Below are 60,948 nucleotides of genomic sequence, written 5' to 3' on the forward strand. Positions count from 1 at the left end.
AGGCCCTGGCATGCCCATTCTCTCTCTCTCTCTCTCTCTCTCTCTCTCTCTCTTTCTTTCTCTCTGTCACTCTCAAATAAAAAAATAAAAACAAAAACATTTAAAAAAATAAAATAAAATATTTAAATGCTTTATATGTTTATTTGTAAGCAGAAAGAAAGATAGATAATAGAAAGATAGAGAGGGGGAGAAAGAGAGAGAGGATGAGCATGCCAGGGCCTTTTGCCAGTGCAAATGACGTCCAGATGCATGCACAACTTTGTGCATCTAGTTTTACATGGGTACTTGGGAATTGAACCCAGGCCATCAGGCTTTGCAAACAAGCACCTTTAACTGCAGAACCATCTCTCCAACCCTATACATTTTGACATGTGTACATACTCACGATATTGTCATCACAAAGCAAGATTATGTCCCCACTGCCATCACATTTTCTTGAAACATTCTGTAATTTCTCTCTCCCACTCATTTTTGTCCCCATGCCGAAGGCTTACCATCTGACTTTTTTCTCTCTCTCCATATATTGGTTTTTACTTTAAAGAATTTTGTGTGAATGGGGGCTGAGGATATAACTTGGTTGGTAGAATGTTTCCTAGTATACACAAAACCCTGCGTCTGATATCACCCTCTAAATTTAATATGGTAGTGCACACCTGGAATCATAACACTCAGGAAGTGTAGGTAAGATGATAGAGGTTCAAGTCATCTTCAGCTATATAGCAAGTTCAAAGCCAGCCTGGGATATATGAGACCCTGCCAAAAAAGAAAACAAACAAGCAAAAAAAGATTTTATCTAAATGGAATTATGTAGTATGTACTTATTTTATCTCTATTGTTCACTAGCACAGTGTATGGAAGTGTACCCATGTTCTGTATAGCATTCCCTTTCTGAGTAATATCCTACTCTGGACACACCACAATCATCTGCCTGTTCACCTGTTGAAGTCACTTGGGTTGTTCTCTTTGCATTATTGACATGTATGCCGGGTAACTTTTTGCTATAAGGGGCTTCTCTATGCACTGCAGGAAGTTTGGAAGAATTGCTAGCCGCTAAACATTGTATGCCAAGTGTACCTCCCAGTGTGACAACCAGAAGCTTCTTTAAATATTGTCAAATATCCTCTGGGAAACAAGTAACTCCACGTTAGGTGCTTGAACACCAAACACCACTGCTGTGAGTGAATATTCATGTAGCAAGCTGCATTGAACACATGGTTTCCTTTCTCTCTTGTAACGCAGGAGCCATGGCTAGTGTTTACATGACAGGCATGTGTTTACATGACAGGTATGTGTTTACATGACAGGCATGTGTTTCTCTTTTTGGAAAATGGTCAAATGGTTTTCAAAAGTGGCTAGAAGTTCCTGCCAGTAGTATGCAAAGGAGTTCAAGTTCCATACCATTCTTGCCAACAGTTGATTGGACTGTCTTTGCCCTTCTAGATATTCTAATAGGAGAGAAGTGGTACTTCCCTGGTGACTACATGTTGATCGTGTTCACATGCTTTGGTGTCATTCTCCATCATCTCATGGCTAAGGTGATAACATCATTGTTTCAAACATTCTGCGCAGTTTTTTCCCATTGTTGGATGTTGCTGGGTAAATCTGATCACTGGTAGCCTGTCTAAGCTGGAAGCAAGGCTCTCAGGCCCTGCACATACATGGTTTTAAAAAGTTATTCACAGTCATGAAGCTCCCTGCTATTATTGTTCTCTCTTCAGTTTATAGTCCTTATACTTTTGCTTTTCTTGCTTTTGATTTTCAACACTGCTTTACTTAACAAGAGATTTTTTTTTTTAAAAAACTATTATTTATTTATTTGACAGAGATAAAGGGAAAGAGAGAGAGAGAGAAAGAGAATGAATGGGCATGCCAGGGCCTCCAGCACTGCAAACAAACTCCAGATGCATGCACCACCTTGTGCATCTGGCTTACGTGGGTCCTGGGGAATTGAACCTGGTTCCTTTGGTTTTGCAGGCAAGTGCCTTATCTGCTAAGCATACCTCCAGCCTTTAACAAGAGTTTTATGTTATCTTTGTGGATCCCAGCTTGTTGACATCTTCTATATATCTTTAAAATGCCTGCAGAGCCAAAATGATGTACATGTATTTTAATTTAGTATTCAGGACAGTCCCAGACACTTATAGGATGAACAGAGGATGGACAAAGATTTAAGAATAACAATTGACTACATGTAGAGGTTTACTTTTGGTGTCCTTAAAGTAGTCTGGAATAAAAGAAAAAAAGTAGTAAAATGAGCTTTACCAAAACTTAAAAACTTTTATTCTTTGAGTACCAGCTAAGAAAACAAAAAGACAAGCCACAGGTTGGAAGAATATATAACACATTCATCTTTATACAAGTTAAAAATAGCAACAACCAAAATGTGTTAGACACTTCACAGAAGGAGATACAATGCCAACAACACACATACACAGGAACAGTCATTAGTCCAGCCATTAGGGAAATGAAACAAAACTGCAGTGATACCTCTGCACACCCACTAGTGTGCCTGCTATGAAAAGGACCAACGATGCCTGATGTTAAATAAGATGTGGAGGGCCTGGGGCTCTTGTATGTTGCTGATGAGGCCACTTGGAAAATGATTTTCTTTTTCTAAATTTTTATTTATTTGCAAGCAGATATAGAGAGAAGAGAGACAGATAGAGAGAGAATGGGGATGCCAGGGCCTCTAGCAAACAAACTCTAGGTGCATGTGCCCCTTTTGCATCTGCCTTACGTGGGTCCTAGGGAATCGAACCTGCGTCCTTAGGCTAGGCAGGCAAGTGCCTTAACCACTAAACCATCTCTCCAGCTGGCATGATGATTTTCTAATGTTAAATACTTTAATATTATGTGATGGCTTGTTCATATGATCCATTGATTTCAGTTCCCTTTATCCTTTGGAAAACATTGATGCAGGACTTTGGAGTTCAGGGAGAGTTTATGAACTCTTTATCTTTTTTTTTTTTTAAGGTTCAGAAAGATTCTATTATAGTTTAAAGCTTTCTGTTATCTATTTTTAACAAAGAATTGAAAAAAATTAGCCTAAGAAAGATAAATGATGAATGATTGATTTTATTTATGGAAATTATGAATTATGAGCTTTATCTAGGGAAAATTGGTATCTAGAAAAAGGCTAGAACAGTTACACATGTGGAAGACAGGATGCACAAGCCCATGCTAAAAGATTTAGAAGCCACACTCACTGACCCGGGCAAGCACAACCACAGCAGCCCTGCACTGCCACAGAGAAGAGGCAAGAGATGAGGTGGTGAAGGAATCCCGTTAGTGACCGATAACAAAGGGAAAACACGAAACACGGGACAGGAAATTCTGATGCCTGGAAATGAGGAGGAAAGCAAGTCAGGAGAATTACCACGTATGTGCAAAGCCAGAGTTTAGAGCAATTACATTTGTGGTAGTTCCACTTTGGCAGAATTACATATGTGATGGGCCCAGAGTTTGCAGGAAAATCATAACAAAATGGAAAAGGCACTGGGAACAGAATACATATAAGAAATGAACAGAAATGTACCCAGACAGGCACTGGGAGTCCCCTCATCCCCAGAAGCCTGTGAGAGGAGAAAGACCCTTATTCACTATCCAGATGACAGATCAATGTGTTCGCCAAAGTGGAAGAAGAGAAAGAAGTTAGCACAGAGGAGCCTCTGTAGTTAACTAGGATAGAATTTTGTCGACAGACTCAGCTGTGTAGTGGAGAGACCGATGAGTTCGTGGATTGAGCTGACCCAGAGGCCAGCCCATCTAGGAAGTGTGCTAGATGGGGAAAGCAGGAGTGGGCATTGCAACCTTCTTGGATGAGGCTGGATGAGGCTGGATCAGACGCTGAATCCAATTCTGCCCAGGCAAATGGGGTGACATATTCTGGTTCCCTCTTTGGGTTTCTGCCCCTGACTAACTGCCTGAGAAAAGCTACCTTACTCCAGTCTCCTTTAATATGTCCGCACAGACTTTTATATACATATTCATGGAAGAATTATTCATAATGGTCCAGAACTAGAAAACCCCAAAACCCAAATGTCCATTAAGAGGTGAATGGAAGGGTTGGAGATGCAGGTGGAGCATTTACCTAGCACATATATATCCTAAACTCCAACACACACACACACACACACACACACACACACACACACGAGCAGGGGGAAATAATTTTGGCATGGTCTACTGCAGGATACTATTCAGCAAGAAAAATAAAATAAAATGTGGATAAAACAACTTGGAAGGACCTAAAATATACTACACTAAATAAAAATTTATGTGTGATTTAATATATAAAATCCTGGAGATGTCAAAAAAATTAACATCACATAAGGTAGAGCAATAATTTTTAGGGTCATGACAGAGAAATGTTGCAAAAGACCAGAAGTAAATGTTTAGGCTGAGGGAAATGTTCATGACTGTGTTGGTAGTTGTACAAGTATATGAAAAAAAAATAATTTTTGAGTCGGGGATGGGCATACCAGGGCCTCTTGCTGCTGCAAATGAACTTCAGATGGATGTGCCACTCTGTGCATCTAGGTTTACATGAGTACTGAGGAACCAATCCTGGGCCATCAAGCTTTGCAAGCAAGTGCCTTAACCATTTAGCCATCTCCCCAGCCACAAATATATGAAATTATTCAAACCTATCAGATTGTACATTTAAAAGAGGGACTTATGCTTAGTGCTAGAGCTCAGCATGAGACCCTAGCACTTTTCCCTTTCCACCAAAAGAAGGGAATTTTATTGCATATAAATTATATTTTAATAGTGTTTGAGTGGTAAATAAACTGATGATATTTACATTGGAAAGCTAATTGAAGAACTACTTTCTATAATAATTTGTATAGTATTACTATCTAATTCAATGTTTACTCTTCTCTGCATGTTGTTGCTATGATACTAAAAGGATTTTTTATTACAATAAAATAGTCTAGGGGTGGCAGGGTCTTCACAAAATCAACTAAAGGAGAAATAATCTTGAGCCCAGAAAAGGTGATCTTTTTTTTGTTGTTGTTATTTTTGCTTATTTTTTTTCCCCATAAAACCTGCCAAAAAGATATGAATGAGATTACTAGGTGTCTAAACATATTGCATAGGATCTGATTCTTCCTTATCTCTTAGTCCCTTTAAAGTTCTTTCAATTTTTAAATTATTCATTGATTTGTTTATTACAAAAAGAGGCATGGGGGTGGTGAGGGCCTCTAGTCACTGCAAGTGAACTCCAGATGCCACCTTGTACATCTGGCTTTACGTGGGTACTGGGGAATTGAACCTGGGCTCTTAGGCTTTGAAGACAGGCACCTTGCCCACTAAGTCATTTCTTCAGCCCCTCAATTTTTATTTTTAAAAATATTTTTATTTAGCCCTAGAAGGGAAAATGCTACTGTTGTTTGGCTAAATTTATATATTATGCCCACCAAAGTGCCCTTTAAATACTTTTGTTTATGCCCATATAATAATGCTACTCTCACTTTTGGTTAGAGAAGTTTCTCTTTTCAGATGGCAGTGTTTCAACACTCACCAAAGTGCTGAGAAGAAGTGACAGTAGAGTGTTCAACACTAAGTGAGACATCTCTATCACACCCTGTAAGGTTCAGAGACCATTGTGGAAGAGATGATGGTAAGAATATAAGAGGCAAAGGAAAGGGAAGCCTGTTTACAATATTGTCCTCCAGACACAAAGTGGGCTTGTCATTCATCACCTCACACAAGATCTGCATAATAGGAGGAAAAAAGATGATAACATCAAAATAGACTAGTTTGAAAGGAGAAGGGATTCAGTAGAGGGGGAAAAGGGAGGGTGGTGGGGGGATTATGATCACAGTATATTGTTTATATCCATGGAAGTTGTCAATAAAAGGGTAAAATATTTATTTGCAAGACAGAGAGAGAAAAGAAAGAAAGAAAGAATGAATATGGGCATATCAAGTCCTCTTGCTTTTGCAAACAAATTCCAGACACATGTGCCATACTGGAGAATCAAACCCAGGTTGGCAAGGTTTGCAAGCAAATACCTCTAGGCAATCTCCCGAGCCCTGAAGTGCTTTCATTTTTGAGTGAAATTTTAGATATAAATACTATATAAATCACTAGGAACATGCTATAAAACCATATCAATCCAAACTTGGAAATATTTGATTAAACATTTATGCAGGAAATAAAAACAGATTATTGACTGTATATACTTCATTACTTTTGTTGTAAAAAATATGTGTTGTGTTGGACTGTGATTACGGAGCATGGTTAAGGCATTGAAAACATGACAAAAAACACTACTATCAAAAACATGTATTTTCTTCACTAAAGAATATTAATCAGGGCTGGAGAGATGGCTTAGTGGTTAAGCACTTGCCTGTGAAGCCTAAGGACCCTGGTTCGAGGCTCAGTTCCCCAGGACCCACATTAGCCAGATGCACAAGGGGGTGCACGCATCTGGAGTTCATTTGCAGTGGCTGGAGGCCCCGGCATACCCATTCTCTCTCTCTATCTGCCTCTTTCTCTGTCTGTCTGTCACTCTCAACTAAATAAATAAACATGAACAGAAAAAGTTTTAAAAAAAGAATATTAATCAAAACTTAATTTGATAGTTTAAATATGGTGTTGGTAAAACAGATTTGGGTGGTCTTTGAAATCTAAGATCTTTGATTTTCTGGACCAATTATGTCCAAGAATGGAAATATTGCAACAATTATGCTTCAGGAACATAGGCAGTAAGACCATGGGATTTGCAGAGAAAGAAGATCTTCAATTGTAAATATTAGCAGGAATAATATTTCAAAAATAGTTTCAGCAAAAGAAGAAATACAGATGGCATATAAGCATCTAAAAAATGTTCTATGTCCCTACTCATCAGGGAAATGCAGATTAAAACTATATTGAGATTCCATCTCACTCCTGTCAGACTGGCTACCATCATGAAAACAAATGATCATAAATGCTGGCGGGGATGTGGAAAAAGAGGAATCCTTCTACACTGTTGGTGGGAATGCAATCTGGTTCAGCCATTGTGGAAATCAGTGTGGAGGTTCCTAAAATAGCTAAAAATTGATCTACCATATGACTCAGCTATAGCACTCCTAGGCATATATCCTAAAGACTCATCCCATTTCCTTAGAAGTACATGCTCAACCATGTTTATTGCCAATTGATAATAGCTGGGAAATGGAACCAGCCTAGATGTCCCTCAACTGATGAGTGGATAATGAAGATGTGGCACATTTATACAATGGAGTTCTACTCAGTGGTAAAGAAAAATGAAGCTATGAAGTTTGCAGGAAAATAGATGGATCTGGAAAGGATTATACTAAGTGAGGTAACCCAGGCCCAGAAAGCCAAGTGCCGCATGTTCTCCCTTATATGTGGATCCTAGCTACAGATGATTGGGCTTCTGTGTGAAAAGGAAAAAACTCAGTAGCAGAGGTTAGTAAGTTAAATAGCGATATAAAGGGAAGAGAAAGGAGGGGAGGAGGATACTTAATAGGTTGGTATTGTATATATGTAAGTAGAAGAATAAATTAATGGGGGTAAAAAGGCCCAAAGTGAGGTCAGAGGAAGAGACGGAGTAAAGGAAAGTTGGGGGGAGGGCTAATCAAAATCTAAGAGGATGCAGATAAATCATATGGAATCCTCTGGTTTTGGACAATGGAACACTCAGGAGCCATAGATCATTGTTAGAAATTTTTCAGTGCCAGGATGGGATACGTCCAGTGAGTTGTTGACCAGGGAGGTCCCTGATGCCCCCAAAACATTATAGGCCATTGCCGAGGCCCTTGGTTTCCCACCAGGAATAGATGGTAAGACCCTATTGCTGAAGACTCCACATACTTGGGCTTCAAGGCCACTGAGAAATCCTGCTGGAACTGAGCTGATAACCTCCTCCATGTAGACCAGCTGACAGAAAGCTTGAAGAAGCCATTCTACATGTAGTTCAGTGGGAGAAAGAGATACCACCAGTGAAGATACTCAACAGTGGACACTGCAAGCCTTATAATTGGCCAGCCAGGCCAAATGAGCCAATGGGTGCAATAGTGGCACGTCTGTCATGATGGAACCCAACTGCCCTCGAATTGGACTGGAGGCCCGCTCCATGGAGGGGAATACATCCCTGATACTGAAAACTTAAAACAGGGGTAGTCATGAGCCCTGGGGGTGTAACATCTACTGATGTCTGGAAAAATGTATATACTATGCTTATCAAACTGTCCAGTAAGCACTTCTTTTAATATACCCTAATATTAACGCTACTCTCACTTTGGGTAGAGAATCCTCTCTTTTCAGATGGCAGTGACCTTGGGATGACTCAGAAGGTATCATAGTGCTGGAAAGAAGTGACTGGAGTACCAAGTCAGATCTGATCACACCTTCCAAGGCTCAGGGTCTAATGCAGAAGAGGTGGTGGAAAGAATGTAAGAGCCAAAGGAAGGGTAGGACTCCTTACAGCATGCTCCTCCAGACACAAAATGGCCTGGATATCCATGACCTCACAGTGCCTGACACTACCTACACAAGACCATCATAAGAGGAGGAAAAGATCATGACATTAAAATAAAAGAGAGACTGATTGAGATGGGGAGGGGATATGATGGAGAATGGAATTTCAAAGGGAAAAGTGGGGGGGAAGGGTATTACCATGGGATATTTTTTATAATCATGGAAAATGTTAATAAAAATTGAGGAGAAAAAGTTTCAGAAAATGTGTTTTCTGAAAACCCTACCTTTCTAATCTAAGTGTGTACCTGAAGCAAGGTTAGATATGGATGTCTAGCAATGGCTTCCATGTAAGCAGAAGGCATGTCTTCTGTAGGGAATTAGAACAGCACTCTCCTCTGTTGCTGTGTTTGGTGTCAAGGCCTCCTACCCTCTGACTTTGGTGTGAGACACACTTTCCTCTATTTTTGTTACATGTGTCAATTTTCTCCCAATTTCTTATTTATATAGTCTCACAAATGATATTTTTTGAAAACCTAGTTTTTTATGAAAAAATAATTTTTGACAAAAATATGTCATACTCATGCCCTGAAGAAATTTCTGACTGTAGATTGGAAATAAGCTGTTGGGAACAGGAGGTTTGGAAGTTAGACTAGATGTGACTGTGGTTAAATAGCCGGCTGTTAGTAGGTATGTGAGTTCCAGCCAGTGTCTTAACCTTCCTGGGCCTCAGGGCCTTCATCCATCGAACAGGATTGATGCCTTTCAGGGTTGTTGAGAAGGTTTCTGGAGATATGGTGTCTCAACCCCAAATATCCCTGGAGGTTGTCCCTAAATCTGTATGTCCCAGGCTCCCATCTGACAAATGAAAAGTCATAATCTTGTCTTCTCTAGACTGCATCCCTAGGCCTATTTCCCACATGAACTTCAGAGACCCACAAAGATGGAGCTCCCACTTCACAGTGATCCAGCCCAGCTCAGCCTCGCCTCACACGTATAAAAACCAAGGTGACATCAGTCTACTGCTTGGCATCTACATATGGGCTTTCCTGAGGTTTTTGGTTGCTGTGAGGTATGAAGAGATGAACTAGACAAGTTTGCTTCTTCATCATTCAGTAAACACTGATGACTGTATTAAGAGTGGAGGAATCAGAGGCGGACAAGAAAGAATTGCTGAACCTCTTAGAGAACCTGCCCGGTAGTGGCAGCAAATAAGGCAAGGATGCAATAACTCAAGCAGTGAAGACAATGTGCTATGGGGTGGGGAAGTGGAGGCGCAGGGGTGCTCAAGTGCACTGGGCATGTGGGTGTAGGAGGGGGGCTTCCTATAGGAAGTGATGTCTACCCTCATAACACAATGGAAGTCAACACTACCTTGATGAAAAGGAGATGGAACCCAAGAACCCTGGCAGCTAAAATAGCATGGGTGGAGCAAAGCAATGGGTTTTATGAGCTGGAAAAGTACTGCAGTTGGAGTGAGGAAGGCAAATCCATTTACTTTCCCACACCGCACAAAAGGAAGAATCCTTTAAAGGGAGAAAAGCTATAAAAACTGAAGAAACAATGAATGAGGATTAGGTGCTATGAGATGAGGCTCAGGATCGGAGAGCCGTGGGAGGTGGTGATAGGATGAATGGCAGCCAAGCCTCCATTACAGAGTGACAGCTGGAGCTGCAATTTTCTAGGCCATGGCAATGCTCAGCCTGTTCGTAGACAGGTGCTTCCAGGCAGAGTGGAATCTGCTCCATGAGGCAGCCGTCCAACATGGAAGAGCAGGAGCCACAGCCACGTTATGGAGATTCACATAAGAACTGACTTGTACTTTCCTGCAACATCTCTGTGTGAAATCTGCTTTTCTACCTAAATCCAAGGAGTCACGAGGTTCTCTTCAGAATATTCTAATTAGGTGCACAAAATAATGGTGCAGCCCATACTGCGGAGCGAGTGATATTTCTATTCTTGCTGAGATTCTGCCGTCTTCCCTTTCCTCCCTGAAAGCATGGGGAGTGGAGATGGTTTCCAGTCTCTGCTGGATGATCAGCTAGACTTCCTCTGCCCTCATCGTTCCTTGCCATAAGGTTGTAAGAAAAACATATGTACAAGAAATTAAGGCAGCATTCCTACAAAATTTCGCATTTCCTGGAGCAGGCCACCAGGATGATTTTTACCAAAGAAGGCAAGCTGCTTTGAACGAACAGAGCAGAGCAGACTCTCATTTCTTCAGAGGACAGATGGCACACGGACTCACAGGTGACATCTTGCTTAGTATTTTACCCTTTTAAATTTCATAATGTACACAAATCTTAGAGCAGCTCTATATTTTAGTAAACATTTCAATAGTAAAATAAAACATAAACATAAAACATATACACATAATTTAACAAGAAATCAAATGATGTCCATAAAATACCAACTGGACTGGGACATAGGAGGTTGTTCCCCAGAATTCCCATGCATTTCTTGTTGCTCTTACAAGTAAGAACAGTAGCTTTTACAGTCAAAACATGCTCGGTTTTCATTGTAATTTTTGTTTTGCTACCTGTGATCTTACTCTAAATGATGCAGTTTAGTTTGACTTTTATGAAATTTAAATATAAATTTTTTTGCATTTATTAATCTGTCTGGTTTTTTTTTTTTACTCTGTTAGTAGGATTTAGGTAGCTATAGCTATTCATTTTCATTACTATATTAGCTGCTCTGTAACTGTGTGCTCTGCATTCACAGATATGGAGGGCCGACATGAGAATAGAAGTCCATATTTTTAAAATATTTTTTTAGGGGCTGGAGAGATGGCTCAGTGGTGAAGGCACTTGCTTCCACTTCCCATGTAAAGCCAGATGCAGAAAGTGGCACATGCATCTGGAGTTTGTTTGCAATGACCAGAGGCCCTGGTGTACCCATTCATTTTCTCTCTCTCTCTCTCTCTTTTTCTCTGCATCAAATAAATAAATAAATAAAAATATTGTTTAAAATTCTTAAAATATTTTAGTTTATTTGTTTTCAAGTAGAAAGAGATAATGGGCATGCCAGGGCCTCTAGCCACTGCAAATAAACTCTAGATGCATGTGCCAATCTCTGCATCTGGCTTTATGTGGGTACTGGGGAATCAAACCCTGGTTGTTATGGTTTGCAGGAAAGCACATTAACCAATAGGCCAAATCTTCAGCCCAAATTCCAGATTTGTTATGTGTGAACATGCAGGTATATGTGTGTTGGAGAGTGTGCATTTGCATGTGGAAACCAGAGAACTGAGAGTGTCATCCTCAGGGCTGTCCACCTTTTCTTGAGAAAGGGACTCTCACTGACATAGGCCTCAGCAATTAGGCTAGTGAGACCCAGAGGTCCTCCTGTCTCTGCGTTCTCAATACAATGTTTGCAGGCACATACCATGTTGCCTGACATTTTTTCGTGGCTCTCATCTTGACAAACCTTATCAAAGCATCTATTTCCCTAAACCCTCATTTTTTTTCATGTTAAAGATAAAAATGGGCTGGAGAGATGGGTTATCAGTTAAGGCATTTGCCTGCAAAGCCAAAAGATCCTGGTTCGATTCTCCAGGACCCACATAAGCCAGAGGAACAAGAGGGCACATGCATCTGGAGTTCGTTTGCAGTGGCTGGAGGCCCTGGTGTACCCATTCTCTCTTTCTGCCTCTTTCTCTCTCTTAAATAAATAAATAAATAAAATTTAAAATTTTTGAACGATAAAACTCAGGGCCTTGAGTATGCTAGGAAAGAACTGTATCATTGAGCTACATCCCAGCCCTCCTCAGATATTTGTACTGTGAAACCAATCCTTCTAAGACATAGGGATGATCTAATTACTCTATTACACCACAATTTCCTGTTTACTCTAGACAGTATTTTCTCTAGATGGTATTTGGCTTGTTTCTGATTTTTGGTATTATAAACAAGGTGATGTGTGAATACATTTTTGCATATCTTTGTACATATGAAGCAAGAGGAGTGTCATTGGTGAGTCACCCTGTATTCTCAGCACCCAACTGATAGAATATTGCCAAACTTTCTTCCCAGAGAATTTGAATCAACTTATGCATCCACCAAATAAATCAATATTAACTTATGATTTATGACCAAAACAACAACAAAAATTCCTTGATGTCATTATAATTCACACTGTAGTGAATGGTGAAAAATAATAAATAGTGGCACCACATTTCAAATGGTGAAAGAAATGGGGCAGCAATGCATAGTAAAGAGGCAGCAGGGAAGAGGCAGTTACTTCTATAAACAGAGACATTAGAGTTGATTTTCTGCCCCTGAACTGAATTTGATAGTCACCACTCGGTCCTGATAATGAAATATTAACGAGACCTGAATGCAACACCTCTTCTTGGGTCTATGAGAGAGGATAGGACACAGGGCAAACCAGTGCCCTGGGAGCAGAGGCAGGGAGGCGAACAGCTCAGTAGGGAAGGGAACCTGAGCTGTCTTCAAGGTGCTGGAGGCTCAGTGTCAACAAGTCAAGAGTTAAAATTCCAGGGGAGCCAATCACATGGAGCCCCATCATATTGTCAGTTATACTTTCAGTAGGTTCACACACCCAATATCAGGGGGAAAAACTCCTTTCTGGTAGGGAGAGAGGAAAACCAACCATTTTGAGATGCACCAGAGTTTTCTATCTTTGCTGAGCAGGACTGCCTTCCTTCGGAGAAGCTAGTTAAGCAGATCCCAACTTACTAGGGTTTTATTAGCACCTAACTGACCTAGGGGAAGGGAAACACTCAACTCCAGTGCAACCTTACTGTATTGTCACAATTAGGGAAAAAATACAAAAGAACACTTGTGAAGCCCATAGACCCCCTTGGCCCACTAAAAGTCTAATCAGAAAAAAAAAAACACTTCTCTTCCTCCTCATCTGAATATATTAGACCTAGTCGTAATAATTATTTCTATGTAGCTATCCTGTTTAAATATTAAAAGAAATCTAGGGTATGTAAAAAGTACTGAAAATGAAAAACTTAGGTATAAATTTAACAAAAAGATATAAAAGATCCATTTATGGTAAACTATAAAACTTGGGTCAGGCACTTGTTCAGAGTAAGGTGGACTAGATCACTCGGGTTCCAGTAGGTGCTTTCCCCCTCCTGTGTGTAAACCAGTCATACACATGGAATGACTGTTTGTGCCTGCCCTGAGTAGGGAGAATGATGCTGTTCAGCACTGGTTTTGCTCCGTTGAGGGCCCAGCACAGATGCATGTACAGATCACCTACTCACATCCATTCAGAACAAGGAGGGCTAGACTTCCACATAGAGGACTCCAGAGAGCAGTGCCTTAGGCTCACCCCCACACCCAGCCCAGGTTTCCATATAGACCACTTGCCCACCTCCACTTGGAACAAGGCTGGACTGTGCACCGCAGGCCCCAATGGAGATGCTATTTCTGCATTCTCAGCAAGACAAAGGTTTATTTCTATATGGGCAGACCCCAACGCAAAACAAGTAACACCAGGATCTGAGGCAAGATCTCCCCACCAAGAATGTCTAGCCCCATAGTTGAAGACTACAGTGAATATTCCTTACATGAAGCTTCAGACAAAGAATTCCAAAATGCAATTATGAAAAGCATATACAACAAATTTAAAGAGGACATTAACACATGGCTGAATGAAATGCAAGAAAATCATGCTAAATAGACACCTGAATGAATTCAAAGTGAAATAAACAAATACCTGAATGACTTTCAAGAGAACAGAATCAACTCAATGCAATGAGAAAGTCAAACCAAGAAAGGAAAAGGAAACACAATAAAGATGATGAAGAAAAGCCTAATAGAAATAAAAAATAAAATAACTCAATTGTATTATGTCTGACTATACTACAATAAAGCTAGAAATCAGCAACAAGAGAAACAACAGAAAACACAAACTCTTGGAGATTGAACAAAACACTATTGAACAATGAATAGGTCATTAAAGAAGTCAAAAAGGAAATCAGAAAAATTACTAGAACTGAATAAAAATGAAAAAGAAAACATAGCAAGACATATAGGAAATAATGAAGGTACTCCTAAGATAGAAGTTTATAGTTCTAAATGCCTATACTACCAAAATGCAGGTATCTCAAATAAATGACTTAATGATCTATCTTCAGGCTTTGGATAAACAAGAACAATCCAAACCCAATAGTATAAGGTGGAAAGACATAAGCAAGACCAGAACAGAAATCAATAAATTAGAAATGATGAAAGCAACTTAAAAACTAATGAAACAAAGAGCTGATTCTTTGAAAAAAAGAAATAAACAAAGGCTGGAGAGATTGCTTAGTGGTTAAGGAGTTTGCCTGTGCAGCCAGTTAAAAAAAAAAAGGACCTTGGTTCAATTCCCCAGAACCCACGTAAGCCAGATGGACAAGGGGGATCATGTATCTGAAGTTCATTTGCAGTGACTGGAAGCCCTGGCTTGCACATTCTCTCTTCCTCTCTTTCTCTCCCTCTCTCTGTGCCTCTTGCCCTCTCTCACATAAATAAAAATAAAATATTAAAGAATAAACAAAATTGATGAACCCTTAGTCAAATTAACCACAAGAAATATAGAGAAGACCCTAGTCAACAACATTAGAGATAAAAATGAGATATTATATCAGTGAAATTGAGAGACTCATAAGGATATACTTCAAAAATTATATTCAACCAAATTGGAAAATTTGGAAGAAATGGATGAATTTGACAAATATGATCTGCCAAAGTTAAACATAAAAGAGAGAAGTAATCTAAATTATAGCTATAACAACTAATGAGTTTGAAGCAGTAATTAAAAACTTCCCAACCAAAAAAAAAAAAGAAAGAAAAAGAAAAAGAAAAAAGTCCAGGGATAGACAAACTCACTTTTGAATTCTACCAAATATCCATGGAAGAACTGAAGATACTGTTTCTCAAGTTAGTTTCAAAAAAAAAAAAATTAAAATGAGGGAAATTTCTCTAACTCCTTCTATGAAGCAAGCATCATACTAACACTAAAATCAGAAAGAGACACAAGAAAATTATAGACCAATATCCAATATCCTTAATAAACTTGAATGTAAAAGTTCTCAATAAAATTATTGCAAATAGAATCCAAGAACTCATCAAAAATATGACCCACTGCTGCAGTCAGGTTCACATTACCACCAAGAGCAGCTTGTGGGAAAGAGGTTTATTTTTGCTTACAGGCTTGAGGGGAAAGCTCTATGATGGCAGGGAAAATAATTCTCATAAGCAGAGGGTGGACATCACCCACTTGCCAACATCAGGTGGACAAGGACAGGAGAGTGTTCTAAGCACTGGCAAGGGGACACTGGCTATAACACCCAGAAGCCCACCCCCAACAATAACACTGCCTCCAGGACACTTTAATTCCCAAATCTCCACCAGCTGGGAACCTAGCATTCAGAACACCTAAGTTTATGGGGGACACCTGAATCAAACCACTACACCCACCTTGATCAAGTATGTTTCGTTCCAGTAATACTGGGATGCTTTAACATATTGAAATTAATAAATGTAGTACATCATATAAATAGACTTAGTAGATGCTGAAAAGGCTTTTGACAGAATACAACATCCCTTCATGATAAAAATACTGGAGGGACTGGAGATGGGAGGATAACATATTTCTTTTACTTTTTATTTATTTATTTGAGAGTGACAGACAGAGAGAAAAAGAGACAGAGAGAGCTAGAGCTAGAGAGAGAGAGAGAGAGGGAAAGCCACTGCAAACAAACTGCATATGCATGTGCCACCTTGCACATCTGGCTAATGTGGGTCCTGGGGAAGGCTTCACAGACAAGTGCATAACTGCTAAGCCATTTCTCCAGCCCCAGAGATCACATTTCAACATAATAAAGGTTCTGGACAACAAATATAAAGCCAATATCATAGTAAATGGACTTGAAGTATTCCCACTAAGTTCTGGTACAATATTGGGTTTATACTTTCCATACTGCTATTTAACATAACACTTGAAGTCTTAGCTCAAGCAATAAGACAAGAAAGAGAAATAAAAAGGATATAAATTGGGAAGACATTAGTTGAACTTGCTTTATTTGCAGATGATATGATTCTGTACCTAAGAGATCCACAAGATTCTACCAAATAGCTACTAAAGCTGATAAACAGATTCAGCAAAAGTGGCAGGATATAAAATTTACACACATAAATTAGTAGTCTTCATATATACCAATGACAAACATACTGTGAAAGAAATTATGGAAATAGCTTCCTTTACAAAAGCCACAAAAATTAAATTAAACATCTTGGAATACACCTATCCACAGAAATGAAAGACTTCTATAGTATAAACATTAAAACATTGAATAAAGAAACTGAGGGAGACATGTAGGAAGTTGGAAAGATCTCCTTTGCTCATAGGTTAATAATTATTTAAAAATGGCCACCCTACCAAAAGAAATATACAGATTCGGGCTGGAGAGATGGCTTAGCAGTTAAGCGCTTGCCTGTGAAGCCTAAGGAACCTGGTTCGAGGCTCGACTCCCCAGGACCCACATTAGCCAGATGCACAAGAGGGCACATGCGTCTGGAGTTTGTTTGCAGTGGCTGGAGGCCCTGGCGTGCCCATTCTCTCTCCCTCTCTCTGTCTGCCTCTTTCTGTCCCTCTCTGTCTGTCTCAAATAAATAAACAAAAATAACAAAAAAATTAAAAAAAAAAGAAATATACAGATTCAATGAAATTTTAATCAAAATTCCAGCACCAATCTCATCTTCACAGAAATAGGAAAAGAAGTCTCAAAATTCATATTCAAGCACAAAAGTCCAAGGATAGCTAAAAATGGTCTCAACAGAAAGAATACTGTTGGTTGTATCACCAAACCTGACTTCAGGACATGCTACAAAGCTATAGTAATAATAACAGCATGCTACTAGCACAGAATCAGACACATAGATCAATAAAATAGAATAGAATATGCAGGTAAATTTCAAGTAATTACAGATACCTGATATTTGATAAAGAGGCCAAAACCAAACATATGGCAAAGATAGGATTTTCAACAAAAGGTCTTGGAAAAACTGGATAACAAACTACATTCAGAAGATGAATTTAGGTCCTCTTCTCTTATCCTGAAAAAAAAAAAAAAAAAAAAAAACCTCCAAATAGATCCAGTACCTCAATATAACCTGAAATTGTAAAATGACGAGATGAAAAATTAGAGAGAACACTCCAAGATATAGGCATAGGGAAATATTGTCTGAATAAGATTCTAGTAGACCAGGGAATCATGTAAACACTCAACCACTGGGATCTGATTAAAATTTTTTTAAAAATGACCATACAATAAACCAAACCATCAGTAGTCAACAACCTATAGAATGGGAGAAAAGTCTTTGCCATGTATACATCTGACAATATCTAATATAGAAAGAATGCAAAAAACTAAGCACTAAATAAATCAATCAACTCAATCAAAAATGGGGCAAGGGCTGGAGAGATGGCTCAATGCTTGGGTTCTTGCTTGCAAAGAACCTAGTACTTAGGTAAAACCAGATGCACAAGGTGGCACATGTGTCTGGTGCTCATTTGCAATAGCTAGAAGCCCTGGTATGCCCATTCTCCTGACTCTTCCCAAGAAAGAAAGAAAGAAAGAAAGAAAGAAAGAAAGAAAGAAAGAAAGGAAGGAAGGAAGGAAGGAAGGAAGGAAGGAAGGAAGGAAGGAAGGAAGGAAAGAAAGAAAGATTTTTTAAAAATGTGGCAGGAAACCAACAGAAGAAGAAACACAAATAGCTAATAAACATCTAAAAGTATGTTCAAAATCTTTAGCCATCAAGGAAATGGAAATTAAAGTGACTTTGAGATTTTATCTCATATCAGTCAAATGGCTATCATATAAAAATCAAGTGACAACAAATGCTGGAGAGGGTGTGGGGAACGAGATGCAGATGACCGTGCAAACTTGTACAGCCACTGTGGAAATCAGTATGGAGGTTTCTCAAGAAATAAAAAAAAAAAAAAATAGATCTAACGTTTGGCCCAGCTATGCCACTCTTCAGCCGACAGCCTGAAGACTGTGTTTTACTATAGAGATCTACAGAGATACTCGCTCAGCCATGTCTGTTGCTGCTCTAGTCACACTGAGAAAATGAATCCACCCAGGTGCCCATCAACTGATGAATGGATAATGAAGATGTGACACATATACAAAATGGAATTCTATTCAGTGTTAAGGAAAAAAAAAAACACCTCTGAAATCTACAGTAAAGTGGGTAGAATTGGAAAAAAATTATACTAAGTGAGAGAATTTAGGCTCAGAAAGATGAACACTGCATCTTCTTGCTCATATGTGGATCCTAACTTGGAACAGTTTGAATTGTGGGTAATTTGTAGTAAGCAACGTCAGTACTACCCAAGAAGCTAGAATGAGGACTGGAGGCAGGGGATGTGGGGAAGGGTCAGCAAGGAGATCATTACCAGGCAAGTGGCACAAACTAAAGGTGGGTTAAAAGGGTCTGGGTGAGGATGGAGGAATGGGAAGGAGGGGGAATACACAAAACTAAAGGCAGCATGAATCAGTTTTGCAGAAGCCTAGTTCTTTGTTAACTAATTAAAAGATATGAGAGGGAAGGAGAGAGAGAGTTTGGGCTTTACCCTCAAACCCTGGGTTATTTCTGGTATATCCCTGTGCCAGAATTGGTTCACTCTCCCACAGTGACCTGTTGGTCAGAGAGGCCCATGAAGCACCCAAAACAACAACACAGGTTTATTGCAAAGCACTTGGTTACCTACCAGCACTAGGTGATAAGGTGCTTATTGCTGAAGCCACTACAGGCTGTGGTAGCAGGGCATTGAGAAATCTAGCAGGAATGGTGATAGAATCCATCTCCCTACTGGGTAGCTGTCATAGTGCTACAAAATGCTATGTGAGCTGCTGGTAGATAAAAGTCACCAACAATGTGAACAAATACTGTATTCTGTAAATTACAAAATTCCCCAGTCATGCAGGTTGTACCCACCAGTGAAATAGTGACACATAAGTAATGGTGGTAATAATTGATATTTGATTAAATATGAAGCCTTCTCAGTGTAAGGGATTTCAGACCTGGCACTGAGAATCAAGTCAAAAGCCAATGGCTTGGAAGGTCATACACCATAAAGGGAAGCTTCCACTGGTCTTTGGCTAAAAAGCTTCCAAATGTATGTTTATCCCTTTTGATCAATGCTGTGCTCATTGTTGTTTTGGGAACCAGCCTTTTACAGTTGGCAGCAAGCTTGCCAATGTAAGTTTATTGCAACAAATGCATCACTCTGGTGGAGAATCCTGACAGCACCGGAGGCTGTGCATGTGCAGGAGCAGAGAGCATGTGAGGAATCCCTATGTCTTCTACTCAGCTTTGCGGTGAACGTAAATCTCTTTAACATAACCTTTAAAAAAGCTGGAGAAATGGCTTAATGGTTAAGGTGCTGGCCTGCAAAGCCAAAGGACTCAGGTTTAATTCCCCAGGACCCACGTAAGCTAGATGCAGAAAGTGGCATCTGAAGTTTGTTTGCAGTGGCTAGAGGCTCTGGTTCACCCGTTCTCTCTCTCTCTTTCTCTCCCTCCTTCCCTCTTTCTCAAATAAGTAAAATAAATAAGAAATGTTTTTAAAAGCCTTAAAAATACAACTGGATCCTCATGTTGCTTTGGTTTATATTTGTTAATTACTACTGTTATGAGTATTGGCTATATGAATTTGCTCTTTTGTGAAGTTCCCATGAAAGTCTTTTATCCATTTGTACATTATCTTCTTATTTTCCTCTTCCATATTTTACTTCATTCTCTTTTGCTAAAATTTCATTGATTTGCAGAGAGAGACAGAGAAGAAAGACAGAAAGAATGGGAGATTGAAGGCATCCAGCTGCTGCAAATGAACTCCAGATGCATGTACCGCTTTGTGCATCTGGCTTTACATGGGCACTAGGGAACTGAACCCAGGTTGTTAGGGTTTGCAGGCAAGCACCTTAACCATTGAGCCATTTCTTTATCCCCCCCCCGACTTCATTCTCTTCAAGATATCTTTCAATGAACAAGAGTAAAGTTATTCAGTCAAATCAGTCAGTCTTTCCTACTTGAAACTGTGCTGTTGAGTTTTTTTTTTATGACTTGGTTTCCATATTGTAATCTCAGGATTGGCTTCTGGTGGGCACAAGAGCTCTGTACAGGAGATGGTACAGATGCAAAACCATGGGCTTCTGGAGTGGCCCTGGGCCCCTAACTCTATACCCTTGATAATCTTCGTTTTTTCCACTCCTGGAGGCCAGGAACCCTTGACAGCAATGGAGAAAAGCTTATGGCTCATTCTTGCTGAGATGCTGAGATGTCTTGTGAGATGTTGGCTCACTGTGCTCTCAGCCTCGGGAGACCCTGGTGCACATCTCCCTTCTTTTACTTTTTGTCTCAATCCTTTGGGCATTGTCTACTCACCCTTGATTCTCTCTTGATCCCCACATTCCTAAGCTTGTATGAGGCCGTCTCACCAGGCACTCATTCTACACCATTATCACTGCTCTGACCGTAGTACATGCCAAGCTTTAGTATTTCTTTCTTTTTTTTTTTTTTTTTTTTTTTTTTGGTTTTTCAAGGTAGGGTCTCACTCTGGTCCAGGCTGACCTGGAATTAACTCTGTAGTCTCAGGGTGGCCTCGAACTCATGGCAATCCTCCTACCTCTGCCTCCCGAGTGCTGGGGAGGCATGATGCACATGCCTAGCATGATGCACAGCATGTGTAGCCAGTAACAGCTCCTCGTCTGACCACGAATTCTGGAAAGTGTCATCAAAGTCATTGGCCTAGTGACTGCCTACATTTTAGAGATGTCCTGTGAACTCGCTAATAAAGGGTGTATTTTTGCTTACCACTAACTTCTATTAGGATTTCTTTCTCAGTATGGAAATACTGGTAGTCAGATGAAGGTGGAGGCGAGTAACAGGGCACTCGGAAGTCTGCTGGGATAACAAGAGGCCCTCAAGGCCAGCTGTGGACACTGGATAATAGGCTCCACTCAAGTCATCATAAGCACCCTCTACCCTGTGCAGTTTAGGGAAACTTGCAAAGTCTGGCCAAAGCAAAGAGGGAGCTTCCGTGTGGACTGGATGTGTTTGTAGCTGCCACCATGTGGATTCTGTGTAATTCAGGCTGTTTATCTTTTAAAGATAGGGTAGTGACTGCCCAGCTCACAGCTGGACCCTGCTGCTCCAAGCTTCAGAGCACTTCCTTCCTGGCCTCGCAGGGCTTCCTGCTCTGGTCTTATCACCAAACAAAACTTGACACTGTACTGGAATGCACTTATGGTCCATAAATGGCCATCTCTTGCTTTCTACATTTATAAACAACTGTTTTCAACCAAACACCTCCTTGATTCCCAGATCCACACTTTCTTTAGCAGAGCAGCTTTCAGATGTGTGCATGGTCCCTCTCTATCCCTTGTTTTCACATGAACTTTTAAAGTTATGTTTTGTGAGCTGAGAAAGAGCAAATGGTGCATCTCTAAGTATTTGAGAAGAGTCAGAAGCGTGGTGTTTACAGCAAGTTTGGGGAATGACTTTCTGCTCATGTGAATTGATCTGGGCTTTTTCCTCACCTCATCACACATCTGCCTTAAAGCAGGTGGGTAGGTGGGTGGGTGGTGAGTAATACCAGGTGAGCAGGCACATGTTTGGTACTGAGACCTTTGACTTCCCTCGCAAATTTCAAGTGTGTTCATTCTTTCTCATCCTCTGAGATGTGCTGTGCTACTTCCTTGAAATTCCAAGGTGAGCCTTAGACAATTTTCAGGCTGAAAATTAAAATTTATAATGCTAAAGTCTTTAATGATGGGATGAGCCTCTCAGCAGGAATTTTGAATCTTGCTTCCCGGAGCTCTTTAGTGTTCACAAAGACAGAACAGCAGAACGAGTTCCGGGGCATCAGAGCAAAAGCTGCTCTTTGCTTTGCAGTGCATTCAATGAGCTCTATTTTGAAATGATTTAAAATTTGGTATGGTACTGATCTGTACAATGCAATGAAAGGGAAATGCAGCTTCAAGGAGGTTTCTGGGAGTGCCTTAGCTTTCTGAATTCAACTGCCTTTCATGAGCTCATCAGCCTTCTTAAGATATTCTGATCTTTTACCCAGGCCAGGGGAATTTCCTCAGATATGATTAAAGAGTGGGCAGGGCCATGTCCTCAGAAGTCAGAAGACTTAATATTGGAAACATGAACTGTCTTGGCGCCATTCCCGGTTTTATTTCAGAAGAATTCCCCCTTGAAGAACAGCTCCCACGATGGAAGGCAGGGGATGGAGGAAGCCTTTTGAAATGAATTTGTTTTTTCGTCTGAAAGTTGAAGCTTTTTCTCTGCTTGCCTCTGGAAACTACTAAAGACGGTCAGGGAAAACATCTTGAAGTCTCTTTTTTAGGATGAGTACATTAAACAAGTGACGAGTACTTGAAAATTCTTACTGTAAGGTATACAACCATCCCAGGCTATTATTTCCATTACTTCAATCACAGGGCCCTGGGGGTGGCGGTGGCTTAGAGCTTTTACTGTCTCTTTAAGGGAGAGGAAGCTTTAATGAAGCGCATAGCACACCATCCACTCTCTTGTGACATTCATGAAGAAGTGGAATAGGGCAGATAAGAACTGGAGATTCCAGACTGAACCGGGAAGGAAGGCTTGTGAGGAGATGTGGTCTGTTGAGGCTGATGGAGAAGCAGCCCCTAGCTTGGGTACAAGGGAGGGCCAAGGCTGGAGGCAGGAAAGAGCTTGGATGGTCAAAGATCCAGAATGCTGAGAGGGAAAGGTCACGAGTGATCTTCTAGGCTATGCGAGGAATTTGAGATATTGGTTTTTATTTTGATAAATATATATAGAAGATAAAATTTTCCATTTTTAATTATTTTTAGTACACTATTCAGTGGCATTAAGTACATTTATACCATTGAACAATCACCAAATCTAATCCATCTCCAGAACTTTTTTATCTTCCCCAGCTGAGACTCCATTCCCATCACCAAATGCCCCTCATCCTGGGTCCAGCAGCCACCATTGCACTTTTTATTTCTATGAGTTTAGCTAATCCAGGTGACTCACATAAGTGGACTCATTTGTCCTTTAGGGGCAGGTTTACTCCACTTAGGACAATGTCTTCCAGCTTCATTCATGCTGTAGAATGTAGAGGATTTCATAGTTTCTTAAGCTGCATAATTTCTATTATATGTATATACTGTATTTTATTCATATATTTATTTGTCAGTGGACATTTTGGTTGTTCAGACCCTTTTACTACTGAGAATAAAGCTGTATTAACATTGGTACACCAGTCTGTCTGAACCACTTTTCTGCAGTCTCTGGGGCAAGTACTGAAGTGGAATTTCTGGATCACATAGTAATTCACTATTATATGTAAAACCACCACACTATTTCCCACAGCTTTTTCACAGAATTTTGTATTCTTACCCAGGTTGGGTTGCCTCTGTTTCCCTTTTTATTTCTTTCTTTTTTTTTTTTTTTCGAGGTAGGGTCTCACTCTGGCCCCGGGCTGACCTGGGATTCACTATGGAGTCTCAGGATGGCCTCGAACTCATGGCAATCCTCCTACTGCTGGGATTAAAGGTGTGCGCCACCACACCCAGCTCTTCTTTCTTTCTTTCTTTTTTTTTAAATTTAGGTTCTGGATATCTGAACTCAGGTTCCAATGCTTTCACAGCAAGAACTTTATCCACCAAGCCACCTCTCCAGCCTTAGCCAACATTTCATACTCTCACAGCAACGTATAAGGGTTTCCACTGCACCAGATTCCTGCCACCACTTGTGATTTGCTGCTGTTTTCTTATAACAGCCATCTTATGGGTAAATGTGGGCTTTCTATTTGAGGTCATGCATGATTTCAACAAGGAACTGATATGATTCCTTGTCATTTTAAAGTGATCTCTCCTGCTGCTTGATGGGGAAGTGACAAAGTCCAAATGCAGACCCAGAACTGTCTTTCTACTGCTACTCAGGTCTTACATATTTGGGGTCATCTTCTTCTGGTGAGAGCAGCTTAGTTTCCAGAAATGAGGACCAGTGATTATACTAATCTACTTTGAAGAGTTGTTACTATGAGAGACCTCGAAGGGCTTCCATGAATAAATAAATAAAATACATTTGGAAAATGTTAGACAATTATTAAACTGAGAATCTGTTTTGGAATTCATCTTAGTACAGTTTAATAAATCCAGCTGTGGATTGTTGGGATGCAATGAATATACTTCTTTGAATGCTGGAGTCCTGGCTCATCAGGCACACGTGACAGAGGGACTTGTCTAGGAGGAGGTATGTGAGGCAGGTAGAAAGTTTGACCCAAGAGAGAAGATGATGACGGCTAAGAATGAATATCTGCAATTACACAGAATCAGGTTTGAAGCTTGTGACCAGCAGTGCTTCCCCACATTAGTTCCTTCACCTCTGACATCAGTTTTGTTATCTGTAGAAGATAAATGTGATACCTGTGTCTGAGGGGCACTGGGAGGGTTAGAGTTGGCATCACATGTACAGAACTTCATTTAATAAAGACTAGTTATCTTTAATCATGATTAATGTAACTGTGGTGCAAATGTTTTCTGCAGAAAGGAGAAAGTCTGGACACTGTCCAAAAAGGGTAGTGTGGTAATTTAGCATGTGGGGCAGGACACATTAGAGGTGGCAAAGTTTCTTTCTCACTCTTCATAGTACGTCTATCCAGATTTTAACAGACTTTGCTGGACGCAAAGCAAAGATGCTTTGTCCTCTTCCAGACTCTTTTCCTCTATAGTTAGCACAGAGATTAGCTTCTAAAACAACTGATCACAGGGCAATTGAGACCTGGAGTTCAGTGGGCACTGGGGTGAAACACTGTGACTGGGCCAATGGAGGAGGCAGAAGGAATTGGTCTGTGAAATAAATGGTGCTTGAAGTCACCAGTCATTATTAAATGGTTAGAAGTTGGACTAGGGCTTCTGAAAGGTCCTGGAATTGGAACGTCATATGGTGGCCATTTATATAGAGGTGGAAAACTGTGGCAGATCATAGGGTGGACAGACCACTCATGGGGAGCCAGAGGATGTGTGAATTAAAGTTGTGCTGGCAGAACTGGGAAACTGATCACATGATGGAGCTGCAGAAGAGAGAAGAGCCAGTGACCCTGGGAGAAGGAGCTCTTGATGGCGTGGAGTCCACCAGCACAGGTGCCTGGGAGCATGGTGTCCAAGGCAGGCCTGAGCTTCTGATCGACCCAGGAGACAGCAGTGGAGGATGCTGGAACTTGGGTGCAGAGAGACAGAGGGAAAGTCCCAGTGATGGTTGGCTGTGACAATTTTAGAGCTGCTGGAGAAATTGCATCATCAGATGAAATTGAGGGATTGCTGGCATGAAGGACGTCTTGAGACTGTAGTTTTAGCTTTTTAGACTGGAGGAGGATCAGAATGAAACAAAATTTTATCAAATAATTATCTTACAAAAATTGCTTCAAATTTATGTGCTTTTATGATTAAATAAATGCAGTCTCAGATATATAAATTATCTATCACCCCAAAAATGCTGCAAGAAAACTAACGTTGTTTTTTTTTTTAAGAAGAATAAAATGTTTCCTTATTGTTTGTTTTTTCTGAGTTTGTTTTTGATTTTCCAAGGTAGAATCTCACTCTAGTCCAGACTGACTTGGAATTCACTATGTAGTGGCAGGGTGGCCTTGAACTCATGGTGATCCTGCTACCTCTGCCTCCTGAGTGCTGGGATTAAAGGTGTGTGCCACCATGCCCAGCTTTTCCTTATGTTTTAACTTTACCAAACCCACACAAGTTAAATGCATTCTAGCTATTTTCACTCAGCCTCTTGAATTTTGTTTTTATCTACTATTTCAAAATTCATATTAGCCTTCCTTTAAAAATTTTATGCTAGCTTTCTTTTAAAATGGATTTACTGGCATCTGCTGCACCTATTATTTTCTATTGTGTTTCACCAGAAACAGGGTGATCAACTTTTAATTTTTCTAAGTAAGGACACTTTTATTTTGGTCAAAAGCTCCTCTTATTAATAGCACCATTGGACCAAAGAAATGGCATGAAAATACAAAACCATATGAATACATTTAGCTTTACGGAATGAGGCAACTCCATCAACTGCTTACTATCTCCAGGATAAAAGTAAGTTAAAAGCAAATAAGCAGAGACCAAGAAGATGGGACAGTCAATAAAGTGCTTGCCACACAAGCATGAGGACCCAAGTTTGGATCACAAACACCTACCTAAGAGCCAAGCATGGTGGCTGAAACCTTCAGTCCCAGTGCCAGGGAGTTGGAGGCAGGAGGAACTCTGGGGCTCAGTGAGCTTCATGTTCAGTAGGACACCTTATTTCAAAAAATAAGGTGGAGCAATTGAAGAAGACTCCTCATATCGACCTATGGGCTCTATAGGCAGTACACATGTACACATACATACACATACACATACATGCAGACCATACACACAAACATACATTTACAAAAATCTTACAAACATACATTTACAAAAATCTTACAAACAAACAAATAAGCAATAAGAGGATGGGGCCTGGGATATGGTAGAATATTAATGTAGTATTAGGTAGGTATTGGCTCATCCCCTGGCACCACAAAACCAAGCCAAACCAATACTGAAGAATATTATGTAGAATATATATATACATACATACATATATATACATATACATATATAAAACTATTTGTTCATAGGTATGCATAAATAGGTACATGAGAAACCAGTATTAACAGATGCTTGATAAGTAGACTAGGAGAGACTGACTTTTCATTGAGTTTTATTTATTTATTTATTTATTTGCTTATTGAAGTTCCATGAACATTCAAAAATACCTAATCAAAAGAAAATAAGCTTTGTGAAAAAAATTGGTCCCATGTCTTTGTTTTTCATTTTGTCTTAAACCATTACAACTTTCTCTTAGGGGCTGGTTAGATGGCTCAGCAGCTAAAGGCATGTTCTTGCAAAGCCCAGCAGCTCAGTTCCTATTCCCCAGTACCTATGTAAAGTCAGCTGCACAAAGGGGCGCATGTGTCTGCAGTTCATTTGTACTGGCAAGAGGCATGACTAGCCCATATTCAATCTCTCTCTCTCTCTCTTTCTCTCAAATACATAAGAAAATCTTTTTTTATTATTATTTTTATTATTTATTTATAAATTTGACAGAGAGGGAGAGAGAGAGAGAGAGAGAGAGAGAGAGAGAGAGAGAGAGAGAGAGAGAGAGAGGGAGAGACATAGGGAGAGAATGGTTGTACCATGGCATCCAGCCACTGCAAACAAACTCCAGACACATGTACTCCCTTGTGCATTTGGCTAACGTGGGTCCTGGGGAATTGAACCTGGGTCCTTTGGCTTTTCAGGCAAACACCTTAACCACTAAGCCATCTCTCCAGCCCAAGAAAATATTTTAAAATAAGACAAATGCTGACTGGAGAGATGGCCTGGCAGTTAAGGCGTTTGCTTGCAAAGCCTAAGGACCCAGGTTTGATTCTCCAGGTCCCATGTAAGCCAGATGCACAAGGTGGTACATGTGTCTGGAGTTTATTTGCAGTGGCTAGAGGCCCTGGCATACCCATTCTTTCTCTCTTTCTGTCTCAAATAAATATATATATATATTTTAAAAGGCAAATGCAGCACTAAACAAACAACTTTATCTTGAGACTGCAGCTGGGCTTCCAGTGGTTTTTGGGAAACTCCATCCTAACCCACTTCCCAGTTACCTTCAGTAAGCTATCAGTAGGAGCTGAGAGGGTGGGGTTTCTAAGTTCCCCCAACCCCTTGAGAAAATACTTTTTGCGGAAATGATTCGTCCTTAGAGAGGAGTTGCTATTTCCAAGATTGAGGAGGAGATACAGTATTTCCAAAGATTCACCTCTTTCCTTTTTCTCTGTTGCTGTTTATATAAATGGAACAATTCATATAAGGAAACTGAATCTCATAGCACTTTCCCTTGAGGGGGTTTGTAATGTTAGCATGCGCCAGAATGCCAGAGTTTATTAATATTCACTCCACATTGTGTTTATTTCTGTTTCTTACGGGTTTCGCCAGATTATGGCCTGTCTGTGTCTGATAGTGGCTGTGTTTGTATATGAGGCAGGTCATCTGATAATGAATTGTCACATCATGAGATTAAGCGATGTTTAAAATGGTTGTAAGCCAGAAAGGTCTGACTCCCAGAACACTTTTAGAAGGTCCGATCAACAAAAGAAAGTTCAAGGTATCTTGGGAGAGGTCATGGATTACTGCTGTCTTGATGACTCGGGGATTGTTCCTTCCTGCAGAGACACAAGTAAAATGATGTACAGTAGAAATTTTTCTCCGCGGAAGAAGGGCACTTTATCTTTTCCAGAGGTCAGTCAGTGTAAAATCTCTCTCCTTTCCAGAAAGACAAAAAGTAATAATTTTAGAAGTTCATTCTGGTTGATGATTTACTACACTCATCAGTTCCCAATCCCTTACCAGAACTTTTCTTGACACACCAAAGGCCTCATGGGCGGGCTGTGAGCACCCTGGGACAGAGACTCTGTGCTTTTGCATTTGTGGCCCACAGTAAGTATTCTGTACATTTCTATTAGCCAAATGCATGCTTCAAATTAACACTAAGCAAAAATAGTAACCAAAACCTAAAATTTGCTTGCATATATATTTTTTAATGTATTTTATTTATCTGAATGTGTGTGTGTGTGTGTCCCCGTCCAACCATCTGTGCCAGAGCCTCTAGACATTTGTGTTACTTTTTTATATCTGGCTTATGTGAGTGGCTTGAGAACTGAACCTGGGCCAGCAGGCTTTGCAAATAAGCATCTGTAATAGTTGAACCATCTTCCCGGTCCTTATTTATAATTCTCATACTTTTGCTCTAATATGCAATCTCTCCAATTTATCAGTGCTATAACTGGCTATAAAATTGAATTAGTCTGGAAAGTATTAGAGGAAAGTTTTGTCTGAATGCCAAGCTCAAGGAAAAATGTTGCCCTATTCCTGTTAGTTTTGTGTTTGAGGGAAGAGTCTTCAGTTTAAGATTATTTTTATTACCCAGTTTTCATTTTCTTTCAATGATATGGGCATATCACCTTAGTCTAACTCCTTTGAGACTCAAAAAATGTGCAAAAGCAATAAATTTATTGTTCTTTTCCGCAAAGTCTGGTAATTTTAGTAATCTGCTGCCCTATGAGATACAAAGCAATGCTGTTTCCTCTGCAGTCTGTTTTTTCTTCCTTTCTTTCAAAATAACCTGCCAGCTTTCCAAAACAAACATAAAGGGGAAATGCATGAGTGGATATATTCGCCCAGTTACTGGGAGTAGCATGACTCTAAAAAATTGTAAAAATAAAGTAGTCATCAGAAATGGGGTCTGGCTTTACCAGACTTGCTAGTATTAGCCTTTTATGATTCTGAAAAGAAACATTTATATCCATATAAAACAAACATCATGAGGAAATGGAAGAGTGGATATATTCACCCAGTAACTTGGAGCAGTATGCCTCTAAAAATAGTGAAAATAAAGTAGTCATCAGAAATGGGCTGTGGCTTTACAGGACTTGCTAGTATTATCATTTTATGATTCTGAAGAGAAACATTTATGTTCATATAAAAGTTTTCCCAAATGAAAATCTAGTACTTACCTATTCAGAATATATTTTGGAATATAAAAATAATCTTTCATTTTTAAGGTCAGAATTTTGGATGAGCTTCATAAAAATTATTTTACAGAATTTTAACATTCTAGAATTATAGTATCTCATTTTATTTCTCTCCAATGTTTATGAAGCCTCATTTTTAATATGGTAAAGAATAATTTATTAATCAAAGGGTTTAAACATATACACTTAGAGGGCTTCTTCTTTTATTAGCATAAGATCTCCATTAAGCCAAAGAACAATGGAAGATTACCTATAGGATCTATGACCTTCCAAGCCACAGTTTTTATTTTTATTTTTCAAGGTAGGGTCTCACTCTAGCCCAGGCTGACCTGGAATTCACTATGTAGTCTCAGGGTGGCCTCAAACTCATGGTGATGCTTCTATCTCTGCCTCCCGAGTGCTGGGATTAAAGGTGTGCGCCACCATGCCCGGCTTCTAAGCCATAGACTTTTGACTCTGTTTTCAGTACCAGGCATGAGTTCTTTCCTACTGAGCAGGCCTCATATCTAATTGGAGAGCAGTTGATTACTCTATAACTCATGTGCCACTATTGCACTGGTGGGAACACACTGCCTGTCTGGTTTAACGCTGTTGGTGACTTTTATCCCCCAGCAATTTGCATAGCACTTTATAGCATTATGACAGCTAGCCAGCAGGGAGATGGCTTCTATCTCAGTTCCAGCTTGAGTTATCAGTGCCCTGCAATGACAGCCTGTGGTGTCTTCAGCAGTAGGATGTTACCATCCATTCTGATGGATAACCAAATGCTTTGTATGAAACCTCATTTCAATGATTATATCTGAAAAACTATACTAATTATAATTTATGTCTTCATCATCATATACATATTTCATGTTTATTTTCATATATCTTGTTCATAATTCCTTATCAAAGCACATCAGAATCCTGAATGGGTTTTGATATTTCAAAAACATTTAGAAAACTGACTTGCTTAAGAGACATCCTCTGATCAACAAATCTGATAGTTTTATAACTTTCACTTTATGATTCATAAACTATAATGACCACTTTTCTTTTGTCATCTCCTCCCCTGTTTCATCTGCACCCTTATCCTCTATACCTAATATTTTAGCATATATTCTATATATCATTCAGAACAGCCTTGTCCTTAGAGCAAAAAGCTGATTTATAAAATCTCACTGTAGAACATTACCAGAACAGAAAGAGAACACTTGAACATGGAACATGATTCTTGAGACATAGCTATGGTTGTTTGAATGTATGTCCTTCATATAGACTTGGGTGTATTAAAATTGAGTTTGTAGCTTTAGCCCCTAACAGGCAGAGTCCTGTTACAGGGGGGTGTGTCACTGGGGTGGATCTGAATTCCAGCTCAAATGTATGCAGTGAGGTCTGAGCTCTGGGCGGGCGGGGGCGGGGGGGATTCCTGCTTGCTGTTGGTTCATGCTTGCTGCTGTTTGGTATTTGCTGGCTAATGATGTTTTCTCTCTCTGCTTGAATTTATGAATGGGAGCCAGCTTTTTCTTCCATTGATGGAACTTACCCTGGATCTGTAAGCTTGAAATAAATCCCTTCCTTCCATAAAACTGTGTTTGGTTGGATGTTCATCCTAGCATTGTGCAACTGAATAACAGCCAATTTGTTTAAAATTTGTGAAGCTAAATGAAACTTTGCATACAACCTACAAAACTAAGGGGAGAGGTTTGCTAAACAATTTCTCAGCATCAGTAAGATAACAAGGTTTAGTTACTGGCAAATAGGCAAGTCAATTGCTTTTGCCAGACCAATGCATCATGAAGATGTTAATTACAAACTCTTCTTATTTTGTCTCTAAAGTAAGGAGAAGGTTGCCTTGCAAGCAGATCTTCAGAGCTATGGTAAAACATACTTACAAAAAATAACATGTTTGTGAGAGACAGAAAAGGAAAGAGAGAGAGAGAGAGAGAGAGAGAGAGAGAGAGAGGAAAGAATGGGTGTGGCCTTCAGCCACTGAAAACTCCAGACACATGTGCCATCTTGTGCATCTGGCTTACATGGGTCTTGGGGAATCAAACCTGTGTCCTTTGGCTTTTCAGACAAGTGCATTAACCACAAAGCCATATCTCCAGTCCTTAGGTCTTACATTCTTTCAGCCTCCTCTTCTTCAAAGGATCCTGAGCCTAGGAGGGTGTGGTAGAGATATCTCAATGCTGACCACTACTTCTCTGGTCTTTGTAAATTTTTAGTAAGCCAAATGGTCACCACCATCTGAAAAGAGAAACTTCTCTAACCAAAAATGAGAGTAGCATTAATATATGGGCATAAACATATGTAGTTAGAGGGCAGTTTGTGGGGCATAATATATCCATTTAGCCAGCCAACCCCTTAGGAGAATATGTAAATGGAGACATTCCAATACATACTACAAAATTTCAAAAATCATAGGGTCATATTTTAAAAACTTAAGCTTTGGGGAAGATAGAGGGTAAGTTGGAGAGCCAAAATGTATTGTATACATGTATAAAATTGTCAAAAATGGAAAATAAAGCATTATTCCACAATTTGGATAATCTAAAATAAGTCAGTGAATTTCTTGTTGCATGAAACCTACCAAAATCAAACCCAAGATAATATCAATAATTTAAACAGATCTATGGCAAATAACAAGAGTGAAGCAATAATAATAATAATAATAATAAAATATTTCAGACTTGAGAGATGGCTTAGCAGTTAAGGTACTTGCCTGTATCCAGGTAAGCCAAATGCACGTGGAGACACAAGTGTCTGGAATTTGTTTGTAGTGGCTGGAGGTCCTGGCATTCCCATTCTCTCTCATAAATGAATGAATAAATAAACAAATAAATGCGGTAGTTTGAATACCTGGCCCCCAATATATTCAATGCTTTATTAGTTTGTAATTTGCATCTGCAGCCACCTGGCTAGAGGCAGTGTCACTGGGTAGATCTTAGGGTCCGGACCTAAGGTGTGATTGTGGGTTTGAGATTCCAATCTAAAGATAGGCAAAGTGTACCTAGCCGGAGTTCCTGAAGTGTGCTGTGCTGTGTGGCTTTTTTGGCTTTTGACTTTCGGCTTTTTGGCTTGTGTTTCTCTCTCTCTGCCCGGTCCTATAAAAGCAGGCTAGCTTCTTCTGCCATTATGGAACTTCTGGATCTGTAAACTTCAATAAATCCCTTCCTCCATAACTGTGCCTGGTCTGGAAGTTCATCTCAGTGAACCTGAAGCTGTCTGCTACAATATCTAAACAGATAAAAACATAAGCAGATAAAGAAAATTGCAGACCAATCACCCTGATGAACGTAGACACAAAAATTCTCAATAAAATACTTGCAAACTGAATTCAAGAACATACCAAAAAGATCATTCACCTTGATCAAGTAGGCTTTATTCTAGAGAAGCAGGTTGATTGTACATACATAAATCAATAAATGTAACACATCATATAAGTAGATTCAATGACAGAAATCACATGACCTTCTCAATAGATGGAGAAAAGGCCTCTAAAAACAAATCCAATAACACTTCATGATAAACAACACATTGAAGAAATTGAGAATTGATGAAACAAATCTCAACATAATAATGATTATATATAATAAAACTATAGCCAAATGGAGAAAAAATGGAAGCATTCCCACTAAGATCTGAAACAAGACAAGTCAACTCTCTCTGCTGCTATTAAATATTGATCTTGCCAGGCATGGTGGCACATGCCTTTAATCCCAGCACTTGGGAGACAGAGGTAGGAGGATTGCACTGAGTTTGAGGCCACCCTGAGACTCCTTAGTGCATTCCAGTTCAGCCTGGACTAGAGTGAGATCCTACCTCAAAAAACCAATATAGATAGATAGATAGATAGATAGATAGATTGATCTTGATAGGCTGGAGAGATGGCTTAGTGGTTAAGCACTTGCCTGTGAAGCCTAAGGACCTTGGTTCGAGGCTTGATTCTCCAGGACCCTCGTTAGCCAGATGCACAAGGGGGCGCACACATCTGCAGTTTGTTTGCAGTGGCTGGAGGCCCTGGTGCATGCATTCTCTCTCTCTCTCTCTCTCTCTCTGTTGCTGTCAAATAAATAAATAAAAATAAAAAAATAAAATAAATTGATCTTGAAGCTTTAGCAAGGCAATAAAACAAAAGAAATAAAATTGATAGAAATAGGAAAATATGAAGTCAAAGGATCCTTATTTGCAGATTATATGATATTATACATATGGAACCCTAAAGACAACGTAAAAGAACTCCACATTTCTAGAGCTAATAAATACTTTTAATAAACTAGCAGGGTAAAAAATTGATATACAGCCAGGTGTGGTGGTGCACACTTTTAATCCCAGCACTCAGGCTGACATAGGAGGGTTGCTGTGAGTTTAGGGCCAATCTGGGACTGTAGAATTCTGTAGAATGAGTACCAGGACATCCAGGGCTAGAGTAAGTCCCTGCCTCAAAAAAAAAAAAAAAAAAAAAGAAAGAAAGAAAGAAAAAGAAAAAGAAAAAAGAAAAAATTATAGCCGGGTATGGTGGCATACGCCTTTAATCCCAGCACTCAGGAGGTAGAGGTAGGAGGATCATTGTGAGTTCGAGGCCACCCTGAGACTATATAGTTAATTCCATGTCAGCCTAGACCAGAGTGAGACCCTACCTCGAAAAACAAACAAACAAAAAAAATTAACACACAGAACTCAGTAACCTTCTTATATACAAATATGAAAAGGATATCAGGGAAACAAGCCCATTCACAAGAGCCTCAAAAACACATTGGAATAAATCTAACCAAGGAAGCAAAAGACGTCTATAGTGGAAACTTTAAAACACTGAAGAAAACACGAGAAGATGGAAAGACCACCATCTCATGGATTAGAAGAATTAATATTGTCTCACCAAAAGTAATCTATAAATTTGATGCAATCTCAATCAAAATCCAATCATTCTTCCCAGAAATAAAAAAGAAAAAAGGTAATCCTAAAAGTCATATGGAAGCACAAAAGTGCTGCATACCAAAGCAATGCAGAGCAGAAAGATTGCTTCCAGGGATATTACCATGCTGGATTTCAAGTTATACTACAGAGCCATAGTAATAAAAACAGCATGGATTCACATAAAAATAGGCATGCTGATCAATGGCATAGAATAGAGGACCCATATAGTTTGTAAAACTACAGTTACCTGATTTTTGACAAAGATGCCAAAAACATACATTGAAGAAGAAATAACATACTCAACAAATCGTGCTTTGAAAATTGGATATCCTCACATAGAAGAAAACCAACATAGAAAGTCCAACTCCAGGGCTAGAGAGATGGCTTAGTGGTTAAGGTGCCTGCCTGCAAAGCTAAAGGACCCTGATTCGAGTCTTCAGAACTCAGATAAGCCAGATGCTGAATGTGGTGCATGTGTCTGGAGTTCGTTTGTAGTGGCTGAAAATCCTGGCACACCCATTCTTTCTCTTGCTCTCTCCCTCTTTGTCTTTTTCTCTCTCGTTCAAATAAATAAATAAATATTAAATATTAAAAAAGAAAGTCCAGCTCCAAATGGATAAAACGCCTTTATGTAAGACCCCATGTCATGAAACTGCCATAGGAAAAAGTAGGGGAAACAGGAGATAGATATCTGAGTAAAGACATGGTCTACAGAGTAGAAGAAAATTTTTGCCAGCTGTAAATCTGATGGAGGATTAATATCTGGAATATACAAAGAACTCAAAAAACTAAACACCAATAAAATGAATGAGTCAATCAAAAACTGCCTCTGGGGGCTGGAGAGATGGTTAGTGGTTAAAGTGCTTGCTTACAAAGCTGTAGGACCCAAGTTCAATTCTCCAGTACTCACTAAGTGGCATATGCATCTGGAGTTCACTTGCAGTGGCAGGAAGCCCTGGAATGCCAATAGCCACTCACTCTGTGTCTGCCTCTCTCTCTCAAATAAGTAAGTAGGGCTGGAGAGATGGCTTAGCAGTTAAGGTGCTTGCCTGTGAAGCCTAAGAACCCAGGTTCAATTTCCCAATACCCACATGGACATGGTGTTACATGGAGTTTGTTGCAGTGGCTAGAGGTCCTGGCATACCCATCCCCCCTTCTCATGAATAAATAAATAAATAAATAAATAAATAAATAAATAAATAAATAAAGTTTTTTTTAAAGTAGCTATGGGACTAAACAGAATTTTCAGAAAAATATAAATGGCTAATGAATATCTTAAAAAGTGCTCATAATCCTTAACCATAGAGGAAATGTGAATTAAAACCATCCTAACATTGCATCTCACTCAGGCCAGAATGGCTAACATTAAATAAACAAATTACAACAAATGCTAGGGAGGATGTGGAAAAAAGGAAACTTTTCTTAACTACTGGAAGGAATGTAAGCTTGTGCAGCCATTATGGAAAGCAGTGTGGAATTCTCTCAAAAAGCAAAAATAGATCTACCACATGACCCAGCTATGGTACTCCTGCACATATACTCTAAAGGTTCTATGCTCTACTTCAGAAATACTCACCCAAGTTAATTTCTGCTCTGTTCACAATAACTAGAATATGGAACCAGCCTAGATGCCCATGAACTGATGAATAAATTATGAATATGTTTTATATATACACAATTGAGATTTATTCAGCTGTAAAGAAAAATGAAATTGTAAAATTTTTAGGAAAATGAATGGGACTGGAAAGGATCACACTGAATGAGGTAACTCAGATTCGGAAACACAAATCCCACATGTTTTCTCTCATCTGCAGATTGCACCTTTGAATTTCTAGATTAGTGGGTGCAAGGCAGAATGAGGGTCCGTAGAGGTCAGGAAGCTAAAAGAAATGGGAGGTTGCTGCAAGAGACAGTAGAAAACATGGGGCATGAAAGTGGATGGAGGCAATGTGGGAGGGAAAGGGCTAAGCAGGGGTGGGGATCTGGGATGAGAGAAGGACGGGCATGGTGGGAAGATGAACCCAAAGTAACAACATGTGAGTAAGCCATGCAGGAATGTACTACTTGAGAAGCCAACTTAAAGTACACATTTTTTAAAAAAAGTGTTTAGATGAACGTCCCATATGTGTGTGAATAAAGCTTCTAACCTAATAGTATTAATCAAAACTCCCCAGTGCAAGGACAATGTACCTCCCAATGAGCTGTTGGTCACAGAGGCTGCGGAGTCCCTTAAAGCAACATAGACTCTTGCCATAGCTCTTGTTTGCCTGCCAAAACCAGGTGGTACATCCTGCTTGCTGCAGACACCATGTGTGAAGAAACCAAGATGGAACTGAGCTGGAAGCTTACTCCCTATCAACTACCTTTCTTCATGCCAGAGCATGCTATGCCAGCCACTGGGGAAGAAAAGGCATTAACAATCCTTAGCTAGATGTGGACCCCGTGTATTTCACATCTGACTTGCAAGGCAAGATGCGTCCACTGGTGCAATAGTGAAATGAATGTTATGGGAGTAACCAGTTGCTCTCTGATTAGACTCATTTTTCAGGAGGAATTTCATGCCTGGTATTGTAAATCTGCCCCAAAATGTGTGGCTATGGCCCTAGGCTCTAGGGTGGGACCCAATATGATGTTTATGCTAGTAGGGTAGCATGTCAAACTGCCGTCTAAACATCTGTTTGTTTTCACAGATTAGTACTACTTGCAGTCACAAACATAGAAGTTGCTTTATGTAAAGGGAGATGATTACAGAAATCCACAGATGACAAAGTTACCAAGGATGAGGACCTAGTTTGTATTCAGTCCACACCATGACATCTAGACCACACCCTCTGAAGCTCAGGAAAATTTGCAGGAGAGGGAGTGGAGAGTTTGTATGAACAGAAGGATGAGAAGCGGGGCTGTGGGATACTATCTTCTGGATACAACAAACGAGGCTTCCTGTACATGATTGGGCCTATCAATATCTCCTCCTATATAAAGAGGGGACCATAAGACCCCACATCTCCCAGAGCGAGTAGTGGAAAGTGGTGATCACTAGGAGAGGGGAAGTTATTTCCTCTAGAAGCTCGGCCACTGGAGGATTGTCCATTCTTCAGGAAATAACCTCCCACCCATGATTATTGTGCAAATGATCCCAATTTAAGTCAGTGGGTCAAAAAATAAAATATAAAATAAACAATGGCATGGGAGTAGGATAGGGATCTAATGGAAAAAAGGGTTCTAGTGGGAAGGGAACAGGAAAAATGAGAGTAAGTGGGAGTATCCAAAGTTATTGTATATATGCATGAAATTGTCACAAGAAAGCTAAAAATAGGAGAAAATTATTTTTCAGAAAAACCTGTCCTTTTGTTTCAATTCATGCTCTTCCTAATTTTAGGTCAACAGGACTCATCTTTGGAATTTATATAGCCCAGATGGTCCAGAAGCTTCACGTGCTTGCCAACACTGAGGAAAGCTACTGTGTCTCCTCCCTGGAAACCTTGGCAGGACTCTGGCCACTCTCCTAACCTTTCCTGAAACCTTGGCTCCACAAGCCTCTTCTCACTGCTGAGCTTCATGTGAGGTAGGCTGGCTGTCCTCAGACTTTCTGGTGGCTGTGAACTTTTGCGTGATGGCATCCCAAACCACACTATCATTTAAATACCTCTGTGCTTGTCTTTGTCTTTAACTATTAGAAGCAAGGACATAGCTTTTTTATTCCTGATTTTATTTTAGCACCTTAACCAAGGCCTGGCACAGAGCAACTACTGAGAAACTGAAAAGAAAGTGTGTGTGTGTGTGTGTGTGTGTGTGTGTGTGTGTGTATGCATAGGATCCTGTCTTCCAGAAGAGAATTTGGACCACGTGGAGCCCAGGCATATCTATGGAGGAGAACAAGTCTTGGAGGAATTTGTTATAGCATTGAGACTCAGTGGAGAGGACAAGCTGTGGGGTTTCCCAAGTTCTTTGAGTAAAATCTCTGCACAGTTACTCTGTCCTGGAAATAGTGCTCTTTTAGGGTGGCAAGCTTACTGTGTTAAAGCTATTATTTTCTTTGCCGTGACCAACCTGGACCTGCAGCATTCTTTGCAGACCTGATGGAGTTAGGGCTCCGACCCTTCTACACAATTTGCATTTCCACAGATGCACACTGAAGAAATGTTCGAAGCTGAGTAGAATGGGGAGGTGGAGCCCTCCCTAGTTTTCTGTAGGAACATCCCTCATGGGCCAGTGTGTGGATTTCTCCTGCCCTGGGATCTATTCCTATTCTTGTCTGGCTCAGTGTGAAGATTATCTACGAGAAAGGAGAACATCTCTCTTCTAGGTTAGTCCCGATGTGGACCCTCTTTGGAATGGCTTTATCTCTGTGGTCGTAGCAGCACGTAGGCTTTGTAAATAAACCAGGGTCTCCACTTCCCTGCTTTGTTAGTGAGCGCTATCATCTGTACCGGAGCCATTAGCCTTTCTGTCAGAGACACTTGTTTATGTGTCGTCTAGAGTTTCCAGCCACTGCACCGGGAGGAGGGAGGTCGGTGGGTTCTGTAGGGTGGACCTCGGAGTCTGGAATCTTTTTTTAAAACTTAATGAAAGTCAAAATTCCCACAGAAAGATGCTAATGGCTTCCAGTCTTCCCTTTAAAAAAGTCATTTTCCATTGCCCTTGGAATGATCTTCTAACTATGTTCTGTAATTAGGTTTAAGGTAGGTATTTACCCCAAGCTGGGGTAAGAAAGGGATAGTCATGTCAGGATGAAGAGCACCTTCTTCATGGAGAATAAAGTAGCCTCCTTTTTGCTCTGTTCTTCGTGAAGTGCACACAGCTTAGAAGTTCATCTCGACTATTTTCAAATCCGTAGCTCAGCGACAGCGAAGCCACAGTATTGTGTGCAAACATTACCCTATCTAGTCCCAGAACCATCTGTCTCCCTGCACACTCTCTCCTTTGTCAGCTTAGCAAAGATACCAAAGCAATTTTAATCAGTGATACCAGTACTCGGTTGATGTTACGTATTTATCAGCCCTCAGAGACTATAATCTGATTAGAGTCATTGTATGGTAAGTGTAAAGAGATTTTGCAAAATATTTGTCTATGTAGATATAACAAGATATTTAAAAAAAGCTATCACAGAAGTGCTTGTGTAGATAAAATGTATTTGGAATCATACTTGTGAAAGTATGGAAAGATTTTATTATCTGTATTAAAATTTCAAAAATTTTACTTAGAAGATGAAATTTTTATATGAGGAATACTTTGAAGAAACACAATTTTGTTGCTTCTATGTCCATGAGGCAATTCTACTAAACACAAAAGAATTGTCAGAATATATCTGACCATGTTACTTCACAAGTGTAATAAAGATCAGTAGCTACATACATATAGCTAATAGTAAAATTCTACTGAGAATTTGTGGATCAAAGTCATTCATGATTTTCACATTGATGGTTTATATCACCAGTACTTTATATGAGGATTTTTAAAAACATTTTAAAATTTATTTGACAGAGAGAGAGAGAATGGGCACACCATGGCCTTCAGCCACTACAAATTTAAGATGTGTGCACCTCTTTGGGTGCATGTCCAACATTGTGCACTTGTGACACTGTGTACCTGGCTAAGTGGGATCTGGTATTTGAACGTAAGTTCTTAGGCTTCACAGGCAAGTGCCTTAACTGCTAAACCATCCCTAAAGCCTTTTGTGATGATTTTTTAAAAAACAGTTTACTTATTTGAGAGAGGGTGGGAAAGAGAGGCAGATAGATAGAGAGAAGAGGTACACCAGAGTCTTCAGCACTGTGAATTAACTCCAGATACATATGCCACCTTGTGCATTGGCTTACATCAGAACTAGGGAACTGAACCTGGGTCCTTAGGCTTCACAAGCAAATGCCTTAACTGCTAAGCCCCAGCCCTGAGGATTCTTGCAGATGCTCTTCATGGCTATTGACTCTACTTGTAGGTAGAGTACATCATTCCTTGGGTTAATTTTTAAATTTCCTAAGCAGATCCTCTCAGAGGAAATTTAAAGTTGAATTAATTAACTCTGACAAATTCAAAATTTCTAGAGCCCAGACACATTATTGGAACAACAGGATTCCTATGGCCACTTTTCTTGACTAGTTGCTTTTTAGCAAGAAAACCTCAGTCAATAGAGGCTGCTCTTTTCTACTTTTAAAAGGAAATTCTAGCAAAAAAATTTTAGTCATAGCATCTGTCAACACTTCTAATAGAATGGCATGTAAAGGGCCTTTGTGTAAATTCTGTCTTCTATATCTGGAATTGAGTATGTCTTTGCAAATTAACCTGCCATCCTTTAATGACCACTTAAAAAATCATGGACTGATTCTCTCTTTTCCTTCTGCATTCTTCTCTTTTATTCTTCCCAGTTTTTTATTTATAAACTCTAAATTCACCTCTTTCGTTTGTCAGATCCAAAGTCTAACTATTTAACCACATATGGGCAGGGATGCTGTGGGACTTTACAAATAAACTCTAGCAGGGGATTTGTTAACTCAGTTGCTACAGCACAAAACAGATGCTCAAGGCAAAACAGAATTATGACTATCAGCTGACAGTCAGTCTGTAATTATTAACTCTTCATGGAGAGTAGTCCCCAAAGCACCAAGGTGAGGTGGTGGGAGAGCTGACTGTGAGCCCCCTGTGTAGTAAGTCTTTGGTGTCTAGACAAGTCTTGTCATTTTAAATGTGAGAAGTGAATTTTACCATTTTAGCCATGTTTATATATACAGTTCAGTGGCATTGGGCACACTCATATGATTATAAAACTATTGCTACCATCCACCTCCAGAACCATTTCACCTTCCAAAACCCAAACGCTATATCCCTTAAAAAGTAATTCTCCATCCCACTGCTTAGCCCTCATCTACCATATTCTTTCTACCTTTACGATCTGACAACTCTGGGTACTTTATACAAGTGGAATCATTCACTATTTATTTTTTCAAGTGGCCTGTTTCATTTACCATAATATCTTTAAAGTTCATTTATGTTGTGGCATGCTTCAGAATTTCTTCCCTTTGTAAGATTGCATATTCCTTAGAAACTATTTTATTTATTTATTTTCACACAGAGAGAAAAGAGAGAATATGAATGGGCACACTAGTACTTCTAGCCATTGCAAACAAGCTGCAGGTACTTGCACCACTTTTGGAATTTGGCTTTACACGGGTACTGGGGCATCAAACCAAGGTTGTTGGGCTTTGCAGGCAAATGCCTTAACTGCTGAGCCATCCCTCCAGCCCTCCATAATGGTTTTTACATGTACATCTTACATTATGCTTGGCCAATCCACACATCTATCAATGGACATTTAGATTACCTCTACCCTACACTAGAGTGAATAATGCTGTCATGAACAATGGTGTGAAAATGTCCTGGAGTCTATACTTTCAATTCTTTTAAAAAATATTTAATTAATTTACTTATTTGGAGAGAAAGAGAGAGAGCTCATACCAGGACCTCCTGCCACTGCAAATGAACTCCAGACACACATGACACTGTGATTCTGGCGTTATGTGGGTACTGGGGGATCGAACTGGGGTCTTTAGGCTCTGCAGGCATGTACTTTAACCACTGAATCATCTCCTTAGCTCTTGCTTTTAATTCTTTTACATAGCTAGAAGATGATTCACTTGATTATCTGATAGTTCTATAATTAATTATTTGGTTGTCATTATACCATTTTCCATGACTGCTATTCTGTTTTACACCCCAATCAGCAATTCATAAGGTTTCTGTCCCTCCACATCCTTACCAACACTGGTGGCAAGCCATGACTTCTAAGTGTCTTAGGACACACGTAGGATAGTTTCTATGGGTTACTTCTGAATCATTACCATTTTAGTCATATTAGAGATTAGATGTTAGGAAAAAACTCTACACAGGAGGCAGTAAGTTATTGTATTCTTTAGCTCATCTTTGTAATGGATCCATATCTGGACTTAACTTCTGCCTTGGTATCTAGTACCCTGAGTGAATGAGTCTGCTTTTCAGAACTCCAGGTTACTTCCATGTAAACCAAGCATCATAGTGACTAGTTTGGAGGATTATTAAGGTGCCTAAATGAGATAACCATTGCTAAGTTCTTATGTAGTGCTGCTCACAAAGATCAAGTGACAATCCATGTTTGGGCTCTTTCTTCAGAAAATGTGTGTTTAGGTGCTGGGGAGATGGCTTCATGATTAAGGTACTTGCTTGCAGAGCCTGATAGCCAGGGTTTAATTCCTCAGCCAACCTCATGAGGCCAGTTGCAAAAAGTAGTGTAAACATCTGGTGTTTGTAGTAGCAAAAATATCCTCATGAACACGTGTGAGTGTGTATGCACAGACATATGAAAATAGATTAATAAATAAATAAATACAATTTTTAAAAGGAAAATGTGTATTCAAACATCTTCTCTAGAAGTCAGCTTCATGCTGTTGTGATGAATTTCCAAATCAGGCCCTAGTTATGGAAAGAAAGGTTGTATTGAAGCTTGTAGATCCAGGGGAAGTCCCATAATGGTGAAAGGAGCTGGCCCCCTTTCACAGTTCCACTCAGAGAGTGACGCCACCACTAATACCAGCAGGCACACTCTGGGAACCCAGGAAGAGCTCAATCATTCTGCATGTCTTAGGCTGGAATTCAGATCCACTCCCAAACACACCTTAGGGCTAGGCCCTAGTGTCCACCCACAGTGACACCAAGTTACAAGCTTGAATAAAACTCCTGAATCTACTGGGAGACATCCATTCAAACTACCACATCTACTATATGAGCCAGCTATATTGCTCCTGGGATTTACCTGGAAGATCCAGAGTCGACATATCACAGAGATGCTTGCACATCAATATTGATTGCGACACTATTCACAACAGGTAAGTAATGGAATCAATCTATGTGTCCAACAAAAGCAGAATAGACATAGAAAATATTATGTTTATTATACAGTGGAATTTTTTCAGCCATAAAGAAGAATGAAGTTGCGGCACATGGTGGTGCACACCTTTAATCCCAGCATTCGGGAGGCAGAGGTAGGAGGATCACCAATAGTTCAAGGCCACCCTGAGACTACATAGTGAATCCCAGATCAGCCTGGGCTAGAGTGAGACCCTACCTGAAAAACAAACAAACAAATAAAAGAGAATGAAGTTATTGAAATTGGATGCAACTGAAGATAATCATGTTAAATGAATTATGCCAACCTCAGAAAGACAAATGTTTCCTCTCATATGTGGTTCCTAGGTTTCATATAGATACACAAAAGCATGTATGTATATATGGCCTGCAAGGAGGAGTTAAACTGTCTAGGGGAACAAATGGGACAAGTGAGAGAGGGAGAGATGAAAAATGGGAGGGTACGGGCATGAGGAGAGACATGCTCAATGGACAGTATAAATTGTAAGAAAACCTGACATAACAATGAACAATAAAACTACTATTAACTCTTTCAGAATGTGTGGGGACTGTAAGGTTATGGATTAAAAGTGAGAGAAAATATTAAAATTTAACAAAAAAATAATCTGTTACCTGGTTTTCTTATAAGAACAAAAAAGGAAATTTTGCGGAAGAAGGGACAGAAAGAATGTCAGAGCCACATGTTGGGTCATGATATGCAGAGACATTTATCCTCCCCATAAATGTGGGCTAACTCCAGAATGCATGACCCATATACCTCAACAAGGAGGGGCGAGGAGGAGGGGGTAGGACGGATGAGCCTAACAAGGGTACCAAATTGACTGTAAAAAAATAATAAAATAGCAAATAAAAGAAGGAAATGTCTGTTTAAGAATACCACTTTTAATTTTTTAATTTATTTTTATTTGAGACAGAGGAAGAGAGAATGGTCATACCAGGGCCTGTAGACAATGAACTTGAACATCAGACACATATACCAGTATATACATATACTGGCTTACGTGGGACCTGGAGAACCGAACCTGGGTCCTTAGGCTTTGCAGGCAAGTGCCTTAGCCACTAACCATTCAGCCCAAGAATACTATTTAAAAAAATTTTTTTTGTTCATTTTTATTTATTTATTTGAGAGAGAAAGAGGCAGAAAGAGAGAGAGAATGGACACGTCAGATCTTCCAGCCACTGCAAATGAACTCCAGATGCATGCGCCCCCTTGTGCATCTGGATAACATGGGTCCGGGGGAATTGAACCTTGAACAGGGGTCCTTAGGCTTCATAGGCAAGTGCTTAACCACTAAGCCATCTCTCCAGCCCCCAAGAATACCATTTTTATGTTAGGGTAATTAGTGCACATATCATTTTTGAAATAACCCTTAATTGTATAAATCTACACATACACAGAAACTTCGAATATTTAATTCTGATCTGGTCTAGGAAAGGGGGTTCTGGTGTTAGATGACAGCACAAGGTACAAGCTAACTCAGCAGAAACCAGAGCCGGTAAGAGCCTGAGCTAAGGATTCAGAGACCCAGATCCTAAACAACAGCAAAGGCGGATTGGGGTTCTGGGTGCTTTATAGTTCATCTGGGACAAGCATGCTGTTTTTCACTAATGTGAGAGATTGGGCCATATATTTTATCAAAACATATAAAACTTCGTACATAAAAACAAAAGTTACATTTAGTAAATTAAATAATATAGGAAATGGCCATAGTTACTAATAGGAAATTTTTTGAAAATCTATTCAAGTATCCACTTATACACATGTTCATGCTAATGCATATACACAATGGCTCTTTCCATGAATGTTCAGAAAATAAAATATAAGAAAATATTTACGATATTTATTTTCCATTATGAATTTTTTAAAAATACGTTTCAAATAATTCTTGTTTTTTATTTATAGAATCTTTTTATCTTTTTTTCTGGGGGGGGGGGGTTTCAAGGTAGGGTCTCACTCTAACCCAGGCTGACCTGGAATTAACTCTGTAGTCTCAGGATGGCCTTGAACTCATGGCGATCCTCCTACCTCTGCCTCCCGAGTGCTGGGATTAAAAGCGTGCACCACCACGCCTGGCTTTTTATTTTTATCTATTTATTTGCAAGTAGAGAGAGACAAAACAGAGAGAGTATGGGCACACCAGGGCCTCTAGCCACTGCAAACGAACTCCAGATGCATCCACTACTTTGTGCACCTGGCTTTATGTGGGTACTGGGGAACTGAATTCATATCATTTGGTTTTGCAGGCAAATGCCTTAACCTCTGAGCAATCTCCCCAGCTCTGTTTTTCTCTCTTTTAAAAAGATGTACACCACCATGCCTGGTTTTTATAAAAATTTTATTTATTTATTTGTTGGGGGAGGAGAGAGATAATGGGCATGCCAGGGCCTCCAATCACTGCAAATGAACTCCAGATGCATGCTATTTTCTCTTTTTCATGCAACAAAATGATACATTTTAAATATTTTTTTAAGCAAGCTGGAGGATGGTCTTACTGAACCCAATGGCTGTTTTGCTTTGTTTTTTTGTCTTTCATGCAGGATTTATAATGCTAAAAGCTGGTATAGACTTTTGTGAATCTCCTGAATTTACCTTAAGTAAATTCAGTACACAGACTTAGATGACATGAAACACACCTATGATAAGATAAGGTCTCATTGACCCAATGTAAAATGACAAAATGACAGATTGATACTTCTTTTGGTCAACAGCCTGTGATTTCATTAATTTCAGTGACAGTAATTTGTGAAGGCCACAGAGCAGTTAGTGAATTGCATGACATGTCAGCATGGTCGCTTTGGACTCTGTCATCTCTAGTTCTTTCTCCCACTCCTACCCATACTGTTTGCTTTGGCAGGTGATGACTTTTCTAATCAAATTTATAATGCCGCAACATTTAGCCAGGACCTTACTTGAACCACCGTGGACTGTGGGCGTTGTGTTTTCCGTGTAAGACACACACCAAGTAAATAAAGAAAACTGACAAACAGACAAAAAATAATAAATAAAACAAACACTTTCACAAATTTCACATCCAATAGTCTCCTTCACAACTCATCATTCTACAAGTGGCTCATGCGATTTTCTGTCACTAGCATGACAAAACCACAAATTGGGTAAGTTGTGAAGAAGTTTACTGTTTTTCAGAGCTTAGTCAAGGTCAAGTAGCTGCATCTGATGGTGGTAACCTTGCTGAGTTCTGAGAGTGCAAGGCATAGCAGCGTGGGAGACAAGGTCACAAGAAATCTAACCTAGTAGGTTTTTCGAGCAGGCCCACCCTCAACATAACCCATTTGCTGCACAAATGGGTCAATGCATTCCTGAGGGTTGGGTCCTAACCATCTGTTAAATGCCCCCCACCTCATTCCATCTCTGAATATCTCATCATGGGGAGAAAATTTCAAGGAATTGAAATTTTGTTCATTCATGTATTTGACATGGTGATTATGGAAAACAAAATGTCCATAGTGGAATGTGCAAAGTGACCAGTGGAATTAAGAGTTTTTCTAGAACTGCCAAACACGGGGTTGAAGTAAGGTCATGGCTAGATGATGCAGCATTACAATTACATTAGAAAAGAAGTCAATTGGAGAAATGCAAGCATGACACCCGATGCTCTCCTGTACCCATGAGAAAACACCTGCTGTGGTGCCATGTGACAGTAAGGCAGAAATAAGCAAAATCCTGGGGCTCACTGGTCAGCCAGTTTAGTCTAATTGATGGTTCCCGGTCACTGAAAGACTCTGTCTCAAAAAAAATAAAAATTAAAAAGGTGGATGGTTTTCCTGAGGAACAATAGCCAAGGTTCTTCTCTGGCCTCCACCCATGCAGTGCATACATACACGTCAAAAACAATGAAGTTGGGGCTAGGGAGATGGCTCAGTATTTAAAGTCGCTGCCTACAAAACTCTGTCAGCCTGGGTTAAACTTCCCAGCCACCCATGCAAAGCTAGACAGGATTTTATTTTTTTACAGTGGCAGGAGGCCCTGGTGCATGTGCATGCACACACACACACACACACACACACACACACACAGATAATTTTTTAAGATAAATTTAAATTCACCTTTTTCTATAATTTTTAACTTAAAACATCACCCTTTCCTGCCTATTAACTATTTATGTCTGTAAGTCACCCTCATCATAGCCATGAAACTTTCAATTCAAAATTGCCCCAGGACTTGGTACTGAGGGCCTCTGGGCTCTTGCTGGGTGGGTGAGATACAGTCATGCTCGGCCACTTTTCAGCAGGGCTTGCGCTTGTGCGGAGAGCTTGCGGTGACCTGGAACCCCTCTCAAGATCCTGCCAGCATTTCTCACTGAATAAGCCTGCGGTGTTGAGTCACTTTCAGTTGGTTTTCTATCATTTAGAATCTGAAAGATCCTGCTTAATAAATTATTTTAGAGATAATTATTTTATCTTTCTGAGATACTTAGGATGCAGTATTCTTCTAGGGATAAAATTTTAATATGTAACCTTCAGAGTTAATGAGAAACTAGCAAAAATACACAACAGGATTTATCATCTTAACTATTTACTTTATTTTTTATTGGTTTTTAATTATTTTATATTTCTTTTAATTTTATGCAAGTACATATTTTATGTTACACATATTCCTGCTATACCCTTGTCCTTCCTTTACTCAATCTATCCATTTCCTGTTTAATCTCTTTTTCCCCTAGAAAGTTTCACTTATACTTTCATGCCACATATACATACCTGACTTTCTGTATGCTGTAAAATCTAGGGACTACAAATAAAAGAAAGTATACAATATTTGTCTTTTTAAAAGTATTTCCTTGTTGGTTTTGAATTTTATTTATTTATTTATTTATTTATTTATTTATTTATTTTTGAGAGAGAGAGAGGCAGATAGAGCAAATGGGCTTTCCAGAGCCTATAGCCACTGCAAACAAACTCCGGGTGCATGTGTCACCCTGTGCATCTGGCTTATGTGAGGCCTGGGGAATTTAACCTGAGTCCTTTGGCTTTTCAGGAAAGTGCCCTAACTATTAAGCCATCTCTCCAGCCCACATTTGTCTTTTTTGAAACTGGTTTAATTACTTTAATATGGTTATCTCCAACTGCACCCATTTTGCTGATAATTACATAACTTTGTTATGGATGAAAAGAATATCACTATACATACACAGATACATACACACACATATGAATACCACATTTTCTTTATTCCTCTGTTGTTGGACACCAAGGTTGATTCCATAACTTAGCTATTATGAATAGCACTCCAATAAACATAGTAACATATTTCAATACACATACACATTGTATAATGTGTAAATCAGATTACGCATATCCATCTCCTCAAGCATTCTTCATCTCTGTGCTAAACACATTCAACATTCTTTTCTTGAAATACAAGGTACATTATTTTTATCTACCATTGACCATTGTGTGATATAGCATATCAGAATTTCTTTCTCCAAGCAAACTGTAACGTTGTAGCCATTGCTAAACCTTGCTTCATCTACCTCTCCTTTCTCTCCTCAGCCTCTTGTGACCCCCACTGTACTCTTAACTTCTGCATCTTTTCATCTTGAAAAATTAAAATTCTATGATTAAATTAAAATTAACTCCCTTTGGACTGGAGAGATGGCTTATCAGTTAAGGTGCTTGCCTGCAGAGCCTAAGGACCCAGGTTTGATTCTCCAGGTCCCAGAAGCACATCATGGTGCATCATCAGGAGTTTGTTTGCAGTGGCTAGAGGCTGTGGTGCACCTGTTCTCTCTCTTTCTCTCTCTGTCCTTCTGTATCTAATAAATAGATAAAATGATTAAAAAAATTTTAAAACTAACTCCCTTTTCTTCTCTGTTCAGAGCCCCTAGCAACCACCACTTTATGTTCCATTTCTATCAATGTAACCACTCTAGCTATATCATGTAAGTGAAGTCAACAGTATTTATCATTTTGTGACTAGCTAATTTCACTTAGCATGTGTTCCTGGCTCACCCATGTTGCATCTGTCAGTGCTTCCTTCCATTATAAGACTGAATCATATTCCTTTGCATATGCATATCACACTATGTTTATTCATGCACCCTTGTTTCTGTTTTCAAAAATATTTTATTTACTTATTTATTTGTAAACAAAAAGAGAGAGGAAGGGAGGGAGGGGAATGGGCATGCCAAGGGACTCTTGCCACTGCAAACAAAATCCAGATGCATGTGCCACTTTGTGCAAGTAAGCACCTTTACCCTCTCAGCCATCTCCAGCCCCACATGCATTATTTGATAGACACATGGGTTGCTTCTCTCTTTTGGCTTATGTGAACTACACTGCTATGAACACGAGGTAAAGTATCTATTTAAGACCAAGCTTTTCATTCTTTTGGATGTATACTCAGAAGTAGAATTGCAGGGCTGGAGGGATGGCTTAGTGGCTAAGGCATTTGCCTGCAAAGCCAAAGGACCCAGGTTTGACTCTCCAGGACCCATGTTAGCCAGATACACAAGGAGTTTGTTTGCAGTGGCTGGAGGCCCTGGCATGCGCTCTCTCTCTTCTTCTCCCTCTTTCTCTGTCAAATAAATAAATAAAAATAAATAAATTTTTTTTAAAAAAGAAGTAGAATTGCTGGATCATACAGCTTTTGGAGGAATGGCCATATTATTTTCTATAGTAGCATCATTTTACATCCTCATCACAATTATGAATAGTTTTTGTTCTTTGAGGCAGGGTCTCACTAAAGCCTAGGCTAACCTGGAAGTGACTGTGTAGCCCAGACTGGCCTTGAACTCTCCGCGATCTTCCTCCTGGGTCCTAGGACTAAAGGCGTGAGCCACAAAACTAGTAAATTCAGGATTTTAATATAGTAGTTGGTCTTATGTCTAGTACAACATACGTAAACATTATATTTCTTTAATTTGTTAAGGTAGGATCTTACAATACCTTAGACCGACCTCAGACTCTCTGTCAGCCCCAGGCCGGCCTCAAACTCGTCGTGGTTATCCTCTCTCAGCCTCCTGAGTTCTGGGATTCAAAGCATGCACCATCATGCTCAGCTTCATGAGCATATTTCTCTTTTTATTTGTTTGCTTGTTTATTTGAGGTAGAAAATCTCACTGTAGCCCAGGCTGATCTGGAACTCACTCTGTAGTCCTATGCTGGCCTCCATCTCATGGCAATCCTCCTTCCTCTACCTCCTAAGTGCTGGAATTAAAGGCGTGTGCCACCATGCCCCCCTTAATAAGCGTACACACATACATACACACAGTAGTACCACGGCCATTCTGGAAGGAACCCACTGTCTGTGGCCCTGTGGCCTATCCACATTTGCAGTGGTGGCAAGCAAGGTTCTAATAGGGTATAAAGATATCCCTTGTGGTGCTGTGTGGAGAAAATGATGAGCCAGAGAGTAGAATAACCCACCTTACAGTGATGGGTGAGGAATTCTGGACCAGAAGGTACAATAACCCACCTGACAGTGGTGGTGAGAAATCATAGACAAGAGAATCTTTAGAATGCAGACAACAGAGGATGATAGGCAATATAATTTCTGAGGCATCTTGTTAAGTTTTGTTTTATAGTCTAGAGTCCTGCCTTCAGAGCTGGATTTTGTTTTTCCTGATGAAAGGTCCAGGTTTCCAGTCAGAAAAGACATGTGTATATACACACATGCATATGCATGCAAATAAAATAAAACAAAGGGGCTGGAAAGATAGCTCAATGGTTTATGGCACTTGCTTGCAAAGCCTGATCTCCTGGGTTCAACTCCCCAGTACCCATGTACATGTTGCACCCATGTATTTCTCTCTGCTTGCAAATGAATAAATAAATTATAAATGAATTTAAAATTTTAAATATTTTAAACCTAAAACAAAAGTTTTGGGCTGGAGAGATGGCTTAGCGGTTAAGCACTCGCCTATGAAACCTATGGACCCCGGTTCGCGGCTCAGTTCTCCAGGTCCCACGTTAGCCAGATGCACAAGGGGGCGCACGCGTCTGGAGTTCGTTTGCAGAGGCTGGAAGCCCTGGCGCGCCCATTCTCTCTCTCTCCCTCTATCTGTCTTTCTCTCTGTGTCTGTCGCTCTCAAATAAATAAATAAAAAATGAACAAAAATTTTTTTTAAAAGTTTTGAATGTTATTTAGTTATTTGAGAGAGAGAAAGGGACAGATATATATAGAGAGAGATAATAGGTGCACCAGAGCCTTTAGCTACTGCAAACAAACTCCAGATGCTTGCACCGTCTTGTGCATCTGGTTTTACATAGGTACTGGGGAACTGAGCCTAGGCCATCAAGCATTGCAAGCAAGCTCCTTTAACTGCTGAGCCATCTCTCTAGCCCAAGATGAAAGCAGTGAGTTGTGACCTACCAAATGAAAAATAGGAAGGTAGTATTTCAAAATTCTTTAAAACATTTGAAATATTGCTCATTATTTAACCAAATTAAAGGGTTACATGTTTTAGGCGCATTACAGATGAGGCCATAATATGAAGCAAAGTAAATGTCCCTTAAAGCTGAGTTTAAGGGTTGGAGAGATGGCTCAGCATCTAAGGCACTTGTTGGCAAAGCCAAAGGACCCAGGTTTGAGTTTCCAGTACCCACATAAAGCCAGATGCCCAAGGTGACACATGCACCCAGAGTTCATTTGCAGTGGTTAGAGGCCCTGGTGCACCCATTCTTTCTCCCTCTCTCCCTCTTTCTTTTTATCTCTCTCAAATAAATAAATAAGATATTAAAAAGATTATTTTTTAAAATGTTGAGTTCAGTATAAAAATGTAGAGGCTTTTCACTGAGGAACTGAAGACAGATGCAACTCTGGCAGTTCTGTTGTCACAGGGGAGCTGCTATTTAGAGCCAGGAAAGGAGAAGCTCGGTGACCATACAAAAGACCCCCGATTGTGTATTGCTTATTTCCTCGTATTGTGGGCCTTCAGGATCCGTTGGCAAATGGGGTGAGTCAGGCTTGAGCTGCTGATTCCAGGGCCTAGATAAGGGATCTGGAAAGCTCTCTGGGATCCTGAAGGGGTGAGGCACCCACCACTCATTTTACCAAGGTTGCCCGGGATGATGTCATGGCCTGCCTTTCTGGGCCTAAGCGAAGGGAACCTGGAGCTGAGCTTTGGGTTTTCGGTCTGGACATGCAGCCCATGAATCTTAGGCTGAAGGACCTCTGCTGCATAGAGCCATCCACAGAGAAAGCATTGTGGGGCAGTGCTGAGCACTTGGCACCTGTAACTATTCTTCTGTGCATGAATCCTGTCAAAGCACCCTCAAAGATACAACACAGCCAACATTTTAATGGCCCACTGCTTCCCTAGAAGTAAGCGCCTCCCCTGTACCTCCACTGAACCCCTTCTCCTACCACTTCACGAGGCCTCTCTGTAGAGTCTTCTCTTCCTCCCTCTCAGCTCTGCTCCTCACTCGAGGGTCCCTAAGGCTACTAGTGATTCCATTAGGATCTCATCACCTTCAGATCCATGTGCTACAGTCTCCTTTGCGCTCTGCTCTGCTCTCCTGATCTCTTTACTCCGCCATCATCCATTTGTGCAAATTCAAAATGCAGAGCCATTCTTCAACCCTCACTTTTTTTCTGTTCCATAACTTACAGTTATTTTATTTTACTTTTAGAGAGAGAGGAACAGAGAATTGGTAAGCCAGGGCCTCAGCAACCAAAACTGAACTTCAGACACTTGCGCCATGTAGTGGGCAGGTGCCACCTTGTGCTTGCCTCACCCTTGTGCGTCTGGCTTATGTGGGATATGGGGAGTCAAACATGACCCTTAGGCTTCCCAGACAAGCACCTTAACTGCTAACTTATAGCCCAACTTGTAGGTTTTTATGTATGTATTGTATCATGATAACTATACATAATGTAAAATTTATCATGTTAGTCGTGTTTAAGTGTGCAATTCAATAGTGTTAAGTACATTCACGTTGATGAGAGACTGTCACCAGTATTCACCGCTAGGAACTTTCATGTGGCGGTGCTAAAACTCTTCACCCTTTAAACACTAAACTCCCCATCCTTCCCTTCTTCAACTCACCCCATTCTCCTTTGGGGCTTCTTTTATTTTTCTTCTCCTTCTCCTTTTCCTCCTCTTCCTCCTTCTTTTTTTCTGGTGCCAGGGATGGAACCTTCAGTGCTGCACTCAACTCTGAATGTCTGTCTCCTTGAATGCGACTCCTCTGTGCACTATGGAGAAGAGCCAGACGCAGGCAGGCACAGAGCAGGCAGTAGCTGCTCCAGGAACACCGGTGGAGGGGCACCACTACTAGCCCTGACCAAGACGCACAGCTCCTGAGAGTGCCCGCTCCATTCTTTTTTTTTTAAAGTTTTGTTTATTTTTATTTGAGAGCGACAGATGGAGAGAGAAAGGCAGAGAGAGAGAGAGAGAGAGAGAGAGAAAGAGAGAGAGAGAGAGAGAGAGAGGGAGAGAATGGGTGTGCCCGGGCCTCCAGCCACTGCAAACTAACTACCTTAAGCCATCTCTCCAGCCCTCCATTCTTTACTTTTTTGACATCAAATAAGCAATTTGGCCTGGTGGCACAGCTTGTAATTCCAGCAACTTGGGAGGCTAAAGCAGAAATATCGCAAGTTCAAATCCTCTTTGGACCACAGAACAAATTCAAGACCAGGCTGGGTAACTTGGTGAGATCCTGCTCAGCTGTTAAGATGCTTGCCTGTAAAGTCTAATGACCCAGGTTCAATTTCTCAGTATCCATGTAAAGGCAGATACACAAGGAGGTGCATGCATCTGGAGTTCATTTGCAGTGGGTAAAGACTCTGGTGTGCCTATTCTCTCTTTATCTCCGCCTCTTTCTCTCTCTCACTCTCTCAAATAAATAATAAATAAATATTTTTAACATAAAAAGAAAGAAAAAGGGATATTGTTCAGTGACAAACATGTGCCTAACATGAACCAAGCACTGGAATCAATCCCTAGTACTGGAAAAAATAGTAAGAAGTAAATCGATACTATTGGCCTTGTGTTGTCAGTATTAGACAATACAAAATTTTTTAATTAAACAAATGCATTAAGCTGGGCATGATGGCATTTCCCTTTAAATTCCAGCACTTGGGAGGCAGAGGGAAGAGGATCACTGTCAGTTAGAGGCCAGGCTGGGACTACAGAATGAGTTCCAGCTCAGCCTGGGCTAGAGGGGGACCCTGCCTTGTAGCTCTCCCCCCAAAATATATTAATGTCCCAAATCATAATTTAACCTTGAGTAAATTGGAAAAGTAAATGTCTAAGCTCAACTGGGGATGTGTGGCTAAAACAATTTTAAATATATTTTCCTTTAAAGTGGAAGAGAGAAATGGAATCCTTTCAATTGCTATGTGATAAAACATGTATTGGCGCTGGAGAGATGGCTTAGTGGTTAAGGCACTTGCATGCAAAGCCTAGTGACCCAGATTTGATTCCCCAGTACTCATGTCAAGACAGATGCACAAAGTGGTGCATGCATAGGGAGTTCGTTTTCAGCGGCTAGAGGCTGTAGCCCACCCATTCTCTCTACCTCCTTACAATAAATAAATAAAAAATTATGAAAAACCTATGTGTTATCTGGGCATGGTAGTGCATGCCTATAATCCCAGTACTTGGGAGGCAGAGGTAGGAGGATCACCGTGAGTTCAAGGCCACACTGAGACTACATAGTGAATTCCAGGTCAGCCTGAGCTAGAGTGAGACCCTCCTTGACAAACCAAAAACACACACACAAAAAAAACAACAACAAAAAATGTATGTGTTGGTGTAATTTTAACTATCTCATGGTAAGCTTTTAATTTTTTAAGGCATTGTTTTTTTAAATTTAAAAACCTTCCAGTTAAGAAGTTATTAGTTTTTCTGTTTTAAACTAGCACGGAGCCATCCACAGAGTGTGCAATCAATGTAAGGAGTCAAAGAGGCAATAGAGCCAGGAGTGGTGGCACACGCCTTTAATCCTAGCATTTGGGAGGCAAAGGTAGAAGAATCACTGTGAATTTGAGACCACCGTGAGAGACTACATAGTGAATTCCAGGTCAGCCTGGGCCAGAGTGAGAACCTACATTGAAAAACAAAACAAACCAAAAAAAAGAGGCAATAGAGCCTGGGTAGATTGCTCAATGGTTAGAGGTGCTTGCTTGCAAAGCCTGTTCGATGGTGGACAATTCCCTAGCTTCCCATCTAAAGCTGGACAGGCATTTGTTTGCAGCTGCAAGAGAATTTGGGGTGTGTGAGTGTATACACAAACAAATAAATCAGAGAGTGGATTAGTTGTGAGATATATATCCTGAATTAATTTTTTTAGATTTACTTAACTCTGTTCGCCAAAGTGAAAGGACGTCCCCCCTCTTCTATAAAACTATTTATTTCAGGCCTTGGTGAGTTACTAATCTTAATCCTTCACTCATCTCCTTCTCCCTAATCCATGTCCAAAAGAAAAAAAAAAAAAAACCAAAAAACAGAATCATTGATTAACCAAGTTAAACATCAAAGGAGCAATCTTCCCCATAAATCAATCCGCCCATTCTCTGACCAGCTTTGTTGATTTCTCCCAAACTTCCCCACTTATCTACTAAGCTGCTCATTCCTCAAGCCTCAGCTTTGTTGTCAGAAATTGTTCCCTTTTAAGTTTTTCCACCGCAGGTTATCAGCCAACTAGGGATGCTTGAGATGAATTAAGTAGAGATGTTGTAACAGGCACAGAGCATGCATACACACAGACGGCTCAGCATTTCAGCCTGGGTATGACTAAGAAAACCTCTGACTCTGTTCCAGGCTTCCATAGAAAGCCCATCCATTTCTTCCTGTACACAAGGTAACAACTGGTGCAATTAATAGACTGATAGCTTTCCCAGCAGACCAACATTGATTGCTTCTGCTTCATTTTCTGGCTCTCCTCCTGTTCTGAAGACATTACCAATGGGGGCTATTGATCGGCAAGCTGCCTCCCACTTCCTTGGGTGCAAAGGACAGCAGCCCTGTCACCTCCAAGGCCCAGAATAGAAGGAGAGGTAAAGGGTCAGAGATGAAAGGCTTCTGATTAGCTCTTCTTTGTAGTCCACCTCTGGGGGAAACACCTAGCTTCTGTTTACACCTGGCCTTGGGGTGTAAGATGGAAAACTTTTACTCACAGAACCATGCATTCATATAGATGAGGCAGAACCCTTATCTTCCACAGGAGCTCAGCAGGAGCGATGGATTGTTTGTGTTAAGGTGGGTTGCCTTTTTAGAAAGAAAGCTTATGCTTCCTGGGTCCTTCATCTGTTGCCTACACTGCGGGGGCTTCATGAGGAAGCTCAGCACTTTAGGTGTTGACCAAAGAACACCCAAATCAATTTCCTCTTGAAAAGGAATGGGATTTCTTTTATTCTCCCTTAAGATCCAGTGACGCAATTGATTTTGCTGTTGAACCAGAGCAGACAGGGTCAAGTGTCTTTCATGAAACTAAGAGAAAGACTGCCAGAAAAAAAGTGATTTCTTTTTCACCTCCACAGAATACCCAACAAATTCAGAAAGGTCAAGCGACGTTCCTCTAACTAATAACTGACTTGAAAAACAGGTCATGTCATAAGTCTGGTGATCTTTTGTTAACATTTCTGGCATATATTCTTGCTTTTAGATTATTGTTTTTAATCAGGTATGCATTTCTCATATGAGTTGTGACAATATTTGCTTCGTTGGTTCTCCTTGCCCCTAGCAATGCCCCTACATAGAATCTTCTAATGGTCTTTCATTATCTTTGGTCTGTGTACACCCAAAACTCTGGCATGGCAGACAATGGCCTTTATTCTGAGTCTGGTGCACACAGTGGCTTCCTACAGCCGAGTCCCAGCTTCTGTTCTTGTCATCAGGGGCAGACTTTCTGTGGACCTGGTGCAGTTTGAGTTGTATGACTCCTCATTTTGCATGACTTTGCCAGGTTAAGCACCTAATGAAACGTCATCGTTTCACTTCCTTTTTTTTTTTTTTGAGGTAGAGTCTCACTCTAGCCCAGGCCAACCTGGAATTCACTATGGCCTTGAACTCATGGCGAGCTTCCTACCTCTGCCTCCCGAGTGTTGAGATCAAAGGCATGCACCACCACGACTGGCCATTTCAGACCCTTTTTGAAGAAGGCTTCTTAAGTTACCTAGGCTAGGTCTTAGGCCCTATAACATCTGAAACCTTGCAGCCCTGGCTCTGTTCCTCATTTGTAGCTGCCTTGTGGCTCCTAGTATGTGGCAGCCATGATGTTTAACTCTTGCTTGGGTCTACGTCCTGCCCCACCATGGCTTCTATCCATTCTGGAGCTTTGGTGCATATTGGAGGTCAAAATTGGATGCATGCAGATGGATGTCACCAAATATATCTAACAATAATAGTGTCTAGTATTAATCAAATGGGTATGATGTACAAGACACTATTGTAAGGAATTTATCATGTTTTATTTATTATTATCATTTATTTAACCCTCTCAACAGGGCTGAGAAACCCAGTTTATTAATGTGGATACTGAGGCACAAAGAAATTAAATTGCTTGCCAGGTCACTCAACAGTTGTATGGTAGTGCTAGGATTTTAAATTAGGTGAATGCTAAATTATCCTGCTTTGGTGAGTAATGGTAGCTCTCTTCAGTCTGAGTTCATCCTCTTCCAAGTCCTCAATGGGAGCTGAGACCTTATGCAAGAATTTCTAATGGAAATGGTAACCCCCAGACAGAAATGGTCCCTTGGGATCAATTAGGATGTCCCAGCAATATGGTCCAGATTCATGTGTGCTCATAGGTGAAGGGAAAAGGCCTTTATATTTTTACTGATTGAGTCAGGCAGGTATTTTTCATGGTATCTCCTCAGTTCTGTCTAGTTTTTAGTGTTGTGAACTACAGAGAAGAAATGATTATGGAGCATGTAGTCCAGTCATAAAAGTAGACCTTCAAGCCTTAGTACTCACAGTGTCTCTCCATGGTAAGCAGGCATAATACCCTTGGGACTTGGGCCAAAAGCAGCCTGCCTTTTCCCATGCTGCCTTCTCTGGTCTTTGTCTCTCCTCTGTCCATTTTCCTCAGAGGGAAAATAAACATAAACTAGTTTCTCAGAACAGTAGCTTTCAATACCCTTACCTTTCTATAACCTGCAAATCAGTTTTCCAAACATTGCTCTCATATACGTCATGAATGTGAGGAAGCTTTCACTCTGGGTCCACAGCGTCCAGCATGGAAGACGCAGAGCAGGGGTGTTAGTGTGCTCTTACCTGCATCTGGGATGGGAGGCTGAGGCTCCCTCCTTTGCTTGTACCCCAGTTAATATAATTCAAAATTATTTCCAGGGCCAGCTAGTCAAGGTTGAGATACGATTACCGCTGTGGTCTAAGGTGGTCATCATATGGCCCCAGTGAGAAATAACCACCCACAAGTTTCTAGGAAACAAACACGTGTTTACTCCATCTCCCACAAGTTTTCTTTTTCTTTTTTAAATATTTTAGTTTGTTTTTTTTTTTGTTTGTTTGTTTTTTGTTTTTTTTTTTTTTGAAGCAGAGAGAAATAGAGAAGACAGAGGAAATGGACATGCCAGGGCCTCCAGCCACTGGCAATGAACTTTGTGCATCTGGTCTTATGTGGGGAATAGAACCTGGGTGCTTTGGGTTGTCTGGCTAACACTTTAGCTGGTAAGTCATCTCTCCAGCCCGTCCCACACATTTTCTCATTTTACATCTAACTTTCCCCCTAAATATTTTAGTCTTCAGTACTCATTTTTGGGGAAGACAGATATGTGGAGATAAACATGGATGCTCTCTCTATTTTAGGTGGTGACAAACTAGTAAGAGCAGAGGACAATCATCTCTGCTCCCCAGCAGTGACTCCATGATCTCAGAGGAAAACTGGGTGGCTTTCAGGACAAATCTGCAAATACCATCTCAATCCTGATAAGTAAGAGATCTAAATACTGTTTGCTTTAGAGTATTTTTCCATCAGCATCGAGCTCAGCTGTGTCATAAAACTGCTCACATGGGCAGGAGGATTATGAGACCTTTGAAGACAGTGTCGGTCAAGATGTGATCACGTTGTACCCTGCTGCTCCTGAATCTTGTAGAAGGTTAGCACCTTTGATTGTCCAGTAATTCCAGATCACTAACTAACAATGCTCCTGAATGGAAACACTGCTTGCCCAATGAGCATGTGATGAAGTTTAAACATTCTGTTAGATCATGTCATCAGCCAGCAAAAGATACTTTGAGAATTAAGCTGCTGTGGTTAAATCAATGCAATGTTTATTTCTTGCTTGTTGAATTCTGGTTTTATCTTCACTACAGATGAATTGGAGGCAGGAGAAGCCCAGCAGGGAGGATGTCCCTGAGGAACACAAAGGAAGAAGTAAAGAGAGAAGCAAATTTCAGAAGATGCCAAAGGAAGACCACATCCCACCTCCATAAGGAGTTTAGAGCCTTCGTGACTTCTCCCATTAACTACATAGGCAACCTAAATAAATCACTATGACTCCTTAATCATGTTTTAATTAATTTATTGCCTTTCAGTATTGAGGAGGGAACCCACATCCTTGCACATGCTAGGCAAATGCACTGCTGCTGAGCTACATCTCCAGTCAAATTGTTCCTCTTATTTAATGGTGACATTAACTAGATATTTTCTTTAAATGTCTTCCACTAATTAAATATACTAAGTTATCATCTGATCTACTGAGTGTTCCTCCAGACTGTATGCTGGTTCTGTCTAGTGACATAGCATTTTTAAGGAATTCACTCTAGGGTCTCCATGCAGCTGGTGCTTCTCACCAGCAGGATTTTGCCAGGTCCAGTGGCAGTACTTCTTGAAGTCTTCTGAAGGCCACAACTTGTCATTCCTTCCGTGTGTCAGTGTGGATGGCACCCATCTCAGAATATGCTCTGAGTAAATTATGGGTCTATTGTGGACATTGGAGCCTTGGTTCATCTCTCCAGATAGCTGTGAGTTCCTAGTGAGCAGAGCCTCCCTCCTTCATGTCCCCAATATCTTTGAAGCACGAGTTTGCAGTGGATCTCTATATACTGGTTGAATGGATGTTAAAGAATAGAAGTTTCACTTCTGCATCATATAGCTTTACTTCTGCTCTGACTAGCATTGTTTCAGTGGCAATCGCTCTTGTAATACTTTTATTTGGTTA

At 40.2% G+C, this 60,948-nt stretch overlaps 1 long non-coding RNA gene across 1 annotated transcript; it reads left to right on the top strand.

Moving 5' to 3' along the window:
• Positions 1–28,868: 28,868 nt before the first annotated feature.
• LOC123458501 lies at positions 28,869–60,292 on the top strand. Its single transcript, XR_006635690.1, has 4 exons — positions 28,869–28,974; positions 38,347–38,532; positions 59,594–59,883; positions 60,101–60,292. It is a non-coding gene; the product is annotated as an uncharacterized LOC123458501 (long non-coding RNA).
• Positions 60,293–60,948: the final 656 nt, after the last annotated feature.

Source organism: Jaculus jaculus, chromosome 2 (assembly GCF_020740685.1).
Source record: "Jaculus jaculus isolate mJacJac1 chromosome 2, mJacJac1.mat.Y.cur, whole genome shotgun sequence".
NCBI lineage: Eukaryota > Metazoa > Chordata > Mammalia > Rodentia > Dipodidae > Jaculus > Jaculus jaculus.